Source organism: Sorex fumeus, unplaced genomic scaffold (genome assembly GCF_029834395.1).
Source record: "Sorex fumeus unplaced genomic scaffold, SorFum_2.1 ptg000022l, whole genome shotgun sequence".
In the NCBI taxonomy this organism is placed as follows: Eukaryota; Metazoa; Chordata; class Mammalia; order Eulipotyphla; family Soricidae; genus Sorex; species Sorex fumeus.
Window position 1 is genome coordinate 6,878,424 of NW_026606079.1, and position 72,089 is coordinate 6,950,512.

General features: G+C 45.3%; 2 pseudogenes; one reads left to right on the forward strand and one right to left on the reverse strand.

The window, feature by feature from the left end:
- The first annotated feature begins 33,385 nt into the window (after positions 1 to 33,385).
- On the forward strand, positions 33,386 to 43,533 carry LOC130023185 (ER membrane protein complex subunit 6-like; annotated as a pseudogene).
- A 2,637-nt stretch (positions 43,534 to 46,170) lies between these two features.
- Positions 46,171 to 46,683, reverse strand: LOC130023187 (immunoglobulin heavy variable 3-21-like; annotated as a pseudogene).
- Between the last annotated feature and the right edge of the window lie 25,406 nt (positions 46,684 to 72,089).

Genomic DNA, 72,089 nt, shown 5'->3' on the forward strand with positions numbered 1-72,089 from the left:
CCAGCACAGCTGCCTCCCCCTCAGTTTTCTGACACACTCAGGATGTGGTTGTCACACTGTGTATCTCGCACAGTAATACACGGCCGTGTCCTCAGTGCTCAGCCTGCTCAGTTCCATGTAGGCTGTGTCCTTGGAATTGTCTGCAGTGAGTGTGAGTCTGCCCTGCAACTTTGGTGCATAGTTTGTATTACCAATACCAGGATATATGTTTCCCATCCACTCGAGTCCTTGTCCCGGGGCCTGCCGCACCCATTGCATCCAGTGGCCGGTGAAGGTGTATCCAGATGCCTTGCAGGAGATCTTCACTGATGTCCCAGGTTTTCCCACCTCAGCCCCTGACTGCACCAGCTGCACCTGGGAGTTCACACCTGTGGACAGCAGACAGGAATGGGTGGACTCCACTTGACTGGCCCTGTTCCCTCAGCCTAAGGCATGTGGACGCTTACCTGCAGCCACTGCCACCAGGAAGAGAATTCTCCAGGACCAGTCCATGGTGAGGACCGTGCACTGAGGGGCTTCTGAAGGTGTGGGTGTGCCTGCTAGCAGTGCGAGGTTGTCAGGACACAGACACATCTGTATTTAACTCAGTGTTCCTTGTGTAATTTGCATATTCATGAAGAGGGAAAATTCATAGCTGAAGGCCTTACCCAAGCTGAGTAGGGGCTGGTGGGAGCCATCAAGTGCATCCTCAAGGGGAATCAAGTGGTCCATGTTCTGATCCTTGTTTGAGGAGATGACACCCTGCCCTGTCCCAGAACTCTGTGCCCACAAAACTCCCTCTAAGGGGGCCAAGCCCTTTTCAGGACCTTCCCCTCAGGGACCCATATCTGTATGGCCTGGACACATCGGGACACAAGTTAGCTTTGAGAATATTTCTGGGATCCTGTAACTGCCCAAGGGATACTACAATGAGACTACAAAATCATCCTAATGCTCCAGTGGTTTCCACTGGAGATATTAAGAAGTCCAGAAACACCACCTGCATGCAGGTTGTACTGCCTTATCAATATGTTAAGTGTTCTATCCTCAAGACAAATATGCACAATTCCACCTTCTGTGTCCTATACTGATTTTAATTTCGGTTTTCTTGAGAAAGCAAAATTTAGTTTTATTGAAGAAGGAAATCCCGTTTCTGAGAGATTTCTGCATATCTGCACCCATTTCTTCCAAACCTTCTAGCCTGCAATTCTGTGCTCTAGGGACGTGGCGCCCCCTGCAGCCCAGTCCCTCCATGCAGGGAGAGACTCTGGGTTCACAGGTGCATTACTTGTCATGTCTCTAACACAGGATTGAATCCTGACTGTTCACTTCAGAAGCCTTGTTCTTGAATCATATACTTTTATGGCCCTTTTGGTTTGGTATTGAGCCACACAGGATGTTCTGAGGGCTTACGCCTGGCTTGCACCTCGGAATCACTCAGGTCGATGTATCCTCGAAAATTATTGGCAAATCAAGTATATAAATATATATATATAAATACATATATATATTACTGTGTCACTCATCCCATTGTTCATCGATTTGCTTGAGCAGGTGCCAGTAACACCTCCATTCCTCCCTGTCACGTGCTAGTGTACGGTCCTCATTCCCCTGACCATCAAATAGCCCCAATACTCCACTGAGCTACACTAGCATATATGTGTATATATGTGTGTGTATATATATATAAATTAAAAGGTGACATTGAGTTTTCTTTGCTGAGATTATGTAAAAGTGATACAATACATATTTAATTCATTCAAATAAAAATGGTAAAAAACACAATATAAATGAGGAGTTAAATATTTAAGTAAAGACTTTAAGATAAACAAAATTTATATTAAATTTGCTTAGCTAAGAAGACTTTTCCAAAGAGCAAGCATGAGTCTAACAAAGCTTCCAACAAGTTTATTCTATAGCAGCATTTGTAGAGCAAATTTAAGTAAATAAGAAATGATTAGGATAAAATTAATAAAGTTTTATGGAACATATGACTTGAACTCTGACTTTTTTCAGTGACAAAGAATAGTATTATTTAAAGAATTATTCCTCGGAACATGCGATAAAAGAGGTGTTGAAGGTGTTGGTGTCCTTGTCAACACAAACTTGGCCAAGAGCATTGATTCATTAGAATGCCTAACAACCCGAATCGGACGTCTACATTTGAATAGATGTGGCTCACTGCCTGCAGTTTCTATCTTCGTTGTCTATGCACCAACATCTCATTATGATGAAAGAGAAATCGAGAAGTTCTACATGGAGCTAGAGAAGTTCTATAAAGAAGACCACACCTTCTACAAGATCATTGTGGGTGATTTTAATGCCAAGATAGGACCGAGAAGATCAGCTGAAGAACTTCACATTGGGACCCATGGCCTAGAATGGAACGAACAGGGTGAGAGACTGTCTGAGTTCATCATGTCGACCAAGACCATTCATGGTAACTCACAGTTCCAGAAGGCAGAATCTAAACGATGGACATGGGAGTCTCCCGGTGGACGATTCCACAACGAAATAGACCACATCATATTCAATCGATGGTTTTGCCTGACTGATGCCGCTGTTGTCCCAAAATTTCAAACGGGATCAGACCACCGTCTCCTTCGTGCAAAATTCTACTTCACAGATTGGGGAGAAAGGGCTGCAAAGTTTAGAAAGAGAACTCCCAGAATGACCACCAACTGGGAACTCTTTGGTACTATTGCGACAACATGGGAAGATGCCACTGTTGACAACATTGACGAGGAATACAATCAACTGGTTCAGCACCTCCATGAATGTGCGAGGAACGCCAAGAGAGAGATAGCCACAAAATTCGCCTATCTTTGAAAACTCTTGAGCTAATTCGCCAGCGTGGTTTGGCGTATGCCTCAGGCAACTGCAAGCTAACGTCCGAGCTCGCAAAGCAGTGCAGAGATGCGATCAAGGAAGACCTCAAAGAGAGAAGGCAGAAGTACATGTAGATGCGGCAGAAGCCGGGAAAAGTATTCATAATACCCGCCTGTCCTTCGCCAACTACAAGACCAAGATGACTGCCCTCCGACGTCCTGATGGATCCATGACATCCTCCAGAATGGCAATGGAGAAGATTATCCATGACTTCTACTCAAATCTCTTCGATATCCATATCCACTTGCCGACATACCAAATTCCACAGGATGGATATGTCGTTCCCAATGTTCTCCCTTCCGAAATCCTACACGCCATTTCGTCGGTAAAGAAACAAACAGCACCCGGCCCAGACAAGGTCAGACCTGAACACCTGAAGAACCTGCCGTCAGTACTCATCAATACACTGACTCGGCTCTTCACTCGCTACCTCTCTGAATGCAAGGTTCAGTCCCAGTGGAAAACCAGCAGGACTGTACTACTGTTCAAGAAAGGAGACATCCATGACATTGGCAACTATCGCCCGATCTGCCTATTGTCTGTCATCTACAAGTTGTTCACTCGAGTCATCCTGAATAGGATTGGCAGAACACTAGATGAAGGACAACCATGCGAGCAAGCCGGGTTCTGCAAAGGATTCAGCACCATCGAACATATCCACACGATAACCAAGCTCATTGAGGTTTCTCGGGAGTTCAAGTTGACGCTCTGTTTAACGTTCATTGAATTAAAGAAGGCCTTTGATTCTGTTGAGATGGAAGCGGTCATTGAAACCCTAGCCAATCAGGGCATTCAAGTCCAATACATCAGGATCCTCCGTGAGCTGTATTGCAGATTCACTACCAGGATCTCACCATTCTACAAAGAAGTGATTGTTGATGTCAAGATAGGGGTGCGGCAGGGTGATACCATTTCACCAAAACTCTTCAGTGCCACCCTCCAGAACATCATGCGACGACTGGAATGGGAAGAAATGGGAATGAAGATAGATGGCCGGCAACTACACCACTTCCGCTTTGCTGATGACATTGTTTTAATAACACCCCACATCAGCCAAGCGGCACAAATGCTGACCAACTTTGACCGTGAGTGTGGAAAGGTAGGACTACAGCTGAATCTTACGAAGACAATGTTTATGAAAAATAGCCTCGTTCCTGACGCCCCATTTGCTCTCAACGGAACGACCATCTCCGAATGCAACTGCTATGTGTACCTAGGTTGAGAGGTCAACATGACAAATGACCTGGCACCCGAGCTAGCAGGAGGAAGAGAGCAGCTTGGAACGCCTTCAAGAACGTCAACGAAATAGCTAAGAGGACGAAGAACCTCCGGCTCCGGGCACATCTCTTTGATTCCACTGTTCTTCCTGCATTAACATATGCCCCAGAGACCTGGGTCCTATGCAAACAAGATGAGAACACTATTCAGGTCTCCCAAAGAAGAATAGAAATAGCTATGTTTGAAATATCACGTTTCACTCAAATGAGAGAAAGAATCCGGAGTTTTGACATCCGTCGATGATCAAGAATCAGGGATGCTGTCTCATTTGCCAAGGTGTCGAAAATCAGATGGGCTGGTCAAGAAATGAGATTTAAAGACGACTGCTGAACTAGAGCTGTTACCGACTGGATTCCACGGGATGTCAAAAGACCGCGTGGCTGCCCACCTTCCGGATGGTCAGACTTCTTCGTCAAGATCATGAACGATCGGTTTGAGGCCCTTCATGTTCCCGGAGCGAACAGATGCCATTGGGCTACACTAGCACGTGACAGGGACAAACGGAGTCGTTACTGGCACCCGCTAGAGCAAATTGAAGACTAACGGGAAGTTAAGTGATCAAGTGATTAAGTGAAAGAAATTTACTTAGAGGTATGCAAGGGGAGAGACAAAGAGAGCCGTGATCATGAGAGAACATAGGCTTTTCCAAATGGGAAAAATCCTTGAGTCCTGATGGTCAGACATGTTGGAAGTCTTGAAAACTTCTTTCCGCCCAGCACACATGAAAACATGAACAAGTGAAAACTTGAACAAGTGAGATTAACTTTCTGTCTCTCTGTGATACTAGGAAAAGGAAGATAGAGAGATAAGTAAATGTATTATCTAAATAAATTTACTTACAAAATGAACTGTAGCGATAGCACAGCAGGTAGGGCGTTTGCCTTGCATGTGGCCTGGGTTCGATTCCTTTGCCCCTCTCAGAGAGCCCAGCAAGCTATCGAGAGTATCCTTCCCACGCAGCAGAGTCTGGCAAGCTCCTCGTGGCATGATCAGTATGCCAAAAACAGTAACAACAAGTCTCACAATGGAGATGTTACTGGTGTCTGTTCCAGCAAATTTATGAACAATGGGAGAACAGTGCTACAGTGTTAAAAAAGGCAAGAAGGGTGAGAGAGAGTGGGGATGGGGGGAGAGAGTAAGGGAGAGAAAGACAGAGAGACAGAGATGGCACAGGATTGTGACAGGAAGGACAGTCTAAACAGAGACTCTGAAAGCCATCATGTGAGCCATCATTCTCCTTTATTGATCTCTAGGATCCTGTATGGTTTTTCTCTCTCTTTCTTTCTCCCTCTCTCTCTGTCTCTCTCTTTCTTGCTCGCTCACTCTCTCTGGTATGGATTGCAATACACACACTGAAAGGTTATCATGTAAATCTCTTTTCCTACTTTCAATGCTCAGTTCTTTTCCAGAGTGACCATATCTACATATTCCTGTCATACTGGTCCTTCTCTGCCCTTCACCCCCCACACACTTAAAGCAAGCTTCCAACCCTTGATTGTCATTAAGGCCCCTGTGTTTCCTGGCACTGAATATTAATCTCTTAGAAAAGTATAAATCCCACGGAAGAGTGCAATTACTCTATATCTATCCCTTTCCTTCGGACTCATTTCACTCAGCCTGAAATCTCCAGGTCCACCCATTTAAAAGTGAATTTCATGATTTTATTTTCCCTGGTGGCCGTATAGTATTCCATTTTGTAGATTTACAGTATTTCATCCAGGTGTCTCTTCTAAAACACTGTGTTTGTTTCATATTTGGCTATTGTGATGCAGTAAACATAGACATGCAAATATATTTCCAAATTAGTGTTTTGGGTCCTTTGGGTTGATATAAACACTGTAATTTCTAGGTCATATGGAAGGTCAATTCTACATGTATTGGAAAATATCCAAGATTTTTCCAAAGAGGTCTATCCCTTTGATAAATTCCAACCAGCAGAGAATAAGGATTGCATTTCCCCCTCATCTATGTCAACACAGAATGTTTTAGTTCTTTGTATGCCCTTCTCCCTGGTATGAAGTTATATCTCATTATTATTTTAATTTGCATTTCTCTGATAAGAGCTGTGGAGAATTTGTTCATTCAATTATCTGCCTCAAAGTCTACTCTAAGGATGTTATCTGTTTAAAACTTCCATTTTTGATGGGGTTGATTTTTTTCTTGATAATTCCTATAAGTGCTTTATATATATTTTATTAATCTTACATCAGATGAGGCATGGGCAGATATTTTCCCCCAGGTTTTTGGTTATCTTTTGATTCTTATAATCATTTCATTTACATTGATTGTGTTATTTAAAAATTAGAGACTCAGAACCCAAAAAGTATGAAATGGGTGAAAACTTTGGCTCCACGTTGATTCCAAAATTATTAGGTTACATGAAGTAAAATGAAACAAGAATTCAGAGACCATATGTTTGAACTCAGCAGAGAGTAACTGCTTGTTGGCAACACAGAACGTTTTTGTCACCGGCTGACCATAATCACAAACACAAAGTCACCTTCAATGTTGGGTGCACAAACGGCCTAGAGTGTTGGTGAATCCTCAGGTGGAATTGTGATCAGTGTGGGTGAATCATTGCAGATCCAGAGTCGGGACACACCTCACATGTCTTCACAGAGAAGGGCCTCACTCAGCCTCTGTGCACACAGAGAAGTGCTAGGATGTGGTTCCTCCTTCCACAAGCACAAACGAAACAAGATCAGCTCTGGACTCACTCCCCACTGCCTTCTCAGAGAGTCGCCAGGGCTCAGCACTTCCCCATCAGACAAGATAAGCATTGGGTACTTTATGTGCCTCCTGGAAACCCAAAAGCATTAGCTAGTGGAGATGATCACAGTCTTGTTCACTGCAGTACAGTAGCCAAGATGTACACACAATACACAACTGCAGCGCTCAGTTCTGTCTGAGTTTCCTCACTCAGCTGTGGAGTACGTTCTTTCTCTCCTTCAGTTCCGATTGAGGGACAGTGGTTATTGTTTCCTTCCTTCTCTCCCTGAGAGTCCTGAGTCTCCCTGTTAGTGTTTTCTTCAAGTCAGAGAGCACTGAGAGGATTATTGCCGTCCGCACACCCACAGATCATCGGATGTTTTGATGTTCTTACCTGGATTCAGTCCATATTCATTAAACAATCAAATTGTTTTCATTGTTTCTGGTGCTATGTGGGAGATAAGGATGTAAGTGCCCGGTGGTCTGGGCATGGAGTGGGTGAAGTTCCTCACTCTACTCAGCTAAGGCTGTGACTCTAGGAACTTCTGGAAGTCACAAAGCCTGTGGTGTTTTCTCAGTGGACCTGAGAGGGCCAGAGGTCGGGTGGCAGAAATAACTGTGGGTTCTGGTGCTGACAGGGCCTCAGTGAGGCCTGTGACATTCTCCAGGGAACAATATCATGAAATTATAGAAATTAAACCCATGAGTTTCAGAATTATAAACTCTAAGTCCATGTGTATAGAATTGAGAGCCCAAATAAATCTTTAGATCTTTTATGGTGAAACTTTGGGAAAGGATTCCCTCCCAAGGAGTGAAGCCAGGAAAATCTCTTCAACAAATGGTGCTGGGAAAACAAAACCACATAAAAAAAACCATAGAAGACAGAATTGAATCCATCCCTAACACCAGATACAGAATTTAATTGAAAGTGGACTTATGGTCCAGCTTTGACAGCAGAATTTTTAACATACACAGAGGAAAAACCTCAGAAGTTCTCTCCATGAAACCAATCTTAGAAGGCTCATTTCACTCTATTGCAGAGATAAGAGCAATTAATATAAATAAATGGGACTTAATCAATTAAAAGATTTTAAGGACAATATAAATGACATTAAAATTCAGATACCCTACTGCTTCCGAAAAAATGTGTACCCAACAAACATCAGATCCAAACTAGTATCTAATATATTTATAGAAGTCACCAAGGTCAATTTTAGAACAAATCACCTAACATAAAATGGTGGTGGGAATAAACAGATACTTTCCTAAAGGAACACTCCTATGGCCTGTTTAGACATATGAAAAACTGTCTATCAATACTCATTCTGAGGGATATGTTAATATAAAGGACAATGAAATCACCTCTCCGCAGTGAGAATGGCTTATATCAAAATTACTGGAAACAACCAGTGTCAGAAAGTTGTCAATGGAAACACCATTTCTATGTTTGTGGGAGCCAATCTATGGAAAGCACTATGAGATTTCTCTAAAAAGTAAAAATAGAATTTCCAAGTTACAATTTATTCTATATTTGGCCCATTGAGCACACTGCAAACAAAAACAAACACAGTCCTCCCGTTGTTTATCAATTTTTGCTCGAGCGGGCCCAGTAACGTCTCCATTTTGAGACTTGTTGTTACTGTGTTTGGCATATTGAATACATCACGGGTAGCTTGCCAGGCTTTGCTGTGCGGGCAAGATACTCTCGATAGCTTGCCAGGCTCTCCAAGAGGGTGGAGGAATCGAACCCGGCTTGGCTGGGCTGGCTGTGCATAAGGCAAACACCCTACCACTGTGCTATCAATAAAAATATGAATTTGATAAAATATATGTAAACTTATGTCCATTATGGCATTTAGTATCATGGTCAGGGCATGGGAAAAATCCTAATGCCTAATGAAAGTTTCATGGATAAGAAGTTTTGGTGTATATGCACAATGGGATACTGTGCAGTTACAAGAAAAGTCAAAATATCAGCGTTTTCTGCACCATGAATTGAACTAGGGAATATCAGATTAAGCGAAGTTTGTCAGAGGGTAAGGACCAATTCAGACAATCTCATTAATTGTGGTACAGAAAGAACAAAGCGTCATGATGGACAGGATCCAATGATAACGGCCCCTGCACCCTAACCACATTCTGGGATTCCCTGAGGAGTCGGGTGGGGGCTTAGATCACTGGGAAGAAGAGACTGAGCACAGGGGCCATACTGGGAAGAAGAGACTGAGCACAGGGGCCACAGCATAGTGTGGGGGTCTGTGGGAATTTGGTGCTGGTGCTGGGAGAAGCGCATGGAGTTTGGAACCCACAAGAATCAATACTCAGACTATTGTCATCGTGTTCTCTCAGTGACAATAAAGAGCGTAACGGGAGAAATTTCTCCTTTATGTGAAAAGGAATGATCTTTATTGGAAGAAAAATCAACCTCACCTGACCTAGCAGGACATAACAGTCTCTAGTGGACTCTGAGACAGGAAGAGAATGAGCAAATCTGTAATAGGAAAGTAATGACTGAAACATTTATACATGAAATGTTAAATTTTTTCATATATTTCAACAAGGGCTGGAGCAATAGCACAGCGAGTAGGGCATTCGACCTGGGTTCGACTCCTTCATCCCTCTTGGAGAGCCCAGAAATCTACCGAGATATCCTGCCTCACAGAGGACCCTGGTAAGCTGTCAGTGAGGTATTCGATATGCCAAAAAGAGTATCAATGAATCTTATAATGAAGACGTTACTGGTGTCCACTCGAGCAATCAATGAACAACGGGAGGACAGTGCTACAGTGCTTTATTTCAACAAAACAGTAAAGTTGGTGCCCACTTGCTTCTGCTTCTGCCCCTGCCCACCTGCTCCTGGTGCGCAGCCCTGGAGTCGCAGAAGCAGAGCGCCCCCTGGTGGTCACACGCACCCCTAAAGCTCCCCTGTCTCTCTCAGCAGGTTTGTGTCTGGGTTCACAGGGACTTGACCTCACTGTGTATTTCTTGCACAATAATACACGGCTGTGTCCTCAGTTACTGAGTTGCTCAGTTTTAGGTAAACTTGATTCTTGGAGGTGTCCCTGGAGATGCTGAGTAGGGACTGAAGACTTGGGTTATAGTCTGTGCTTCCACCATACCATATAGCACCAATCCAATCCAGCCCCTTTCCAGGGGACTGGAGGACCCAGTGCATATCATAGTCTGTTAGAGCAAATCCAGAGACCGAGCAGGTGAGGGACAGCGTCTGTAAGGGCGTCACCAGGCTTGGCCCCGACTCCTGCGGCTGTACCTGGGACAGGACACCTGGAAACAGAGACCCACAGTGAGTCACAGGCTCAAAGGCTCCATGCCCACCTTGGAGCCTCTATCCAGGGGATACTTCACATTAGGGAGCGCCACCAGAAAGAAGAGGACCAGTGATGATGCATGTTCCTGCCCACGAGGTCCATAATCTCAGACGACGTGTCAGGCGGAGAGGGAACCCGAGTTGGTGTGAGTGTGAACGTGGTTTTAACCCCGAGTCCTGAGTGCATATTTGCATGCTGGAGCCTCAGTAGAGAAAAGGGGATCAGGGGGAGGCTGGTTTGCAGGCTCCTTGCGGGGGGAGGTGCTGACTGTGGATCAGGGCACTCAGGGTGTCCTTGGGGCCCTGTCAGAGCAGGGCCTCTTCTTCCAGCACAGAAAACATGCTGAGGAGCTCTCAGGAAACAGCAATTGCTGAGAGGGAAACGGCAGCTGGGGAGGAGAGTCCCAGTGTCTCAGGTCACTGACGACCAAACCCAGTCCCCCCAGGGCCTCTACCTGGTAGACAGGCCCCTCTCGCTCCATTTCCCTGTGGTCTCTCCTGTTCTCCCACTGTGAATGCAAATACTGGGACCTAACTGACTGTGTCGTTGTCCCTGTGAATTCTGACTTTGCCTGGTCCAATCCATGTCAATCAAATTTCACAGTTCTTTTTTCCCTATAACTCAGCCCTCAGCTGCTCTATGGAATTATGGGCTGAGTTTTTTCACACATTTATTTATTTATGCAAATTGCAGAAAAATCCATTTTCCTTAAGCAGCTTCACTCTGAAATATTCAAGGCAGTTATTAGGATGGATTAGTTCTTTCTCACTGGTGCTGAGTCTATTTAGGGACAGGGAAGATGCTTCACCTAGTGACCATCCTGGTGTCGTTGGCCTGGCGATCCTCAGCACCCTGTTATTGGGATCATCACTGCATAAGCTCAGCCCTATTATGTGCCTGCAAAAAGATCATGGAGAGTCCTCTCAAACCAAAAACTATTGGGCCAGGAACCTGGTCTTAGTGCTGAGACTCACACACTTTATTACAAGGGTACAAGTGTGCTGGCCCTGAGGAGAGGACTGCATTTTACCCACCTCCCAGATACATGGAACCTGAACTCTGTGTCCCATACGTGTACCTTGTAATTTCATGGAGCAACAGAGGGCTAAGTTCAATGTAAGGGGCCAGAAAATAAGCTCTAAAATTTGATGTTTAAAAAAGTCAGCATTAAGGATCAAAAGTAATGTACACACCCAGCAGGTTCTACAAAAATTCTGCTAAGATAGACACAAAGACACACAAACACCAACACATGCAACATGAGGATTGAGATGGATGATGTCACACCTCAGGGACCAGATGGCTACAGGATTCATAAACATTCTTGTGTATAAGCACGCGACTCACTGTGTCTGTCTCCATGTCTCCTGTCCCAGAGCTCCTGCAGGGCCAAGATAGCGAATCCTTACAGACCTGACCCACTTGTGCTGTGTCTGTATCTCCACAGTCAGAAGTTTCCAGGGGAGAGGGGCTCCTAGACCTCAGGAAGGACGCTGGAGTGCCTGGGGAATGTTGGGAATATTTCCTAAAGCTGATGCATCAAGATCAACAGGACACTTAATTAAATTTATGAAAGTTCATAGTCTCTGAGTCAGAGACTATAAAATCCAGCTCCCGGAATCGCGCGGCCGCATTTGCGGCCGCACGACGTCTTATCAGGACATCTTTTTATGACATCTTATTATCTCATTCCTGCTTTGGACAAACTTGCAGGCTATCGAATGTAGCCTGCCCACAGGGCAGAGTCTGGCAAACTCCCCGTGGCGTACCAAATATGCCAAATACCAGTAACAATGATGGGTCTCATTCTCCTAAAGAGCCTTGAATATAATCTCAGTGCTAGGATGAAAGATACATTACTGGGGCCTGCTCAAGGCAATCGACGAATAACAGGATGATGAAATGAAATGAAAGTATATTTTCACACCAATATTAACTGTAGCACTGTAGCTCTGTAGCACTGTCCTCCCGTTGTTCATCGATTTGCTGGAGCGGGCCCAGTAACGTCTCCATCATGAAACTTGGCATATTGAATATGTCACGGATAGCTTGCCAGGCTTTTCCTGCGGGCAAGATACTCTTGGTAGCTTGCCGGGCTCTCCGAAAGGGGCGGAGGAATTGAACCCAGCTCAGCTGGCCAGTTGCGTGCAAGGCAAATGCTCTTCCGCTGTGCTATAGCTACAGCCCAAATGTACAATATTTATTTCATATTTTATCATTGTTATACACTCCTGGCATGACAGAGACTAAAATTTTGTTTTTCACAGCAACTTGGGCAGGATCAATGGAATTGGAGTATCTTTGCACACGTTCATTTTCCTGTACCACTAACTTGATCCCTCAGCACTACAGGGGAGGCCAGGATACAGACAGAGTACTCTTATGGGTGGCTCCACAACTAAAAAAACACAGAATATCCAAATTTGAATAGTAAAATTTTTCATAATGTTTGTTTATCCACTAGTTTAACTCCAAATTGCCACTTGCAATCATCACTGAGAGTGTAATTTCTTTTCTTTTTCTTTTGAGACTCTAATTTCTAGTGGGAAATTTACCTTCAACATTGGTCTATATTATTGATACTGAACTTGCAAAATTCTTTGAGTTCCCTCAGTGAAGAACTAATGGTGCACTTGTGATTTTAAAGAGGTGACTTTGGAAGGTCCCCATAACAGGAGAGCTGCCCAGTGATGTCACCATGTGAGGGGAGGGAGGAACATAGATTTTATCTCCAGGTTTCTCTTTCTTGGGAGGGCAGACAGGAAATTAAGGTTGATCTACAACGAGTAATTCAATAAGAGTCATATCTGCAATGGTCTCTCTATGGAGCCTCAGTGTAAGGAAGGCCCTTAGGGTGACTCTGGGGTGTGGTGTATCTGGATGTTCTGGGAGAGTGGGAGCTCAGGGAGAGCATCGATGTTCTGGGTCTTTCCTCTGTCTCACTGTGAAGGGATCAGTGCTGCAGGTGTCACTGGACAGGGTTTCTGCTCTACAATGTCTGAGGGGTGGAGAGGGAATGGGGAAACCTGAATGTTCATTTGTGAGTGGATGAGGGATGGGAGGTAAGCCCAACTCAGAGAGCAAGACTCCCAGGTATAGGGTGACCAGGTAGAGGCTACCTGGGTGCAGATCAGAGGGTAGAGGTCAGTGGGCACAGACTGTGTGTCTGAGAGCAGAAGGAAGGAGCCAGCACAGAGCTGAGTGGACACCAGGATTTCTCTTTTTGATGAAGTGACTCCTGAGCATTGCCAGGTGTGACCCAAAAGGCCAAAAAAAAAAATGACCTAGGGGTGGAGCGAAGGAAAGTTTCCATCGCTCCAGCCCCAGATCATTCATTCTTTAATTTTTTTTTTTTTTTTACTTTTTTGGGTCACACCTGGCGATGCTTCTGGGTTACCACTGGCGGTGCTCGGGGGACCCTATGAGATGCTGGGAATAGAATCTGGGTTGGCCACTTGCAAGGCAAATACCCTCCCCTCTGTGCTATCGCTCCAGCCCCGGTCATTCATTATTGAGCCCCTCTTTGTGCCTCAGACAGGTCGAGGCGGCCCTCCCCGTTTTGTCTTTGGTCTGTCTCAGCAAAGAACGTGGCCAGAGGGCAAGTTTTGCTTCTCTGTTGGGTTGAGCGTTTCAGTAAAGCCAGATGCAGTGCAGAGAGGAGGCGGGAGGACCGCGCTCTCTGCCGGGGGGATGGTGCCTCCCTTGCCGGCCGTCTGGTTCTTCTCATCTCTGCTGTTTGCCCCCGCCTCCCATGCGCCCAAATTTTCAGCGGGGCCATGGGTCACGGCCCCCAGGCCTGCTCATCTGAAGCTTGGTGGCCCCTCAGATTTTGGGGAGCCTGCTGATAAGGCCTCTTCCCCTTTCCCGGCCCGGGATTGGGGAAGCTCCTTTTTTGTTTCCTGGGCAGCCAGACCTTGCTTGACTGGCGGCTACTCCAGGCCGTGGGTCAGGGTCGGACCCGGGCCTCCTGGCCTGCCCGCCTGTGCTCCAGCTGTCGAGCTCTGTGGCCCCTTGGTTTGGGGAAGCTGCTCTCGAGCAATCGCTGACCCAGCCTTGCTAGGAGGAGCAGTCCGCGCAGGAAACGGTTGGAGGCAAACGGCAGGTGCGTGCAAGCTGCATCTGGCCCTTCCCACGGGGTCCTGAGTAATGACTGCTGTCTGATTCCCAGAGCCCCTGGCAGCCTCTGAGACACCCCCCCTCCCCCGCGCAGGACTCTGGGGTCTGTGTGTGTGTTCTGGCTCTCCCAAAACTCCTTCCCACCCACAGAGTGGATGGAGAACTCAGAGCCAAAATTCACAGAACAAGGTGCCCTTGGAGTCATCTGAGAGCTGAGTGTCAGGTTAGGCCTGATCTCCTCAGAAACATGATTCATCTGGTAATGAGCAACGTTTCCTCAAGGGAGAGTCCTCAGACCCTCCTGGGGGACTGCAGCCCTGAAGCTCACCCTGCTTCCTCCTGCAGGTGGTTTGTGTCTCGGCCCCCATGGCCTTCCCCTCACTGTGTTTCTCGCACATTAGTACAGGGCCGTGTCCTCCTCCCTCAGGTGGTTCATTTGCAGAGAGAGCGTGTTCTTGCTGTTCTCTCTGGAGATGGTGAATCAGCCCTTCACAGAGTCCGCATACTATGTACTACCACCAGTATTTATGTATGAGACCCACTCTAGGCCCTTCCCTGGAGCCTGGCGAACCCAGTGCATCACATAGCTGCCAACATTGAATCCAGAGGCTGCACAGGAGAGTGTCAGAGACCCGCCGGGCTGCACCAGGTCTCCCCCAGACTCCACCAGCTGCATCTCACACTGGATCCCTGCAAACACAAAGACATCCTGGTCAGGAAACTCTCCTCACACAGAGGATCTGCTGCTCCCATCTCTCCCATCCTCTGTGTCTCTGTCACTCGTGATTTACCTCCTAACACACAGCCACCAGGAGAAGCCAACTCAGCCCACACGCCATGTTGGTTCTTTGTGAATCAGGATGGAACCCCTGGGAACCCCTGAACTGACTCCTCTCCTGGAGCTGAGGCTGGGCTGGCCTGTTTTCATCATAGCACGAAGAGGATCATTTGCATATTCTCCTCCTACATAAGTTCTGTTTGAACCTAAAGAGTAAGAGAAGGACTCCAGAGTATGTGTCATGTTCTGGGGGTGACTTGTGACCTGGAAAGATTCTGTCATGCAATTATATGACAACAAATTTAATTTGAGATATTTTGTCCTTATTTTTAATGACTATCATGTAATATCTACAGTCATACTTCAGTATAACCAGAGTGGCACAATAACAAATCCAAATCAACAGAGACTGAAGGATTGCACAGTGGTGGGGCACTTGCCTTGCACACGGCTGACCGAGGTTTGAACTCTAGTTTCCCATATGCTTCTCCCTGCAATTTCAAGAGTAATTGCTGAGTGTAGAGTCCTAAGTAATCCCTGAGAAACGCCAGGTATAGTCCCAAAACCAGAGAATAACTCACAAATAAAGCCAAGCAAAATATGGGCTAGCTGCTGTCAAGAACTTCTTCCCTGTAATGAGAACTAGTTGTAGTTATTCTGAATTTTGTCTTTACCTGGAGGATGTTGGAGACTAGTGTGCATGGAGGTGCATAGGGTGTGACTCTTCACATCAGCTTGACCCCACGTCTCCTTCTACCATGTCAATATTTGATTAGCAATAAAAACCACGGGAGCCCATGTCCTACACATAATATTGACTTAGAGATCATTAATGTTTCATGAGAAATGGCATATATGGACACCTGTGCAGTGATCATAAGACCCAAAACAGTGGATGAACCCCTCACCCAGTGTTTCCCCTTGGCCTATGGTATTCCTCCCCCCATATCTCACCCCTCCCTCATCTCTCTGCAGTGCTTCCTGTTTGTGTAAGTGTATGTAGGGTGTGATGACGGAAACTCACTCTCAATAGTCTTCCACTCTAGGGACATATTATGGGTTTTTAATCATGACTAAAGGCGTCTTGGATTACTCTCAGTCCTGGACCTTTACATATAGGTCACATGAGCTTTCAAGAAGGAGAAAGAAAAATGAGGAAAAGCTGTTCTACATCTGACATGATTATCAAAAAGAAAGCTATACAAATAATAACAAACAGGAAAGTACCGATTAATACTCACCCTGTTAGGCGTTGGAGTCCTGGGGGCTTTGTGGGGTGAGTGTGAGTTGGGAGAGTGAGGGATTCTGGGAGTGGAGCTACTCTGGGAACGATGGGGAGGGGTCCCAGGCTGGAACTGGGCATGGATAGGAGTGGTGGAAGTTATGGGGGCTGAGTGTCTCTGTATTTTGACAGAATATTGGCCCATGTGGGTTTCTAGCACATGGTGACCCTCTGCCCCTGGTGGGGCAGAGGCCTTTCCCAGGTGGCTCCCGAGTGCCCTGCAGCTGCTCCCTTGTCCCCTGCAGAAGTTGGTGTGTGGGATCCCCTGACATACCCACAGTTCCCTGCAGAGTCACACCTCCAGGTTCACCTGCTCTCAGGCTGCTCCCCTGCAGGCAGATCACTGGGTTCCTGGGTCTCTGGAGACAGTGAATCAGCCCCCCACAGAGAGTCAAGAGTTGATTGTCCAGCCACAGTCTTGCCCTTTCCCAGGGTCTGGTGATCAGGTCATCCAGGAGCTGCTGACTAGAGTCTGCACTGGAAAGACTTCGTCTCTGTCTCTGACTATGTCTCTCTCTCGCTCTCTCTCTCTCTCTCTCTCTCTCTCTCTCTCTCCAGGTTAGGCCTTCAGTGATTATACCTTCTTAATTGAGATCGGATGGGCTGGTCACATAATGAGATTTAAAGACGACCGCTGGACTAGAGCTGTTACCGACTGGATTCCACGGGATGTCAAAAGACCGCGTGGCAGCCCACCTACCAGATGGTCAGACTTCTTCATCAAGATCATGAACGATTGGTTTGAGGCTCTTCATGTTTTTAGAGTGAACAGACACCATTGGGCTACACTAGCACGCTACAGGGACAAATGGAGACGTTACTGGCGCCCGCTCGAGCAAATCGACGATTAACGGGAAGTTAAGTGATTAAGTGATTAAGTGAATTGAGATCGGACCCTTCCACATTACTTCCCACCCAATGTCCAATTTTCTGTGCTAATCCTGTTTGATTGAGTTGTAGAGTTTTTGATAGTCACTCCAGGAAATCCACAGTTTTTAACGGGGAAATATAGCTGAAGTTAAATCTTTAACTGGTGGCAGCTTTGGGGCATGTGCGTGAGTGTCTGGGCTTCCAGAAGTACAGAAAGATGGCAGAGATGTAACGTAAATATAAATCAGAGGGACAATGAGAGATATCATGGCGAAAGACCTATATCAGGAAAAAACTCAAAAGAACAAGAGTTGGGATGTTGTCAAAAGCAAATCTGTTTCCTCATTAGCTTGGAATGTTGTCTGATTTGATGTCTATGAAAAACTGATTCAAGTTACATACCTTCACCTAAAGGTGAAAATATCAAATTAAGAAGTTATAAGAAAACATACAATGAAGCATTTAATATACTGGCTAGGACACGGAAATGATCCTAATGCTTAATGTCAGGTTCATGGGTAAGAATTTGTGGGGTATATACAAAAAGGGATACTGAGCAGTAGATTAAAAAAAAAAAGACAAAAGAGCAGCATTTTCTGCACTATGAATGGAACTAGAGAACATTACATTAAATAAATTTTGTCAGAGGGAGAAGGACAAATTCAAAAATATCATTCAACTGTGATACACAGAGAACAGAGCGTCAGCATGGACAGTATGCAATGTTAATGGCCCCTGAACCCTAACCACAGTCTGGGGTTCCTGAGAGGACTATAGTGGGGTCTTAGATCACTGGGAAGAAGAGGCTGAGCACAGGGGCCACAGCAGAATGTGGGGGTCTGTGGGAATTTGGTGCTATGAATAGTGCAGGAAGCTTGTGACCCACAAGCATCAACACCCGGACTATTTGTCATCGTGTATCCTCAGTGACAATAAAGAATAGAGTGGGAGAAGTGTCTTCTTTCTGTATACAGAATGATCTTTATTGGAAGAAAAATCAACCACACCTGACCTAGCAGAACAGACAGTCTCTAGTGGACTCTGAGACAGGAAGAGGAAAACACTAATCTGTATTAGAAGAGGAAGAGCTAAAATGTATATACTTTTTTTAAGTTTGTAAAAATATAATAAAGAGGAAAATGATTCCTCCAAAAGAAGAATTATATGTAAAAACAAATGAAAAAGAAAAAAAAAAGTGACTTCTTACTGGCCCTTCTCCCCCTGCCCCTGGCACAGCCCTGGATCACCTGGAGCAGAGCACCCCCTGGTGGCCACTTTCACCCCTGCAGCTGCCCCGTCTCCCTCAACAGGTTTGTGTCTGGGCTCACAGAGCTTGCCCTCACTGTGTGTTTTCTGGCACAATAATACACGGCTGTGTCCTCAGTTACTGACTTGCTCAGTATTAGATAAACCTGGTTCTTGGAGGTGTTCCTAGAGCTGCTGAGTCAGGACTGATGACTTGGCTTATAGTATGTTCTTCCATCATACCCTAGCACCAACCCAATCCAGAACCTTTCCAGGGGTCTGGCGACTCAGTCCACATCATAGTCGGTTAGAGAGAATCCAGAGACCGACCTAGCAGGTGAGGAACAGCGTCTGTGAGGGCGTCACCAGGGTTGGTCCCGACTCCTGCAGCTGTACCTGGAACAGAACAGCAGCTGTACCTGGAAGAGGACTCCTGGGGACAGAGACCCACAGTGAGTCACTGGCTCAGAGGACCCATGCCCACCTTGGAGCCTCTGTCCAGGGGATACTCACATCCGGGAGTTGCTACCAGAAAGAGGAGGAAACAGCACTGAAGCATGTTCCTGCCCATGAGGTCCATGATCTCAGACACTGTGTCAGGGGCAAGGGAGTCCAAGTTGGGATGAGTGTGAACGTGGCTTTAATCCTGGGTCCCGAGTGCAGATTTGCATGGGGCAGCCTCTGTACAGAAAGGAGAGGGCCTGGGGGAGGCTGGTGTGTGAGCTCCCTGGAGAAGGTGCTGACTGTGGCTCAGAGCACTCAGGCCTGTCTCTGGGGCCCTGTCAGAGCTGGGCCTCTTCCTCCAGCACAGGAAACATGCTGAGGAGCTCTCAGGAAACAGGAATTTCTCAGGGGGATATGGCATCTTGATAGGAGAGTCCCCGTTTCTCAGGTCCCTGATGACTAAACTCAGACCCCCAGGGCCTCTACTCTGTAGACAGTGTCCCTTGGTGGTGCCTCATGTTCTCCTACTGCAAATGGAAAATCTGGACCAAACAGGCAGTGTAACTGGCACAGGAAATTCTGACTTAGCTTCGGTCAATCTATGGTAGTCAATTTTAACTATTTACTCTCTTATCTTTCATGAACATTCCTTCCCCTGAAGCAGCATCATTTCCTAATTTCAAGTTTGTTATTAGGGTGGATTTTTTTTTAAATTTTCACTGTTAATGGTTTTGAACTGGGACAAGGATGATGCTTCTGCCTAGGTGACCTTCCTGGTGTGGTTGGACTGGACAACAGCACCTAAACCTGACCAGTCCTGTGTACAACTCAGTGTCCAAAAGATGATCATGAACTTCAGGTCCCTATTCTCGGGGTTCATCACTGAAGAATATCAACCAATGTTTGATGCTTAGAAAGACCCAGTAAAGGGTCCTCAGCACACAATCTATTGGGCCAGAGGTTTGGTCTTTGTGTAAAGACTCACACATGCTACAAATGTACAGTGTACTAGCCCTGAGCAGTTACACGTGAGGCCGTACCTAAATGGATGGAACCTAGACACACTCTTTGTCACATAAGTGTACCCCTAATTCCATGAATAGCCAGAGCATTGAATTGAATCTAAGGAACCAGAAACTGTGCTTTATAATTTGATGTTTTAAAAAGTCAGCGTTTGGGGCTGGAGCAATAGCACAGCAGGTAAGGCATTTGCCTAGCACTCAGTTGACCTGGGTTCAATTCCCAGCAGGCCGTATGGTTTTCCAAGCAGCACCAGGATTAATTCCTGAGTGCATGAGCCAGGAGTAACCTCGGTGTATTGCCAGGTGTGACCATAAAACCAAAAAAAAATTAGCATTAAATATCAAAAGTTATCAAAACGCCCATCAAGATAAGTAAAATTCTACCAAAAATAAACACAGAGATAGACAAATAGCAACTCAAAGAATATGATTATTGAGAAGTATGAGTATTAAACCTCATGTACATGATGGCTCTAACAGAATTATTAACATTCTCTTATATAAAGCACATGACTAGCCGTGACTCTGTCCCAGAGCACCTACAAGCCCAGGACGGTGAACCCTCACAGATCCGACACCACCTGCACTGTTTCTCTGAGTTCCACCACTGGTAGAAGATTCCAGGGGAGCTGGACCCCAGACCTCATATATAGTCTGGAGAGGATTAGGAGATGCACAAAAATGGAACTGTTTCCTAAAGATGCAACATAGACTACAGGGAACATTCTTTTTTTAAAGAATCATTTATTTTTTAAATTTTATTGAATCACCATGAGCTACTTACAAGTTTTCATGTTTGGGTTACAATCACACAATGATCAAACACCCTTTCCTTCACCAATACACATTCCTCATCACCTATCTCGCCAGTATACTCCCCCTTCCCTGCCCTCCCCTTGCCTCCATGGCAGACGATATTCCCCATACTTTCTCTCTCTAGTTTTGGACATTATGGTTTGCAATACAGGTACTGAGAGGTTATCATGTTTGGTCCATTATCTACTTTCAGCACAAATCTCCCATCCGGACTGATTCCGCAAGCCACCATTTTCTTAGTGATCTCTTCTCTATTCCATCTGCCTTCTCCGCTCTAATCATGAGGTGGGTTTCCAGCTATGGAGCAATCCTCCTGGTCCTTGTATCTACTGTCCTTGGGTATCAGCCTCATGTTATGTTATTCTATACTCCAAAATGAGTGAAATCTGTCCCTCTCTTTCTGACTCATTTCACTTAGCATGATAATCATCCAAATCCAAGTAGGCTTGGAGATCTCAGCCCCGGAACCCGCGTGACTTTGTCCCTCTGCCAGTACCTTCATGTGTGCGGAGAGTGGTCTCAGCATGGTGGTGGCTGGTCCTGGAGATCTTTGGCTGCCGGAGCCCTGGTCGGGGCGGGGAGGAAAGCTCAACCCGCTCCCCTCCAAGGGGCCCCGGCAGCGAGGACAGTCAGGAGCGGGGGCAGGAGACTGCACTGTTCTTCTTCCGGGAGCTGGTTTTTATAGCCTCTGAGTCTTGGCCGCTGATGGAATTACATGGCGCCAGGGGGCCAGTTGGTGGGTGTGCCCCCCCCCGCGTACTGGAATTTGGAGGATCTGGGTGGAGGATGCTCGGCCCAGATCCTCCAAATTCCAGTAGGCCTGGGTCACACCCACCAACTGGCCCCCTGGCGCCATGTAATCCCATCAGCGGTCAAGACTCAGAGACTATAAAAACCAGCTCCTAGAACCACGCGGCCGCGAATATGATATCTTATTATCTCATTCCTACTTTGGACAAACTGGCAGGCTACCGATTGTGGGCAGGCAGAGTCTGGCAAACTCCCTGTGGCGTACCCAATATGTCAAATACCAGTAACAATGATGGGTCTCATTCTCCTAAAGGGCCTTGAATATAATCTCAGGGCTAGGATGAAGGAGACATTACTGGGGCCTGCTCGAGGCAATCGACAATTAACAGGATGATTTGATTTGTGATTTGTGATGATAATCTCCATGTTTTCCATTCATAAGCAAATTTCATGATTTCATCTCTCCTAACAATTGCATAGTATTTCATTGTGTAGATGCACCAAAGTTTCTTTAACCAGTCATCTTTTCTAAGGTACCTGGGTTGTTTCCAGATTTTGGCTACTGTGAACAGCTTTTCAATGAACATATAGGTACAGATGTAATTTCTACTGTGCTTTTTTTCATCTTTGGGATATATTCCTAGAAGTGGTATTGCGGGGTCATATTGAAGCTCAATTTCTAGATTTTGAAGGACTATCCATATTGTTTTTCAGAAAGGTTGATCCAGTCAGCATTCAACAGGGAACATTCTTTTTTTTAATTAATTAATTAGTTTATTTTTTAAAATTTTTATTAGTGAAACATCATGAGGTACAGTTGTAGACTTACAAAGTTTTGTTCTTTAGTTTCAGTTATACAATGATCAGTTATAAAGTTATACAGTTATACCCATCCCTACACCAGTGCCCATTCTCCACCACCAATGATCCCAGTAGCCCTCCCATCCCCCCATGCCCCCATCTCTCCCCGCCTCTGTGGCAGGGATTCCCTTTTGTTCTCTCTCCCCGTTTGGGTGCTGTGGTTTTCAAAAGAGGCATTGAGTGGCAATCATGTTCGGTCTATAATCTACTTTCAGCATGCATCTCCTATTAACAGGGAACATTCTTGAATCTATAAAAACTTGTTTCCAACAACCAACTTTGACTGTATATGTAATAAAATATTTAGAAATTTATTTTCAACATATTAAATAAGATGCATTTCCATTTTCAATGCTTCTTGACACATTTTGTAGTTGTCTCACCCTTACAGATGTATACTAAAAATATCCTTGTTTATCACTTGGAATTTATTAGAAAGATGATAAGAAGTCAATTATAAATGAATGAAAGCCTATATTATCATTTTGTATTTTCTCATTGTTAGTCCTAGATGAAAGAGTTAGCTTTTAATTTTGTTCATAATAGCAATTGGACAGATTCAATGAAATGCTCTCCATGTAAATGTCCCAAGATCATATTTCAGGACCACGAATTGACACCTGAGCACTACAGGTGGAACCAGGACACAGATAGGAAGTAAACACATAGTGTTTCAGGTGTGCTCCCCAAGTCAAAGAAAAATATAGATTTTCCGTCACTTGATCACTTGACTTCCCATTAATCATCGATTTGCTCGAGTGGGTGCCAGTAATGTCTCCATTTGTCCCTGTCGCATACTAGTGTAGCCCTATGGCGTCTGTTCGCTCTAGGAACACGAAGAGCCTCAAAACTGATCGTTTGTGATCTTGATGAAGAAGTCTGACCATCTGGTAGGTGAGCGGCCACACGTTCTTTGACATCCCGTGGAATACAGTCGTTAACAGCTCTAGTTCAGTGGTCGTCTCTAAATCTCATTACGTGACCAGCCCAACTGATTTTTGGCACCTTGGCAAAGGAGACAGCGTCCCTGATTCTTGATAGTCAACGGAGGTTGGAATTCCGGATTATTTCTCTTACTTGAGTGAAACGTGATATTCCAAGCATAGCTCTTTCAATATAGATTTTTCCATATTTGGATAATATTATTTTTACATAATGACTAGATATCCATCATTTTATGAAAATTAAACTTATTTATTGTGAATTGAACCACAGTGAGATGCACAATTACAAAGTTGTTCATGACTAAGTTTAAAACATATAATGTTCCAACACCCATCCCTTCACCAGCTTACACTTACCACCACCAATGTGCCAAGTTTTTCTCTTGCCCTTCCTCACCCCAGATGCCTCTATGGAAGGCAAGCACTATTCTTCTCTCTCTCTCTCTCTCTCTCTCTCTCCATTCCCCTCTCTCTCTGTCTCTCTCTCTGTGTCTGGTATGTCTCATTGTGGAATTATGGTTTGCAAGACAGATACTGAAAGGTTATAGGTATATCCCTTTACCTACTTTAAATACTCAGTTCGTGCCCAAAGTGATCAATTCCAACTATTGTCATGCTGGTCCCTTCTCTATCCTAACCACCCTTTGCCCAACACACACTTTTGGCTGGCTTCAAACCGTGTGCCAGTCTTTCTGGCTCCTGTTTTTCCTGGACTTAGATATTAGCTCATACTATTTTTGTTTAAAAAAAAATAAACTCAAGCTCATTGAGGTTTCTCGGGAGTTCAAGATGCTGCTCTGCCTAGCGTTCATTGATCTAAAGAAGGCCTTTGATACTGTTGAGGCTTTGATTCTATTGTCAATCCACACAGAGCACAGTGGGGAGACAGAAAACAGTCTGACACTCCAGAACTGTAGATAGAAGTTCAAGGAGCTCCTACCAAGAAGCCCCATCCAGGCGCCTGCTCTGTACAGAGGCAGGAAGCGTGCATTGAGAACAATCCTCCAGGTCTGCTTTCTGGACTGCCCTGTCCCAGGAATCTGTCTGTGCCTTTCTGCTCTACCACATTGACAATCCAGACTGGCCTTCAGGTCGGGCCCCTGTTTCTGTGCTCTGCACTGACCTCGGTCGAACTTTCGCCCATATTGTGCTCATCGTGCCTTCAGGAATTGAAGGGTTGTCCTGATTCATGCATGTTCAATGTTCTCCTAGGGGAGGGAATTAAAATACACTCACATCAGATATGAGCATTTTCTCTGTCATTGGGAAGGAAGGGTTTTGCTATTTGTAAATTGACCATTTTGATAAATTTGGGAACATTTTTCAAAGTGCAGGTATAAATCTTAATTTCAACCTAAGAAGCAAACCTCATAGTCCAACTACAGAAGCACAAATATTCCCAGTAATACTCTGGATTGCATGACGGATAGCCCGTCTGGTAGTCATGCTGTCTGAGACTTCTCTAGAGTGTGCATTTGTGCATGAATTTATGTCCTCGATATCAATTAAGAGAAAGTGATAAATTGTGATTATTTATTCCCATATTTCAAGGCATGCACAAAATTAATGTCTCAATCAATATCATATATTTCCCAGGAATATTGGTCAATTGGTGAGGTCCGACCCAGGTAAGCTCAGCTGGGATGCGTGACCCAGGGGTGGAGGGAGCAGCTCCTGAGGCCTCGCTCTATATTCTGTCTGCTGCTCCATACTACTGCCAGTCTTCCTGGGCACACCCCAGACCGTGTATCTGTGCTTGGGTCACAACCTTCCCCTGAGGTGGGCTTAGGTGTCCCAAGATCAGGACTTCACAGACCCTGACCATTTCCTTACCACCACGTAAAGTAGAAATGTGACTATGGTTTCTTTAATATAGGGTCATCTCCTCCACTGTTCCTTATCCATGGCTGGATTCGGCTCAGAAAAAATGGAGATACAAACATGCATAGAGGGGCAGGGCTTCACAGAAACTCCGTATGAGGGTCATACCAATGCTCAAATTTCATTTTAGGGAAAAACAATTTTTTTGCTTAGATACAGATATTTTTTTTCTTTTTAAGTCACACCCGGCGTTGCACGGGGCTTACTCCTGGCTGTAGAATCACTCCTGGCAGTGCTTTGGGGACCTTATGGGATGCTGGAAATCAAACCAGGTTTGACCGCATGCAAGGCAAATGCCCTACCCACTGTGCTATTGCTCCAGCCCCTTAGACACAGAATTTAAAATAAAATGTGTGACGATACTAGTCTGCCATTGGTAGATCTACAGTTCATGAATGCGCAGTGACACCAGTTTAAACTTTTATATGGTTCTTCCTGTGCCATCGGGGGCTATCCACTGGAAAATTCTAGAAGAAAATACGAGTGACACCAAGTGTTCTAGAGAGAAGCCGTCTTCCTCTGGGCTGTTGCTGAAGGACAGAGAGAGATCCTGAGCCTTTCTCTCAGATGAAGCCTGGCCCTGTGAGCCCCATTCTGTGTCTCAGACCCTGAGTCTCTGAGGAGGAAGTAAGGAAGATCTCCTCACCCTGCACAGCTGCCTCCCCCTCAGGTTTCTGATACACTCAGGATGTGGTTGTCACACTGTGTATCTTGCACAGTAATACACGGCCGTGTCCTCAGTGCTCAGCCTACTCAGTTCCATGTAGGCTGTGTCCTTGGACTTGTCTGCAGTGAGTGTGAGTCTGCCCTGCAACTTTGGTGCGTAGTTTGTATTACCAATACCAGGATATATGCTTCCCATCCACTCGAGTCCTTGTCCCGGGGCCTGCTGCACCCAGTACATATAGTAGCTGGTGAAGGTGTATCCGGATGCCTTGCAGGAGATCTTCACTGATGTCCCAGGTTTTCCCACCTCAGCCCCTGACTGCACCAGCTGCACCTGGGAGTTCACACCTGTGGACAGCAGACAGGAGTGGGTGGACTCCACTTGACTGGCCCCGTTCCCTCAGCCCAAGGCATGGGGACACTTACCTGCAGCCACTGCCACCATGTAGAGAATTCTCCAGGTCCAGTCCATGGTGAGGACCGTGCACTCAAGGGCTTCTGAAGGTGTGGGTGTGTCTGCTGTGTGAGTTTGTCAGGACACAGACTCATCTGTATTTAACTCAGTATCACTTGTATAATTTGCATATTCATGAGGAAGTAGAACTCATAGATGAAGGCCTGGTTCAACCTGAGAAGGGGCTGGTGGAAGCCACCGGGTCCATCCTCAAGGGGAGTGAAGAGGTCCATGGTCTGATCCTTGTTTGGGGAGATGAGATCCTGCCCTGTCCCAGGACTCTGTGCACACAGAGCTCCGCCTCCGGAGGGCCAAGCCCCTTTTAGGACCTTCCTCTCAGGGCCCCCCAAGTCTGTATGGCCTGAACACATCTGGACACACCTGGGCTTTGAGGTTATTTCTGGAATCTTTTCTCTATATGTCCTTCTCTCCCCAAGGGATACTTACCAAGAAAAAAATTCCCAAGGTATATTACAATGAGACTACAGAAACATCTTTATGCCCCAGTGGTTTCCATTGGTGATATTAAGAGTGCAGAAACACCACCTGCATAAAAATTTTACTGTCTTATGATATGAGAAATGTTCCTCCCAAAACATAAGTATGCACAATTTCATTGGGTGTCCTATACTTAATTTAATTTTGGTTATCTCAAGAAAGTAAAATTTAATTTTGGAGTTTTAAAATTTTATTATTATTTTTTAAATTAAACCACCATGAGATACATCATTCAAAAACTGTTCATGATTAGACTTTAGTCATACAGTATTTGTTTTTCTGAGGAGAAGCCCCTCTCATCTCTGCACCCCATCAAGCCTGCAGTTATGTGCTCTTGGGACTTGGCATTCCCTGCAGCTCGTCCCCCCCTGCACAGAGAGCCTCTGGGCTCTCAGTGGCATTAACCTCTTGGCATCGCTATCAGAGGATTGACTCCTGGGCCTTCACTTCAGAAGCTTGTTCACAAATGATATTCTTTTATGCATCTCGTTTGGGTTTTGAGCCATACCCAGAAGTCCTGAGGGCTTACTCCTTCCTCTTTGCTCAGGAATCCCTCACGTAGATGCATCCTAGTAAAATATTGGTAACTGAAATAGTTATGTTGTCATAGTTATGTTGCCAAGGAGTCAAAAATCAGATGGGCTGGTCACGTAATGAGATTTAGAGACGACCACTGGACTAGAGCCATTACCAACTGGATTCCACAAGACATCAAAAGACCGCGTGGCTGCCCACCTACCAGATGGTCAGACTTCTTTAACAAGATCATGAACGATGGGTTTGCGGCTATTCATGTTTCTAGAGCGAACAGACACCATTGGGCTGCACTAGAACGTGACAGGGACAAATGGAGACGTTACTGGCGCCCGCTAGAGCAACTCGACGATTAACGGGAAGTCAAGTGATCAAGTGATCAAATAATTATATACATATAAAAATTGAAGGAGACACTGAGTGTTTTTTGCTGAGATTATGTAAAAGTGATACACTGAATAATTCAGTAAAATAAAAATAATATAAACCATCAAACTAAGAGTATTTAAGTATTACATAAAGATCTTAAACACAAATTTTATATTAAATCCGCTGTTAATGAAGACCTCAAAAACGAGGCAAGAGTGTAACACAGCTGCCAACAAGTTTATTTTATAGCTGTATTAGTGGAACAAATATAAATAAAAAAGAAATGACTGGGATAAGATGAATAAAGCTTTATAGATTATATGTTTTGAACTCTGATTTTTTCAGTGACATAGAATAGTATTATTTAAAGAAAATTGCTTAGAGAAATGCAAGGGTAGAGAAAAAGAGAGAGTACATGGGCTTCTCCAACTGGGGAAAGTCATTGAGTTCTGATTTCTGGTCAGACATGCTGGAAATCTAGAAAACGTCTTTCTACCCAGCACAAGTGAAAATCTGAACAAGTGAAACTCGGAGATTCACTTTCTGTTTTTTAGTGAATACCAGGAAAAGAGAGATGGAGAGAGAAGTAAAATAATATTATCTAAAGAAATTTGCTTAGATAAATTCAAGGTTTATGTTCGTGTGTCAGAGAGAGAGAGAGAGAGACAGAGACAGAGACAGAGACAGAGACAGAGACAGTGAGACAGACATACAGAGAGAGAGAGAGAGATGGCACAGGATTAACAGAAAAGTTAAAGACAGCCTGGGCACACACAAAATCTGTTCATCTTCATGTGAGCCATCAGTCTCCTTTATAGATCCATAGTATTCATATACGGGTACGGGTTCTCTCTCTCTCTCTCTCTCTCTCTCTCTCTCTCTCTGATCTATGAATTGTAATACAGACACTGAAAGGTTATCATGTATATACCTTTCACTACTTTCAACACTCAGTTCTTGTCCAGAGTGATCACATCTAACTGTTCCTATCATACTGGTCCTTCTCTGTCCTTTGCCCCACACACAACACTTGTAGCAAGCTTCCATCCATTGACTAGTCCTTCTGGCCCCAGTGTTTTCTAGCCTCTTATTAATTTTATAAAAAAAAGTTTAAATCCCACATAAGAGTGCATTTATTCTATATCTGTTCCTATCCATCTGACCCATTTCACTTCGCCTGATACTTCCCATCTCCTTCCATTTATAAACAAATTTCATAACTTCATTTTTCTGGTGGCTACATAGTATTCAATTGTGTAGATGAACTCTATTTCATCCAGTTTTCTGTTCTAAGACACTCAGTTTGTTTTAGATTTGGTTATTGTGAATAAAATATTGTGATGTAGTAATTATAGGCATGCAAATATATTTTATTTAGTTTTGGGTACTTTGGAGTTAAAGACTATAGTGGAATTTCTGGGTCATACAGAAACATAATTCTTAGTATATTGGGCAATATCCTAGTTTTTTCCAAAGAGGTCAATCCCGTTGCTGTTCCTACCAGCAGAGAATGGGGATTGCCTTTCCCCCACACCTATGCTAATACAGAATGTTTTGGTTCTTTGTGATGTATGCCCTTCTCCCTGGTATGAGCTAACATCTCATTATTGTTTTGATTTGCATGTTTTTGATAAGTGATGGGGAAAATTTGTTCATACATTTTTCTGCCCCCAAGTCTACTTTAAGATGTATCTGTTTAAAATCCCAACTTTAGATGGGGTTTATTTTTTTGTTATTAGGTTTTACAAGAGCTTTATGTATGTTTTATTACTCTTACATCAGATGAGATGTGGACAGATATTTTTCCCCAGTTTTTTGGTTGTTTTTTGATTCTGGTCAGCATTTCATTGACATTTATTGGGCCATTTAAAACAAATAGACTAACAACAAGCATGAAATGGGTGAAAACTTTGGCTCCAGGTTGATCCCAAAATAATTAGTTTATAGGAGGGAGATTTAAAAAAGAAGGAAGAGAATCATGTGTTTGAACTCAACTGAGATTAACCACTTGCTGGCAACACAACACGTTTGTCACAGGCTGACCACAATCACTAACACAGTCACCTTCAATGTTGAGTGTACAAACAGCCAAGAGAGTTGGTGAGTCCTCAGGTGGAATTGTGATCAATGTGAGTGGATCATTGCAGGTCCAGAGTCAGGATACACCTCACGTGTCTTCACAGCGCAGGGCCTCACTCAGTCTCTGTGCACACTGCAAGGTCTTAGGATGTGGTTCCTCCTTCCACGAGCACAAGGTGAAACAAAATCAACTCTGAACTCACTCCCCACTGCCTTCTCCAAGACTCACCAGGGCTCAGCACTTCCCCTTCAGATTAAGATGAGCCTCGGGCACTTTATGTGTCTCCTGGAAACCCAAAAGCATTAACTAGTGGAGATGATCATAGTCGTGATCATGGCAGCACCAAGTACAGTAGCCAAGATGCACACACAACACACAACCGCAGCATTCAGTTCTGTCTGTGTCTCCTCATTCACCCTTGGAGTCCGTTCTTTCACTTTGCCAGTTCTGTTTGAAGGAGAGTGGTCATTGTTTCCTTCCTTCTCTCCCTGAGATTCCTGAGTCTCCCTGTCAGTGTTTTCTTCAAGTCAGAGAGCACTGAGAGGATTATTGCTCTCTGAACACCCACAGAGCACCGGATGTTCTGATGTTCTTACCTGGATTCAGTCCACATTCATTAACAATCAAATTATGTTTTCATTGTTCCTGGTGCTCTGTGGGAGCTGAGAATGTAAGTGCCTAGTGGTCTGGGCATGGATTGGGTGAAGTTCCTCACTCTATCTAGCTAGGTCTGTGACTCTAGTGACTTCTGGCAGCCAAACAGCCTGTGGTGTTTTCTCAGTGGGCCTGAGAGGGCCAGAGGTAGGTTGGCAGGAATAACTGTGGGTTATGGTGCTGATGGGGCCTCACTGAGACCTGTGCCATCCCCTGGGGAACAGGCTTTAAATAATATCATGAAGCTATGGGCTGGAGCGATAGCACAGCGGGTAGGGCGCTCGCCTTACAAGCGGCCAACATGGCTGACCCGAGTTCGATTCCTCCGCCCCTATCGGAGAGCCCGGCAAGCTACCGAGAGTATTCGATATGCCAGACACAGTAACAACAAAGTCTCCAATGGAGACGTTATTGGGCCCGCTCGAGCAAAATCGACGATCAACGGGAGGGCCAGATTATCGGGCCAGGCCAGATTATAGAAATTAACCTGGCGAGTTTCAGTACTATAAACTCTCAGTCCAATAGTGTCGAATTGAGAGCCCAGAATAAATCCTTAGATCTTTTACGGTGAAATCTTTGGGGAAAAAAATTCATCCTATGGAGTAAAGAAAGGAAAATCTTTTCAACAAATAATTTTGCAAAAACAACACCACATATAAAAATAACAATAGAAGATAGAATTGAATTCATATCTCACACCAGATGCAGAATTTAATGAAAGTGGAGTTATGGTCCATAGCAGAATCCTTAAAACGCACAGAGAAAATCTTGGCTGGTATCTTAATTACACTGATCTTAGAGGGCTCATCTATAATTTCATTCCATTGGCAGAGACAAGAGAAACTAAAATAAATAAATGTGACTAAATCAATTAAAAGATTAACAGCCATGTAAATGACATTAAAATTAATATACTCTACTGACTGGGAGTATCATGTACCCACCGAACATCAGAGCCCACCTAATGCCTAAATATTCATAGCACTCACCAAGCTCAACATCAGAAAAAAATCACCATTACAGTGGTGTGGAAAATAAACAGATACTTTCCTAGAGTAATATTTCTATGGGCTGTAGGCATATGAAAGGGTGTTGATCAACATTTACTATGAGTGAAATATTACTATAAAGGGTGAAATATTAATATAAAGGATAATGAAGATAATCTTTCCTCCTCACTGTGAGTGGCTTATAGCAAATATACTGGAAACAACCAGTTTGGAACATTGTCAAAGGGAATACTGTTTCTATGTTTGTGAGAACTTATCTATGGAAAACACTGTGAGATTTGTCTAAAAAGTGAAAATAGTGATTCTATTTTTGGTACCTTCAAACAGGCATGAAAACATTAATTTCAGAAAATCTATGTAAACATATGTCCATTGCAACATTTAGTATAGTGGCCAGGTATGGAAATAATCCTAATGTTTAATGACAGTTTCGTGGATAAGAAGTTGCGGTGTATATACAGAGTGGGATACTGTGCAGTTATAATAAACGACTAAATATCAGTGTTTTCTGCACCGTGGATGGAACCAGAGAATATCAGATTAAATCAAGTAAATCTCAGGAAGAAGGACAAATTCAGACAATCTTATTCACCTGTGGTACACAGAGAACAGAGCATCAGGATGGACAGGATCCAATGATTACGGTCCCTGCATCCTAACCACACTCTGGGGTTCCCGAGAGGAGTCAGGTGGGGACTCAGACCATTGGAAAGAAGAGGCCGAGCACAGGGCCACAGCAGATTGTGGGAATCTGTGGGGATTTGGTGCTGGGAGATGTGCAGGGAGTTTGTGACCCACCAGAATCAATACTCAGACTATTGTCATCGTGTTTCCTAACTGACAATATAAAAGATAATGGGAGAAATCTCTCATCTTTGAAAAGAAATTACCTTTATTGGAAGAAAAATCTACCTCACCTTACCTAGCAGGACATAAAAGACTCTAGTGGATTCTGAGACAAGAAGAGGAATAAACAATTTTATACTAGAACAGGAAATAATAACTAAAATGGACATACTTAGATTATTAAATTTGTTTTATATATTAGTGGATTCTGGGGCTGGAGTGATAGTACAGCGGTAGGGTGTTTGCCTTACAAGGGGCCAACATGGCCGAACCGAGTTCCATTCCTCCGCCCCTCTCGGAGAGCCCGGCAAGCTACCAAGAGTATCTCGCCCACACGGCAGAGCCTGGCAAGCTACCCGTGATGAATTCGATATACCAAACACAGTAACAACAAAGTCTCCAATGGAGACGTTACTGGGCCTGCTAGAGCAAATCGATGAACATCGGGAGGACAGTGCTACATTAGTGGATTCTGAGACAAGAAAAGGAATAAACAATTTTGTAAAAGAACAAGAAATAATAACTAAAATGGACATACTTGGATTATTAAATTTGTTTTATATATTTCAAGAAAAGAGAAAGCACCCCCCTTACAGGATCCTCTCACCCTGCCCTTGGCCAAAGCCCTGGAGTCCCAGGAGAAGAGCGCCCCCTGGTGGTCACACACCCATGCAGCTTCCCTGTCTTCCTCAGTTGTTTTCTGTCTTGGCTCATAGGGACTTGCCCTCACTGTGCCTCTTGCACAATAATACACTGCTGTGTCCTCAGTTACTGAGTTGCTCATTTTCAGGTAAACTTGGTTCTTTGAGGTGTCCCTGGAGATGCTGAGTCAGGACTGATGACTTGGGTTATAGTCTGTGCTTCCACTACCCCATATAATACCAATCCAATCCAGTCCCTTTCCAGGGACCTGGCAGACCCAGTAGACAGCATAGCTGGTTAGGGAGAATCCAGAGACCGAGCAGGTAAGGGACAGAATCTGAGAGGGTGTCACCAGGTTTGGTCCCGACTCCTGCAGCTGTACCTGGGACAGGACACCTGGGGACAGAGAACCACAGTGAGTCACGAACTCAGAGGCTCCATGCCCATCTTTGAGGGTCTGTCCAAGGGATACTCACATCCAGGAATTGCCACCAGAAAGAGGAGAAAGCAGCGCTGCTGCACGTTCCTGCCCTCAAGGTCCATGATCTCAGACAATGTGTCAGGGGGAGAGTGTCCGAGTCGGGGTGAGTGTGAACATGGTTTTAACCCTGGGTCCCCCATGCAAATCCCATGCAGATTTTCATGGGGGAGCCTAAATAGAGAAAGAAGGAGACCCGGGGAGGCTGGTGTGTGGTCTCTCTGGGAGGAGATTCTGCTTGTGGCCCAGAGTACTCAGGCCTGTCCCTGGGCCCTGTCAGAGCGGGGCCTTTTCCTCCAGCACAGGAAATGAGTTGAGGAGCTCTCAGGAAACAGGAATTGCTGAGGGAGAAATGGCAGCTGGGGAGGAGAGTCCCCATGTCTCACGTCCCTGATGACCAAACTCAGCTCCCCACTCTCAGGGCCTCTACCCTGAAGACAGTCCCATGACCCTCCTTGCCCCTGCGAATTTGCATTTATTCTCTCTCTGTTACCTCAAAATTTGGGGCAAACAATCATTGTCATTTCTTCAGACAGTTCAGACAGACCTAGGTCCAATCCTTGGTCTAAAAACACACAGAAGTTTATTCACTTACTCACCTTTGATGAAAATTCTTTCACTTATAGCTGCTTCCCTTTGAAACATACAAGGTGCTTATTGGGAGGATTTGTGCATTCTCTCTGGTGATGAGTCTGTGCTGGGACTAGGAAGAGCTTCTTCCTAGATGACCTTCTTCGGGTGTGCTTGGCCAGTCCAGGAGCACCTGAACCTGTTCTGACCTGTGTATAAATACCCACCCAAAAACTCAGAACCCTGTTCTTGGAGGCAATCACTGAGGGATTGTATCAGTTCTTGAAAGGGTTCTTGGTGTGTGTGTATCGGAGGGGGGTGTGGGGGGAGGCTCAGGACACAAACTGTTGAAACAAAATACTGTTTCTGTTTCTGAGATACACACATTTGACAAAGGTTCAAGTGTCATGAGCAGACAGGATGTGGCCCTACCCACTCCACACCAATGAATGGAGTCCATTAAGTGTGCTGTGTCCAATAGGTTTACCCCTAATTCCACAGAGTGTCAGAGGACTGAGATAATTATTCATTACCAGAAAATACACTCTAAAATTTTGGGGGGTTGGTCTTATTGTTAGTTTTGTGGGTGGATTACCATGACTTGCAACATTGTTCATGATTAAATTACATGCCTATATGTTCCAAGAATAATCTCTTCACTAGTATCCACGTCCACACACCAATTTCTTCAGACACTCAAACCCTGCCTCAATGCCAGGAAGTTATTTTCCTTTTAGGCATTTTTGGGTTAATTCTTGCCATCATACATAATCCCACACTTCTTTTTATTAAACACAGAGAGAAACCCAGTTACAAAGTTGTTCATGATTGGGTTTCAGTCATATCATGGTCCACAGCTGTTCCCACCACCAGTGTGCCCAGTTTCCCTCCTCACCCAGCCCCTGCCTGCTTCTCTAGTAGGTTTCCTCTTCTCTCTCTCTCTCTCTCTCTCTCTCTCTCTCTCTCTCTCTCTCTGTCTCTCTCTCTCCTCTCTCACTCTCGCTCTATCTCTGTCTTTTATTTTGGGCATTATGGTTTGCAATACAGATCTTATCAAATGCTTTCTCTGCATTCATTGATATGATCATATGCTTTTACTTTATAGTTTATTCATGTGGTGCATTATTTTTTTTGAGTTGTGAATGTTGAACCATTGTTGCATTCCATGATGGATTGTACTTGGTCATGGTGTATGACCTCTTTGGTGCGTGTTTGTATTCTCTTTGCTAAAATTTTGTTGAGAATCATTAAATCTGTGTTCATCAGGGATTTCAGTGTGTAATTTGTGTGTGTGTGTGTGTGTTTGTTTTCTATCTGCTTTTGATATCAGGATATTTGCCACATAGGATCTGTAAGGGAGTTTTTCTGTTTATTCAATTACTTGGAAAACTTTGAAAAAAATTTGAAAGAATTCACCAGTGAATGCATCTGGGCCTGGCTTTTTGTTGTGTGGAAGATTTATAATTACCATTTCAATTTCCTCAATAATGACAAATCTGTTCATGCATTCCAAATTTTCTTGTTTCAGCCTTGGTAGGTTATCCAAGAAAGTATCCATTTCTTTTAGGCTCACTTGTTCTGTGGCATAAAGATTCTCAAAGTAATGTCTGATGTTCCTTTGAATTTCTGTGGTTTCTTTTGTGATGTCCCCTCTTTCGTTTCTGATTCAGTTTATTAGGCTTCTCTCTGTGAATCTTGCTAGTGATTTATTGATCTTATTTACTTTTTCAAAGAACCAGTTCTTTCGTTCGTTGATGTTTTGGACTGTTTTGGGGATTCCAACTCATTAATTTTTCTTTAAGCTTTATTGTTTCCATCCTCCTGCCTTGTTTGGGGTTTTAGGCTTATTTTGTTGGCCATTTCCCAAGATCTAAAGTTGTGGTATTAAATTATTCATGTGGGCCCTTTCCTCCTTCCTGATGTGTGCTTGCAGAGCTATAAACTTTTGTCTTAACACTTTTACTGTGTCCCACAAGTGTTGATAGCTTGTATTCTCATTTTCATTTGTTTCCAGGAATCTTTAGACTTCCACTTTGATTTACTCTCTATTCCACTGATTGTTTACTAGTGAGCTGTTCAGTTTCCAGGTTAACTTTATTCTCCTTTTCTCTGTGTGATTTACTTTTATTTTCAGTGCAGTATGGTCTAAAAAAAAATGTTGATACAATTTCTATCCCCTTAATTTTGTGGAGATATGTTTTCTGTTCCAGCATGTGGTTTACCTGAAAAATATCCCATATGCTCGACGTAAAGGTAAAGGCCCTCCCGTTGATCTTCGATTTGCTCAAGCGGGCCCAGTAACGTCTCCATTGGAGACTTTGTTGTTACTGTGTCTGGCATATCAAATAAGTCACAGGGAGCTTGCTAGGCTCTGCCATGCAGGCGATATACTCTTGGTAGCTTGCCGGGCTCTCCAAGAGGGGCGGAGGAACTGAACTCGGGTCGACCATGTTGGCTGCGTGCAAGGCAAATGCCCTAGCACAGCGGGTAGGGCGTCTGCCTTGCACGCAGCCAACATGGCCGACCCGAGTTCGATTCCTCCGCCCCTCTCGGAGAGCCCGGCAAGCTACCGAGAGTATTCGATATGCCAGACACAGTAACAACAAAGTCTCCAATGGAGACGTTACTGGGCCCGCTCGAGCAAATTTTAATATTCCATATGCACTGGAAAAAAATTATATTTGACTTTTGAGGGATGAAAATCCCTGTGTATATATACTAGCCCCTTCTCTTCCATTTGTTCCTTTAAAGCCAGTGTTTCTTTGATAGTTTAGTCTAGTTGATCTATCAAGGAGTGACAAAGTATCATTGAAGTCTCCAACTACTATTGTGTTGTTACCAGTGTCCTCCTTTAAGGGCATCAACGATTGTTTTATATATTTTGTTAGTTGCCATTGGGTGCATATATGTTTAGGAGGATAATTTCTTCCTGATGTACATATCACTTAATTATTAAGAAATTACCTTCACTGTCACTTATAAACCTTCTAAGCCTGAAATCTATGCCATCAGATAACATGGCCACATCAGCCTGTTTGGATATGTTCTTTGCTTAAAGAATTATTTTCCAGCCTTTGACTCTGAGTCTGTTTTTTTCTCTGACTATTCAAATGTATTTCTTTCAGGCAGTTGAATGTTAGATTCTTTCGGATTCTATCTTTGGTTTCCATGTCATTGATTTCTGCTCTAAGTTTTATGATCTCTTTCCTTCTGCCTGACTTAGGCTCTTTCTGTTGATCCTTTCCTACGGTCTTGAGCTGTGAGGTCAAGTTGCTTATGTACATCCTTTCTTCTGTCCTGAGATATGCTTACAGAGCTATAAATTTCCCCCTTACTACGGTTTTCGCTGCATTCCATAAGTTCTGGTAGCTCATGTCTTCATTCTCATTGGTTTCCAGGTATTTTTAGATTTCGTCCTTGACTTCCTTCCTGACCCAGTCATTGTTCAGCATTCACTTAATCACTTAATCACTTAACTTCCCGTTAGTCGTCGATTTGCTCGAGCGGGCGCCAGTAACATCTCCATTTGTCCCTGTCGCGTGCTAGTGTAGCCCAATGGCATCTGTTCACTCAGGGAACATGAAGGGCCTCAAACCGATCGTTCATGATCTCGACGAAGAAGTCTGACCATCTGGTAGGTGGGCGGCCACGCGGTCTTTTGATATCCCGTGGAATCCAGTCAGTAACAGCTTTATTGCAACGGTCATCTTTAAATCTCATTACGTGACCAGCCCATCTGATTTTCGACACCTTGGCAAATGAGACAGTGACCCTGATCCTTGATCGTCGACGGATGTCAAAATTCCGGATTCTTTCTCTCATTTGAGTGAAACGTGATATTCCAAGCATAGCTCTTTCTATTCTTCTTTGGGAGACCTGAATAGCGTTCTCATCTTATTTGCGTAGGGCCCAGGTATCTGAGGCATATGTTAATGCAGGAAGAACAGTGGAGTCAAAGAGATGTGCCCGGAGCTGGAGGTTCTTCGTCCTCTTAGCTATTTCTTCAACGTTCTTGAATGCGTTCCAAGCTGCTCTCTTCCTCCTTTGCAGCTCGTGTGCCAGGTCATTTGTCATGTTGACCTCTCGACCTAAGTACACATAGCTGTTGCATTCGGAGATGGCCGTTTCATTGAGAGCAAATGGGGCATCAGGAACAAGGCTGTTTCTCATAAACATTGTCTTCGTAAGATTCAGCTGTAGACCTACCTTTCCACACTTACGGTCAAAGTCGGCCAGCATTTGTGCCGCTTGGCTGATGTTTGGTGTTATTAAAACAATGTCATAAGCAAAGCGGAGGTGGTGTAGTTGCCGACCATCTATCTTCACTCCCATTCCTTCCATTCCAGTCGTTGCATGATGTTCTCGAGGGTGGCAGTGAAGAGTTTCGGTGAAATGTTATCACCCTGCCGCACCCCTCTCTTGACATCAACGATCACTTCTTTGTTGAATGGTGAGATCATGGTAGTGAATCTGCAATACAGCTCACGGAGGATCCTGATGTATTGGGCTTGAATGCCCTGATTGGCTAGGGCTTCAATGACCGCTTCCGTCTCAACAGAATCAAAGGCCTTCTTTAAATCAATGAACGTTAAACAGAGCGGCATCTTGAACTCCCGAGAAACCTCAATGAGCTTGGTTATTGTGTGGATATGGTCGATGGTGCTGAATCCTTTGCGGAACCCTGCTTGCTCGCATGGTTGTCCTTCATCTAGTGTTCTGCCAATCCTATTCAGGATGACTCGAGTGAACAACTTGTAAATGACAGACAATAGGCAGATTGGGCGATAGTTGTCAATGTCATGGATGTCTCCCTTCTTGAACAGTAGTACGGTCCTGCTGGTTTTCCACTGGGACGGAACCTTGCATTCAGACAGGTAGCGAGTGAAGAGCCGAGCCAGTGTATTGATGAGTGCTGACGGGAGGTTCTTCAGGTGTTCAGGTCTGACCTTGTCTGGGCCGGGTGCTGTTTGTTTCTTTACCGACGAAATGGCGTGTCGGATTTAGGAAGGTAGAACATTGGGAACGACATATCCATCCTGTGGAATTTGGTATGTCAGCAAGTGGACATGGCTATCAAAGAGATTTGAGTAGAACTCATGGATAATCTTCTCCATTGCCGTTCTGGAGGATGTGATGGATCCATCAGGACTTCGGAGGGCAGTCATCTTGGTCTTATAGTTGGCGAAGGACAGGCGGGCGTTACGAATACTTTTCCTGGCTTCTGCCACATCTACCAGTACTTCTACTCTTCTCTCTTTGAGGTCTTCCTTGATCGCATCTCTGCACTCCTTTGCGAGCTCGGACATTAGCTTGCGGTTGCCTGAGGCATGCGCCAAACCACGCTGGCGAATTTGCTCAAGAGTTTTCGAAGATAGACGATTTTTTGTGGCTATCTCTCTCTTGGCGTGCCTCGCACATTCATGGAGGTGCTGAACCAGTCGATCGTATTCCTCGTCAATGTTGTCAACAATGGCATCTTCCCATGTTGCCGCAATAGTACCAAAGAGTTCCCAGTTGGTGGTCATTCTGGGAGTTCTCTTTTTGAACTTTGCAGCTCTTTCTCCCTGCTCTGTGAAATAGAATTTTACACAAAGGAGACGGTGGTCTGATCCCGTTCGAAATTTTGGGACAACAGCGACATCAGTCAGGCAAAACCGTCGATTGAATATGATGTGGTCTATTTCATTGTGGAATCGTCCACCGGGATACTCCCATGTCCATCGTTTATATTCTGATTTCTGGAACTGTGAGTTACTATGAATGGTCTTGGTCGACATGATGAACGCAGACAGTCTTTCACCCTGTTCGTTCCATTCTAGGCCATGGGTCCCGATGTGAATTTCTTCAGCTGATCTTCTTGGTCCTATATTGGGATTAAAATCAGCCACAATGATCTTGTAGAAGGTGTTGTCATCTTTATAGAACTTCTCTAGCTCCATGTAGAACTTCTCGATTTCTCTTTCATCATAATGAAATGTTGGTGCGTAGACAACGAAGATAGAAACTGCAGGCAGTGAGCCACATCTATTCAAATGTAAACATCAGATTTGGGTTGTTAGGCATTTGAATGAATCAATGCTCTTGGCCAAGTTTGTGTTGACAAGGACACCGAAGCCTCCAAGACCTCTTTTATCGCATGTTCCGAGGAACAATTCTTCTCCAGTGTTGAAAAAGGCATGGTGTGATTCGTGCCTTCTTGTCTCGGTCAGACCAATGATGTCGTACTTGATCATTCTTGCTTGTACCATCAGGTCCTCGATGGATGCATCTGATGCTAGCGTACATGCATTGAAAGTACAGACGATCATTTTTGTCTTCCTTCGTTGTGGCAGCCTAGGTCGGCCTTGAGATTTTGTCGGCCTCTCCTTTCTCATCCTTCTCAGTGCTGCCATGTCGGTGAAGCCTTCAGGGTCAGGTGAATGAGACCAGTTGTAGTTACTGGTTTTGGCATATCGAATACACAGCTGATAGCTTGTCAGGCTCTTCCGTGCGGGCGGAATACTCTCTGTAGCTTTCCAGTCTTTCCGAGAGGGATAGAGGCATTTGGGGCAACCTCTAATCACCCTTGTAGGTGTTACCATATTTGAACCCTATCAAATATGGTACGACAATTCCAGAAGTTGGGTATTTAGTGTCTTATGATCGTCGCACGGCCGCTTGCAGCCGCGCGGGTCCGGAAAGCGTCCTGGAGTGTGGCGACGGCTAGGTAGTGGAAGTAGTTTCGAGAGTGGAAGTCTGCCAGTGGGGTATTTATCTGGGTAGGGTGGGTCTCCTGTGCACAATTCGATCCCTGGGTGGTTGATGGAAGCAGACAGGGCAGGGTAGGGTGGGGCTCCTGATTAGAATCCCTTTGTCACCTGTGGTGGTGGGAGCAAGCAGAGAAGCTCTGTCCCTGGGTCCGCCGAGCCTGTAGTCCAAGGTCTAATTTCCAGATGTTTGATTTGGTTCTCCATGTCTGTGTGTGATTCACTTCTATCCTCAGTGCATCGTGGACTGAAAAGATGGTTTATTCTATTTCTATCTTCTTGGTTCTGTTGAGGTATGTTTTGTGGCCTAGCACATGTTCTATTTTGGAAAATGTTCTGTGTGCACTGGAGAAGAATGTGTATTCTTTCTTTTTGGGGTGTAAAGCCCTGTATAGGTCTATAAGCCCTTTCTCTTCTATTTCTTCTTTCAAAGCCAGTGATTCCTTGCTGAGTTTTGTTCTTGTTGATCTATCCAGAGGTGATAAGGCAATGCTAAAGTCTCCAACTACTATTGTGTTGCCAGCAATGTCCTCCTTAAAATCTGTTAGCAGTTGTTTTAAATATTTAGCTGTTCCCTCATTAGGTGCATAAACATTTAAGAGTGTGATTTCTTCCTGTTGTACGTATCCCTTGATGAAGAGAAAATAGCTTTTGCTGTCCCTTCTAATCTTTTTCAACGTGAAATTAATGTTGTCGAATACTAGTATGGCCACCCCAGCTTTTTTGAAGGAGCTGTTTTCTTGCAGGATTGTTTTCCTTCACTTCACTTTGAGTTGTGTTTGCTCTAACTGTTGATATGAGTTTCTTGTAGGCAGCAGAATGTTGAGTTCTATCTCTGTATCCATTTTGCCACTCTGTGTCTCTTAAATGGTGAATTTAGACCGTTGACATTGAGAGAGATTACTGTTATGGGGTTTTCTGTCATCTTTTTGTAAGGGTCTGTTGTGGTTGTAGGGCTTGTCTTCTCTTATAGTAGCCCCTTTAGCCCTTGTTTTAGGTTTGGTTTTGAGTCTATGAAGTTCCTGAACTGCTGATTATTTAGAAAATATTGTACCATTCCTTCGGTTTTGAGTGATAGTTTAGCCGGATAGACTATTCTTGGTGAAGCATTCATTTCAGTGAGTTTTTTCACTATATCTCGCCACTGCCTTCTGGCTTGGAGGGTTTCTTCTGATAGGTCTGCTGTGAATCTAAGGGGTGCTACTTTGTATGTGATTTCCTTCTTTGACCTTGCTGCTTGCAGTATTGTTTCTCTACCAGCAGCATTGATCATTCTAACTACGATATGTCTTGGAGTGTTTTTGTTAGGGTCTCTTTTAGCTGGCACCCTTTGTGCTCCTTGAATCTGAATGACTGCATTGTCCAGCTCTGGGAATTTTTCAGCGATGATTTGTTTAACCATGGCTTTTTCACTGGGATTGTTTCCCTGAGCTTCTGGTAGTCCAATGATTCTAATGTTATTTCTCTTGGAATCGTCTCCTAGGACTCTGATTCTCTGTAGAGCTATTTTGAGGTCCCTTGCCACTGTTTGTTGTTGCCTGTTGTTTTGGTGCAGGTGATCTTCCAGCTCACTGATTCTTTCCTCAGCTGTGGTCATTCTATTTTTGAGGGCACAGACTGAGTTTTTTATTTCATCTATGAAATCTTTGATTCGTGACATTTCTGTGCTTAACTTTCCAATTTCTGCTCTCATTTCTTCCTGCATTTTTTCTATTGTGCGATCCATTGTTTCTTTCACGTCCTCTTTCAATTTACTGGATATCTGTCTGAGTGCTTCATTGAGTTGATTGAACATCTTCATGACTTCATATTTGAATTTTTTCTCAGAGAGGTCCCATAGGTGGATATTACCTACTGAGGCATTTGGACTCTTGTCATCATCTTCTTCCTGTGGTGGGGATTTGCATTGTTTCTTCATGTTTGTGTATAGGTGTGGGGACTAGATTTCTTGGTATGACTAAACTACCTGCGGCAGCGTGAACCACGCCCACTTCTACAGATGCCACACCCACTTCTAAAGCGGCCCCACCCCCACAGGAACCGGTTGTGTGTGGGGGGAGTAAAGAATGGGTGGGGGAGAAGACCAGCTCAGCTTGGGGGACGAAAAGGAAGAGCAAAACCCAATTCTTTGGTGAAAACTTGTTTTCAACCACCAACTTTAACTTCAGGTATTGCTCACATTTTTGGCTCTTTTCTGCATAATTAAATAAAATGTATTTTTTTCGATCTTTCTTCACTCATTTATGTGCGTTTCATTTCTTATGTTATACACCATAAAAAAAATCCTGGCTCATAATTAGTAAGTTAGTAAAAACAATGGAAGAAATGAATCAGAGTGAGAGGTGGCTCCACGGGGGTCTCCGTGCTGGGCTGTGTGAGGGGATGCGAGTGACCGGCCACCAACGAGTTCCAGCTTCGCGTGGTTCGCGCCGGTGCCGGGCGTGAGCCCAGGCAGGGGCCACGGCCGCGGAGGTGGCCAAGCGGGAAGGGCCGCCGTTCATCAGTGAACCGGCCGTGCGCGGCAACGCAGCCGTCCTGGATTACTGCCGAGCCTTGGAGTCGGCACTGTTGGGGGTCACGGCCGGCACCCTGGGCCTCTCGGACCTGTACTGCTTCCTCTTCTACCTGCTTGCCTCCATCCTGGTCTCCCTGCTCCTCACCCTCAAGGTGGGGAGGAGGTGGAACAAGTATTTTAAGCCTTGGCGACCACTCTTTACCGAGGGACTCGTCGGCGGCCTCTTCACCTAAGTCCTCTTCTGGACCTTCTTCTACGGCTTGGTGCGCGTCTACTGACCCGGCTCCTGGCTGCGCCCAGGGAACAACCGTGCCCACAGAGTTTTCAAGTCCTCACCCTCACTGCTTCATCGGTCTCGTTATCATTTATATCAGAAGACAACGATCCTGTAATCGTTTTCAGATTAAATGAAGCGTCAGGCACTGTGTGAAGGGTTCTTCCTACTTGATGCATTAACCGCTCCATGCATCCCACCCCAACGTTGGCAAGAGGGCAGAATCACCAAGTTTTTGACCCCTGGAGTGCTGGGATTGGGCCTCTGAGTAACTTCCTGGGGTTTACGTAGAGATCAGCCAGGAAGAGCTTCCTAAGCCGACATGACCTGGTGTGGCAGTTCTGGCTTCTGTCTGGTAGGCAGTGCATCTTATCTTTCACACCCTTTTGTCCTTTCATTCCAGGAGTTGGGATTCTTGGTTGAGAGTGTCCTTTTATAGCCCTGCCTTTCCTCCCACTAACCATGACTTTCAGGTATGAAAGGTGCGACTTCAAGTCTTTTTTCACTATTTACGGCTGTCTTCATTAAAAAAAAGAAAAATCCTATTGAAGATGAACCCCACAGGATGTTAAGTATGGGGGTATGTATACTAAAACATCCTTCAAAAAGCTATGTATCCACCGTAATTCATGACAGCGCTTACTGCAATAACCTGGATACGTGGCCAGTGACAAATGGACGGTTCAAGAAGTTGTGGTATGTTTACAGGTATCACACATGCACTGTGAAACGTCATACAACTGTAAGAAAAAAATAGATCTTCTAGTTACCGGCAATTTGGAGGGAGCTGGAAGGTATCGTATTGAATAAAATAAGAGGGAGAGGAGCAAGTGCCAAATGATATCACTCCTCTGTGGTATATAAAGAAAATGAGAGTAGAGAGTATCAAATGATAACACACCCTTGACCCTGGATTACAGAACTGAGATCGCCAAGCAAGGCCCCTTTTGGAATGGGTAGGAATGGAATGAAGAAGTGGACTTGAAGTAGCATAGGGACATTGATGGAGGGTCATTTGTACTTTGGTGGGCATGAGGTGTGATAACTATATAAAAATCATAATTATTAATGCTGTTATAAACATGTAATCTAAACTATACATTTTTAAAAATTTCAATATTTGAAAATATCACACCAGGAAAAAATTGGGCTTGTATAGAGAGTAAATGCCTCTGTTGATTGGCTAATCTTGATCCTTTCTCATGAGGGATTACTTTAATAAAAATGCTTTAGAATTGCAAAAAAAAAAGAAATGAATTAAAAATGAACAAAACCCTAAATCATTCATTTTGTATTTCTCAGTATTAGATACTCCTAGCTCGACAGAAACCCTTTGACAATTTTATTCTTAATAGCACTTTGGGTAGGCGCCACGGAATGGCCTCATGCTTTGCCTGTGAGTGCCCCAAGTTCATTTTCCAGTGCGAATATCCTGATACCCTGAGTACTACAGAAAAGACCAGCACGCAGAAAGGAAGTAAACACGGAGTACTCTCAGGCATGGCCCCCAAAGCAAAGAAAACATCTATTGTCTGTATTTGGATAATAGCAGGTTTTTCTGATGATTAGATACTCATCATTTTTATCCCAATTTAGTCATGTGGTATTTTGGATGAGTGTGTGATTTCTAGTAAAACATACTTTCAATCTTTGTCTTTATTATTGACAATGAACATATAAAACTTTTCCAGTTCTCTAAGTAAAGAGGGCTGAATAATGCATCTGTGATGTTAAACAGGTGTCTTTGGAAAGTCACCAATATAGGAATGCGGCTCAGTGGGGTCACCACGTGACAGGAGGGTTGAATGTAGATTCTAATCTCTAAGCCTTCTCTGTCTTGGGAGGGAAGACATGAAATTGAGGTTGATCCAAAATGAGAAGTTCATTACAAGTCATATCTGCTATGGTCTCCATATGGAGACTCAGTGTAAGGAGGTTACCTGGGCTCTGGACTGTGGCATATCTAGGAGTGCCAGGAGAGTGGGGCCTCAGGGAGAGCATCGATGCTCTGGGTCCTGCCTCTTGTTCACTGTGAAGGTGTCAGCGCTGCCCATGTCACAGTACCTGTTCTCTCCTCTACAAGGGCTGAGGAGTGGAGAGGGAATGAGGAAAACTGAATGTCCATTGTGAGTGGATGAGGCACGGGAGGTCAGCCCTTCCCAGAGAGCAGGACTCCAAGGTTTAGGGTGACCAGGTAGAGGCTACCTGGTGCAGGTCAGAAGGTAGAGGTCAGTGGCCACAGAGTGTGTGTGTGAGAGCAGAAGGAAGGAACCAGAACAAAACTGAGTGGACACCAGGATTTCTCTTTCCGACAAGCAACCCTTCCCTTGAGACCATAATACCTACAGGGTGATTTTAATTTCTACAAGAGAATAATGTGCTCCTCAGGCCACAGGAAAGTCATGGTCCTATTAGTAAAAATACCATCATGAGTCAGAGAGTGAGAAAAACTTCTTCCTGCCATCAGTGGGGATGGAGGACTCAGGGCCACAACGCACAGGACAAGGAACCCATACAGTCATCTGAGAGCAGAGGGACAGGTCAGTCTTTATCTCCTCAGAAACATGATTCATCTGGTCATGAACTACGTTTCCTCAGGGGAGAGTCCTCAGATCCTCCTGGGGGCCTGCGCCACTGAAGCTCAGTCTGCTTCCTTCTGCAGGTGGTTTGTCTGGGCCCACAAGGCCTTTCCATCACTGTGTCTCGCACAGTAGTACAGGGCCGTGTCCTCCTCCTTCAAGTTGTTCATTTGCAGAGAAAGCGTGTTCTTGCTGTTGTCTCTGGAGATGGTGAATCGGCTCTTCACAGAGTCAGCATAGCCTATATAACTACTTTTACTACTTATGTTTGAGACCCACTCTAGTCCCTTCCCTGGAGCCTGGCGGACCCAGCTCATCCCATAGATGCCAAAGATGAATCCAGAGGCTGCACAAGAGAGTGTCAGGGATCCTCCCCAGGCTGCACCAATCTCCCCCAGACTCCAGTAGCTGCACTTCGCACTGGACCCCTGCAAACACAAAGACATCCTGTTCAGGAAAGTCTCCTCTCACAGAGGATCTGCCTCTTCCATCTCTCCCATACTCTGTGTCTCTGTCGCCCATGAATTACCTCCTAACACAGCCACCAGGAGAAGCCAGCTAAGCCCACACGCCATGTTGGTTCTGAGTCAGGGTGGAGCCCCTGTGAACCCCTGAACTGATGCCTCTCCCATAGCTGAGGCTGGGCTGGGCTGTTTCTATCACTTGGAGAGTCTTATTTGCATGTCCCCCTTCTCTATAAAAAGTTCTCTTTGAACTTGTAGAGAGAAGGAAGGGCTTCAGAGCAGGTGAGGGGTTCTGGGTGTGCCTGTGACCAGGAAAAGATTCAGAAACTCTATTATTCCAGTAGACAATTAATACACGACAACCAATTTAATTGATATTCTTTAATGTTTATTTTTAATACAAATCTTATGATGTGTACAGTATTACTTTTATTTAATGATATAATATGACACATAAAAGTTTAGATGGCTTTTACAATGTACTTAAAATACTCGACTCCCTGGCAGGCGTTTTACTGGGGCTGAAACGATAGCACAGTGTGTAGGGCATTTGCCTTACACGAAGCCCACCTGGGTTTGATTCCTCCATCCCTCTCAGAGAGCCTGCCCGCACTGCAGAGCCTGGCAAGCTCCTCTTGGCGTATTCAATATGTCAAAAACAGCAACAAGAAGTCTCAGAATTAAGACGTTACTGGTACCTGCTTGAGCAAAATCGATGAACAACGCGAGGACAATGCTGCTACTACTCAAAATACATTTTAAGAGTTGGTGCCACTATTTAGGCAAAAGGAATCCACTGAGACACTCACAGTTGTCAATGTTTTGGGAACCAAGTGTTAAGATAGAATCTTAAGGAGTAAGGCAGAATGGCCATGTAACAGGGTCCTGATGCCTTGAATTCCACTGTAGCAAGCCCATGTGTTGGTTGTTTTTGTACTTTATCTCAGAGGAAACTGTTCTGGGCTTAAATGTATTTGCCCCGATTACCTAAGACCCTCAGATGTATAAGAGCTAAGCCCAGAAAGATTAAGCTAGAAAATTGACCTAAGAATGTCGTCTCCTGATGATTCCTGGTTCTAAGCAGTAACTCTCAATGTGATGGGCATTTGTAGCTCTCAGTCCACTAGGGAGTTAGTCCCCTGAGAGACACCCTTTCTCTCTTCAGTCTGTCTGTTCATACTCACAGCATCCCACTGTTGGTCTCTGTTCATCAGGATCGTCTCTGTAACTAGAGATGCAGAGGCAATAGAGGAGGAAGTTTCTCCCCTGCATGTGGTTAATCAGGTTCATTCCCTGCACTTCATGTGGTTTCCCACGCACCTAACAGGACCACTGAGTGTAGAGCCAGCAGTATACCCAAAGTGGCACAAATGACAAAACTAAACCAACATGGACTTAGACATAGTATGGTGGTAGGGCACTTGCGTTGCACACGGTGGACCCAGGTTTGATCCCCTATGTTCCATGTGGTCCGCCAAGCACATTCAAGATCAGTTCCTGAGTATAGATCCAGGAAGAACCCTGAGCATCACTGGATCTAGACCTAAAACCAAAACCAAAGGAAGAGGAAAAACAAACCAACAACATAAACAAAATATAGACTATTTAACTCTCAAGAACTTGTTCCGTTTATTGAGAAAAAGTTGTCTTTATTCTAATTTTGTGTTCACCTGGAGTATGTTGGAACCAGGGTGCACGAAGGTACATGGAGTGTGATTCTTCACATAAATTTTGGCTTCATCTCTCTTTACTTTCTAAGCATTATTTTGAGTCTGCGCCCTACACAGAATAATGACTTATAGGACATTTATGTTTCAGAGCACTGATGTATATAGGCAAACCTGTGCAGTGATAATCACACTCAAAAAGTGGATGAACCCCTCACCCCAGTGTTTCCTCTTGACCCATGCTATTCCTCCTTCCATACCCGCCCCTTCCTCATACTCTAAACAGTGCCTCCTGTTTGTGTAAGTGTATGTAGGGTGTGATGATGGAGACTCACTCTCAATAGCCTTCCACTCTAGGGTTATATTATGTGTTTTTATTCATAACTAAAGGCGTCTTGGATTACTCTCAGTCCTAAACCTTTAAAATAGGTCACATGAGCTCCCGGAAGAGAACAGTGCAGTCTCCTGCCCCCGCGGCTGGCTGTCCTCACCGGGGCCCCTTGGAGGGGAGCGGGTTGAGCTTTTCTCCCCGCCCCGACCAGGACTCCGGCAGCCGAAGACCTCCAGGACCAGCCACCACCATGCTGAGACCACTCTCCGCACACATGAAGGTACTGGCAGAGGGACAAAGCCACGCGGGTTTTGGGGCCGAGATCTCCAAGCCTACTCGGATTGGGGCCGAGCATCCTCCACCCAGATCCTCCAAATTCCAGTAGGCGGGGGTCACACCCACCAACTGGCCCCCTGGCGCCATGTAATCCCATCAACGGCCAAGACTCAGAGACTATAAAAACCACCTCCCGGAAGAGAACAGTGCAGTCTCCTGACCCTGCGCCTGACTGTCCTCGCCACCGGGGCCCCTTGGAGAGTAGCGGGTTGAGCTTTTTTTGAAAACTTATTATGACATCTTATTATCTCATTCCTACTTTGGACAAACTGGCAGGTTACCGAATGTAGCCTGCCCACACGGCAGAGTCTGGCAAACTCCCCGTGGTATACCCAATATGCCAAATACCAGTAACAATGATGGGTCTCATTCTCCTAAAGAGCCTTGAATATAATCTCAGGGTTAAGATGAAGGAGACGTTACTGGGGCCTGCTCGAGGCAATAGACGAATAACAGTGTGATTTGTGATTTGATTTGTGATGAGCTTTCTAGAAGGAGGGAGAAAAATGAGGAAAATCTGTTCTACATCTTACATGAGTATCAAAGGGAAAGCTATAAAAATAATAAACAGGAAAGTACCGATTAATACTCACCGTGCTAGGCGTTGGAGTCCTGGGGGCTTGGTGGGGTGAATTTGGGGGTCAGGGAGGACAGATCACAGGGAGGCGGTTGGGAGTGTGAGGATGTCACTGAGAGTGGAGGTGCTCTGAGAGCGACGGGGAGGGCTCCCAGGAAAGACGCTGGAACTGAGCATGGATAGGAGTGGTGGAAGTGATGGGGGGTGAGTGTCTCTGCGTTGTGACAAAATATTGGTCCGTGTGGGCTTCTAGCCCGTGGTGATCCTTTTTGCCCCTGGTGGGGCTAAGGCCTCTTCTGAGGTGACTCCCGAGTGCCCTCTGGTGGTTGGCAGCACCCCTGCAGCCGCTCCTGCGTCCCCTCAGGAGTTGGTGGTGTCTGGGATCCCCTGACTGACCCAGAGTCCCCTGCACACTCACACCCCTGTGGTCACCTGCTCTCAGGCTGCTCCCCTGCAGGCAGGTCACAGGGTTCCTGGGTCTCTGGAGATGGTGAATCAGCCGGTCCCAGAGAGTCAGAGGTTGATTGTCCTGCTACAGTCCTGCCCTTTCCCGGGGTCTGGTGACCAGGTCATCCAGGCGTTGCTGACCAGAGTCTGCACAGGAGAGACTCTCTCTCTCTCCGCTGCCTCTCTCTCTCCTCTTTTCTCTCTCCATTTCTCCTTCTCTCTCTTCCTCCTTCTGCCATTTCTCCCTCCATCTCTGTCTGTCTCTGTCTGTCTCTGTCTGTCTCTGTCTGTCTCTGTCTCTGTCTCTGTCTCTCTCTCTCTCTCTCCAGATTAAGCCTTCAGTGATTATATCTTGTTAATTGAGATCGGACGCCTTCCACATGACATCCGATCCAATCTACAACCTCTGAGCTACTCCTGGTTTATCAGAATTGAACTATTTGAGATGTCACACCAGGAAATCCAGAATTTCTAAAGGGGCAATAAAGCAGAAGTTAAATTTTTAACTGGTGGCAGCTTTGGGGCCTGTGCATGACTGAATGGCTTCCAGAACTACAGGAAGTCAACAGGAATGTAAGGGAAATATAAATCAGAAGGAGAATGAGAGATATCAATGAAACAGACCTATATCAAAAAAAAAGACTCAAAACAAAAAGACTTGAATGTTGTCAGAAGGAAACCTTTTTCATCATTAATATGTTATATTGTCTGATTGGATGTCTGAAATCTCTAGGAGATTTCTCTAAAGGGAGAAAATAGAGTTATAATATAACCCATGGATTCAATCTAGATACCTTCACCCAAAAGTAAAAATATCAAATTAAGTAGTTATTAAAAAACATAGAGTGAAGCACTAGATATACTGGCCAGCACACAAAAAATTCTAATGCTTGATGACAGTTCGATGAATAAGAAGTCGTGGGGCATATACACAATGGGATATTAGGCAGTTAAAAGAAAAGACAAAATATCAGCGTTATCTGCACCATGGATTGAACTAGGAAATAACAGATTAAGAGAAGTTTGTAGAGGAAGAAGGACAAATTCAGACAATCTCATTCATCCGTGGTACAAAGAGAACAGAGCATCAGGATGGACGGATCTAGTGATAACGGCCTCTGCATCCTAACCACACTCTGGGGTTCCCTATAGGAGTCGGGTGGGAGCTCAGACCACTGGGAAGAAGAGGCACAGGGGCCACAGCAGAGTGTGGGGGTCTGTGGTGATTTTATTCTGGAAAAAGTGCAGGGCGTTTGGGACCCACCAGCATCAACACTCAGATTATTGTCACCATGTTCCCTCAGTGACAATAAAGAAGGTAACGGGAGAAATCTCTCCTTTATGTGAAAAGGAATAATCTTGATTGAAGAAAAATCGACCTCACTGACCTACCAGGATATCACAGTCTTTAGTGGACTCTGAGACAGGAAGAGGAATGAGCAAATATGTAATAGGAGAGAAAGTAACAACTAAAATGTATAAACATGAAATATAAAATGTTGTTTTCATAAATTTCAACAAAACAGTTAAGGTGGCGACCCCCTTCAAAGCTCATGCCCTTGCCCACCTGCTCCAGGTCACAGCCCTGGAGTCCTGGGAGAAGAGCGCCCTCCTGGTGGTCGAATGAAAACCCTGAAGCTCCCCTGTCTCCCTCAGCTGGTTTGTGTCAGGGCTCATAGGGACTTGCCCTCACTGTGTCTCTTGCACAATATTTACAATCATGATCATCCTGTTGTTCGTCGATTGCCTCGAGCAAGCCTCAGTAACGTCTCCTTTGTCCTAGCCCTGAGATTTTTTTTTTTAAAGTGCCATATTAAAAGCTCTTCTAGGGTTAAGAGAATGAGACCCATGATTGTTACTGGTATTTGGCACATTGGGTACACCACGAGGAGTTTTCCAGACTCTGCCATGTGAGCAGGTTACATTCGGTAGCTTGCCATTTTGTCCAAAGTAAGAATGAGATAATAAGGTGTCGCGTGGCCTCAAATAATCTTGATTGAAAAAAAATCAATGCGGCCGCGCCCTTCCGCGAGCTGGGTTTTAGAGTCTCTGGGTCTTCGCCATTGTTGATGGCATTACACAGTGCCAGGGGAACAGTTGGCGGGTGTGACCCCTCCCTACTGGAATTTGGAGGATCTGGGTGGAGGATGCTCAGTCCCAATTTGAGCAGGCTTGGAGATCTAAGCCCCAGGACCCGCATGCCTTTGTTCCTCTGCCGGTGCTTTCATGCGTGTGGAGAGTGGTCTCAGCATGGTGGTGGCTGGTTCTGGAGGTCTTCGGCTGGTGGAGCTCTGGTCGGAACGGGAGGGAAATTTAACCCGCTCCCCTCCAAGGGGCCCCAGCGAGGACAGTCAGGCGCGGGGGCAGGAGACTCTTGCACAATATTACACTGCTGTATCCTCAGTTACTGACTTTCTCAGTTTTAGGTAAACTTGGTTCTTGGCGGTATCCCTGGTAATGCTGACTTGAGACTGAAGACTTGGGTTATAGTAGGGGCTTCCAATATTATTTAAAACAACAATCCAATCCAGTCCCTTTCCAGAGGCTTGGTGGACCCAGTTTACACCATAGCTGTTTAGAGACAATCCAGAGACCGAGCAGGTGAGGGATAGAGTCTGCGAGGGCTTCACCAGGCTTGGTCCCGACTCCTGCAGCTGTACCTGGGACAGGACACCTGGGAACAGAGATCCACAGTGAGTCACGCTCTCAGAGGCCCATGCCCACCTTGGAGCCTCTGTCCAGGGGATACTCACATGCCGGAGCTGCCACCAGAAAGAGGAGGAACCAGCGCTGATGCATGTTCCTGCCCACGAGGTCCATGACCTCAGACACCATGTCAGGGGAGAGGAAGCCCGAGCTGGGGTGCGTGTGAACATGGTTTTAATCCTAGGTCCCGAGTGCAGATTTGCATGGGGAAGCCTCTCTAGAAGAAGGAGGGGACACAGGGGAGGCTTGTGTGTGGGCTCCCTGGGAGGAGGTGCTGACTGTGGCTCAGAGAATTCAGGCCTGTCCCTGCGGCCCTGTCAGAGCAGGGCCTCTTCCTCCATCACAGGAAAGGTGCTGAGGAGCCCTGAGGAAACAAAAATTGCTCAGTGGGAAGTGGCAGCTGGGGAGGAGAGGCCCCGTGTCTCAGGTTCCTGATGGCCAAACACAGCCCCAACAGGACCTCTACCCTGTAGACAGGCCCCTGCCCCTCCGTGTACCTGTGTAGTCGCTCCTGTTCTCTCACTGTGAGTGCAAATCATCGGGCCTAACAGACCGTGTCATTGTCCCTGTGAATTCTGACTTGGCCTGGTCCAATTCATGTCAATCAAATTTCGCAGTGTTTTTTCATTCATTTATCTTGAATAAAACCCCTTTTCCTTGAGCAGCTTCACTATGAAATATTCATGGCATTATTAGGATGGATTTATTCTTTCTTACTGGTCTATTTAGGGACATGGAAAATGCCTTGCCCAGTGACCTTTCTGGTGTGGTTGGCCTTGTCAGGAACACCTCAACCTGTTCTGTCCTGTATATAACTCGGTACCCAGAAGATGACCGTGATCCTCAGGACCCTGTTATTGGGGATCATCACTGAGGAATTTCAGCCCCATCAGTTGTCTGAAAACTGCTTGTTTAGAGTCCTCAGCACACAAACTATTGGGCCTGGAACCTGGTCTTAGTCCTCAGATTCACATATTTTATAAGGGTACTAGTGTGCTAGCCCTGAACAATGCCAGGCATGGCCCTTCACCCCCTCCCAAATGCTTGGAACCCAGACACAGGCTATGGCACATACATGTACCCCTTAATTCCATGGAGCACCAGAGGATTGAGTTCAATCTAAGGGGCCAGAAAATATGCTCTGAAATTTGATATTTAAAATGTCAGCATTAAGGATCAAAAATAATCTACATACGCAGCAGGTTCTACAAAATTCTGCTAAGATAGACACAGAGACACACAAGCACCAACTCAGGCAAAGTGAGGATTGAGATGGATGATGTCACACCTCAGGGACCAGGTGATTATAGGATTCACAAACACTCTCGTATATAAGCACGTGACTCACTGTGTCTGTCCCCAGGTGTTCTGTCCCAGAGCTTCCACAGGGGCAGGACAGTGAATAGTCACAGATATGACCCACCTGCTCTGTCTCTGTGTCTCCACGGTGAGCAGTTTCCAGGGGAGCTGGGCCCCCAGACCTCGGGAAGGTCACTGGAGTGCCTCGGGAATATTGGGAATATTTCCTAAACCTGCCGCACCAAGACCAACAGGACACTTTCTAAAGTTATGAAAGTTTATTTGCACACACCAATATTAACTGTAAATTAGAAATTTTTATTTTTATTTTCACTTAATCACTTAATCACTTAACTTCCCGTTAGTCATCGATTTGCTCGAGCGGGTGCCAGTAACGTCTCCATCCGTCCCTGTCGCGTGCTAGTGTAGCCCAATGGCATCTGTTCGCTCTGGGAACATGAAGAGCCTCAAACCAATCGTTCATGATCTTGACGAAGAAGTCTGACCATCTGGTAGGTGGGCGGCCACGCGGTCTTTTGACATCCCGTGGAATCCAGTCAGTAACAGCTCTAGTCCAGCGGTCGTCTTTAAATCTCATTATTTTTATTATTTTTATTTTCATCTTAATAAATTAGACTCATTTCTTTTCCCTTTCTTGCCTCATGTTGTAGCTGTTTCACTCTTTCAGATGGACAATAAATAAAATATTCTGGTGTATAATTAGTACTGTACTAGAAATAGTGTAAGAACCAAATTAGAAAGGAAAGAGACCTAGAATATTCATTTCCTATTTCATCATTGTTAGACACTGCTGGCATGAAAGAAACACGAAACTTTTGTTTTTCACAGCAACTCTGGCAGGATCAATGGAATTGAAACATCTTTGCACATGCTCATTTTCCTGAACCACTACCCTGATCCCTGAGCACTGCAGGGGAGACCAGGACACAGACAGAGTATTCCCAGAGGTGGCCCAAAACTAAAAAACACAGAATATCCATATTTGAATAGTACAGTTTTTCATAATGATTATGTACCCATTAGTTTAATTCCAAATTGGCCATTTGCAATCATCATAGAGTGTAATTTCTAATAGGAAATTTACCTCCAACATTAGTCTTTATTATTGATATTGAACCTTTAAAATTCTTTGAGTTCCCTAAATGAAGAACTAATGGTGCACTTGTGATTTTATCCCCAGAAAAGGAGAGCTTCCCTTTTTGATGTCACCCTGTGAGGGGAGGGAGGAACATAGATTCTGATCTCCAGCTTTCTCTGTTTTGGGAGGGCAGACAGGAAACTAACGTTTATCTACAATAAGAAATTCATTAAGAGTCACATCTGCAATGGTCTCAGTATGGAGTCTTAGTGTAAGGAAGACCCTTAAGCTCTGGGGTGTGGTGTATCTGCGGGTTCCGGGAGAGTGGGGGCTCAGGGAGAGCATCAATGTTCTGGGTCCTTCCTCTGTCGCACTGTGAAGGGTCAGCGCTGCAGGTGTCACTGGACAGGGTTTCTGCTCTACAATGGCTGAGGGGTGGAGAGAGAATGGGTAAACCCGAATGTCCATTTAGTGAGTGGAAGAGTGACTAGAGGTCAGCCCATACGAGAGAGCAGGACTCCCAGGTATGGGGTGACCAGGTAGAGGCTATCTATGCAGGTCAGAGGGCAGGGGTCAGTGGGCACAGATTGCGTGTCTGAGAGCTGAAGGAAGGAGCCAGCACACAGCTGAGTGGACGCCAGGATTTTTTTCTTTGATAAAGTGACTCCTGAGCATTGCCAGGTGTGACCTCCCTCCCCCCCCCCCCAAAAAAAAGACCTGGGTGTGGAGCGAAGGAAAGTGTATAGAGCCTTGCAGCCTTGGTCAGCTGCATGCAAGGCAAATGCTCTATCCACGTTCCTTCCATGCAGCCCCAGATCATTCATTCTTTATTTATTTATTTTTTTTTTACTTTTTTGAGTCACACCTGGTGATGTCTGGGGTTTCTCCGCAGTGCTGAGGAGGTCATGGCATATGCTGAAAACCGGCGCTGGGCTTCCTGTGCGATGGTCCTTTGAGCGGTCTCCCAGGCAGTGCGACCCTTTTTCTTCTGGCTACAGCCAGCTGTGTGCAGGACTGATTCCTGGCTCTGCTCTCTTTGTTGTTGGTTTTGTTCTTTTGGGACACACCGAGGAGTGCTCAGGAGTTATTCCTGGCTCTGTACTCAGAAATTACTCCTGGTGGTGCTCAGGGGAAGCCAAAAGTCAAACCGCAGGTCAGCCACATGCAAGTCAAATGCTCTACCCACTGTACTAACTCTCTGGCACCTTGGGTAACTTTTGGAGGTGCTGGGGAACTGGAGGTGGTGCTGGGTATCCAACCTGGGTCAGCTGCATGCAAGGCAAGTGACTTTCCCGCTGTACTCTCTCCCTGGTCCTATAATTAATAATAATAACAATAATAATAATAATAAAATAGACTATTATTATTATTATTATTATTATTATTATTATTATGTACTACTCAATTCCTTTGCTCCTATAAGAGAGCCTGGCAAGTTACCGAGAGTATCTCGTCCGCACAGCAAAACCTGGCAAGCTCCCCATGACGTATTTGATATACCAAAAACAGTAAGAGCAAGTCTCACAATGGAGACGTTACTGGTGCCCGTACGAGCAAATCAAAGAAAAACGGAGGACAGTGCTACAGTGCTACAGAAGAAATTACTCCTACTAGGAAACCATGATAATCTCTACAAGGTAAATTTAATTTCTACCAGAGAATAATGTGCCCCTCAGGATGCAGGGAAGTCATGGTCACATTATTAAAAACAACTATCATGAGGTAGAGAGTGAAACAAACTCCTTCCTGCCCACAGTGGGGATAGAGGACTCAGAGCCACAACCCACAGGACAAGGTGCCCTTGGGGTCATCTGAGAGCTCAGGGGCAGGTCAGGCCTGAACTCCACAGAAACATGATTCATCTGCTCATGAGTAATGTCTCCTCAGGGAGAGTTCTCAGAGCCTCCTGGGGCCTGCACTCCTGAAGCTCACCCTGCTTCCTCCTGCAGGTGGTTTGTGTCTGGGCCCACACGGCCTTCCTCTCACTGTGTCTCTCATACAGTAGTACAGGGCCGTGTCCTCCTCCCTCAGTTGGTTCATTTGCAGAGAGACCGTGTTCTTGCTGTTTTCTCAGGAGATGGTGAATCGGCCCTTCACAGAGTCCGCATAGTATGTATGACCATCATTAGTAATCTGTGAGACCCACTCTAGGCCCTTCTCTGGAGCCTGGCAGACCCAGTTTATTCAATAGTTGCCAAAATTCAATCCAGAGGCTGCACAAGAGAGTGTCAGGGTCCCCCCAGGCTTCACCAAGTCTCCCCCAGACTCCACAAGCTGCACCTCACATTGGACCCCTGCAAACACAAAGACATCCTGGTCAGGAAACTCTCCTCACACAGAGGATCTGCCTCTCCCATCTCTCCCATGCTCCGTGTCTCTGTTGCCCACTAGTTACCTCCTAACACAGCCACCAGGAGAAGCCAGCTCAGCCCACACACCATGTTGGTTGTGTGTGAGTCAGTATGGAGCCCCTGGGAACCCCTGAAGGGATGCCTCTCCTGGAGCTGAGGCTGGGCTGGGCCTTTTACATCATAGCAGGGAGAGGCTAATTTGCATATCCTCCTCCTACATAAAACGTTCTGTTTGAACCTAAAGTGTAAGTGAAGGACTCCAGAGCAAATGTCTGCTTCTGGGGGTGACTTGTGACCCGGAAAAAATTCTGTCATGAAATTGTTATATGACAATAAATTTAATTTGTGATATTTTGTCCTTATTTTTGATGACCATCATGTAATATCTATAGTCATACTTCTGTTTCATACTTCTGTTTCATGCATCAGTTGTCACAGAAAAGCTTACTTTATATAATATTCTCATAACACATTGTAAGAGTTGGTTCCATTATTGAGACAAAAGTAATACACTGAATGACATCGAGTTATGATTGAGTTGGAAACCAAGAATGAAAAGAGAATCAGGAGTAATGCAGAATGACCAGATAGCATAGCCCTGATATCTGGGAAACCTGAGGCAGGATCCTGTGTCTGCTCTGTCTCTGCTGTTTCTCCCAGAGGAAACATCCCCGAGGTTAAAAATGTTTGTCCTTATATTAAAGGCCCTCGGATGTGTAAAACCTTAGCTCATATAGACTAAGTCAGGTAGCTGACTTACGAATGGCATTCTTCTGATGATTCCTGGTTCTAAGTGAAAACTCTCACTGTGTTGGACATTAGGATCTCTCGGTCCATGAGCCGGTTTGTCCCCTGAGTCCCCACCCTTTCTCTCTTAAGTCTATCTTTAAAATACTCACTGCATTCCCTGGTTTTGCCCTGTGCACCAGGTTTGTTCCCCAGTAACAAGAGATGTAGAGATAGCAGAGGGATAAGCTTCCCTTGCATGAGGCAGATCAAAGTTCATTTCCTACACTTCATATGGCTTCCCATGCCCCCACCAGGAGTGATCCCTGAGTACAGAGCCAGCAGTATACCAAGAGTGGCACAATAACAAATCTCAAACAACTGGAGCTGAAGGATAGCACAGTGGCAGGACACTTGCCTTGCACATGGCTGACCCAGTTTTGAATACTAGTATCCCATATACTTCCCCCAGCAATTTCAAGAGTAACTTCTGAGTGCAGAGTCAGTAGTAATCCCTAAGCATAGCCAGGTATAGTCCCCAAACCAGACAAAAACTCACAAATAATACCAAACAAAATATGGGCTAGCGGCTGTCAATAACTTCTTCCCTGTAATGGCTGGAGCAATAGCACAGCAGTAGGGCGTTTGCCTTGCACGCAGTCAACATGGCCGACCCGAGTTCGATTCCTCCGCCCCTCTCGGAGAGCCTGGCAAGCTACCGAGAGTATCTCGTCCGCATGGCAGAGCCTGGCAAGCTCCCCGTGACGTATTCAATATGCCAGACACAGTAACAACAAAGTCTCCAATGGAGACATTACTGGGCCCGCTTGAGCAAATTGATAATCAATGGGAGGGCCTTTACTTTTACTTTACTTAATGAGAACAAATTGTATTTATTCTGAATTTTGCCTTTACCTGGAGGATGTTGGAGACTAGTGTGCATGGAGGTGCATGGGGTGTGACTCTTCACATCAGACCAACCCCACATCTCATTCTTACCATGTCAATATTTGATTAGCAGTTAAAACCACAGGAGGCCATGCTCTAAACAGAATACTGACTTATAGATCATTAATGTTTCATGAGCGCTGGCATGAATGAACACCTGTCCAGAGATCATCACACCCAAAACAGTAGATGAACCCCTCACCCCAGTGTTTCCCCTTGGTTCATGATATTCCTTCCCCCATGCTTCACCCCTCCCTCCTGCTCTCTGCATGCCTCCTGTTTATGTAAGTGTGTGTAGGGTGGGATAACGGAGATTGACTCTCAATATCCTCTCACTCTAGGGATATATTATGGGTTTTACTCATATCTAAAGGCGACATGTATAACTCTCAGTCCTGGGCCTTTAAAATGGGTCACACAAGCTTTCTAGAAGGAGGGAGAAAAATGAGGAAAAGCTGTTCTACATCTTACGTGATTGTCAAAGAGAAAGCTATGAAAATAATAACAAACAAGTACCGATTAATACTCACCCTGCCAGGCGTTGGAGTCCTGGGAACCTGGTGGGGGTGAATGTGAGGGACAGAGAGGACAGATCACAGGGAGGGGGTCAGGAGTGTGAGGGTGTCACTGAGAGTGGAGCTTCTCTGGGAGCGACGGGGAAGGGTCCTAGGAAAGACGCTGGAACTGGGCATTTATGGGAGTGGGTGGGGGTGATGAGGGCTGAGTGTCTCTGTGCTATGACAGAGTATTGGCCCCTGTGGTCTTCTAGCACATGGTGACCCTCTTTGTGCCCTGATTGGTCTGAAGCCTTTTCTGGAGTGGCTCCCTAGTGCCAGCAGAGCCCCTGCAGCCCCTCCTATGGTCTGGGGGGGGGTCCTTCAGAGTCCCACAATTCCCAGAGTGAATAGAGGAAGTGAATCCTCAGCACCCATCGGAGATAGGAAGTGTGAGCACTGGGAAATGAGTCCGGAATGATTCACACCAGTTTCCCCAGGGAGGTGTGTTCAGAGATAGCCCCATGGAGAAGGGAATCCTTCCTGCCTCCACGTGGAGGTACCTCATGCCTGAGTCACATCACAGCTCACAAAGACCTTAGAGGTGCTGGCCCAGGCCCTGCTCTGGTGCCTTCTGGAAAGCCAGAACAAAGCAGAACTCCCCGTGCAGGCAAAGGGGAGCAGAGAGAACATAGGGCGGCCGGGGTCTCCTGCGGGGTGGAGGAAAGGAGGAGAGCACAGGGGGAAACGGCGCCTCGGCTGAGCCCCAGGGCCCAGCACCTACACCTCGGTCCCTGAGCTCCAGGGGCCAAAGGAGAGGAGGGAGGAAGTTCACAAGGACTAAGGAGGAGAGGGTGGGAGAGAGAGGGAAAGAGAGAGAGAGAGAGAGAGAGAGAGAGAGAGAGAGAGAGATGTAGAGGGAAGGGTAGAGGGAGGAGCAGCCAGTATCTGTCGCAGGAGCCCTGAAAGGTTCTGGAACCGCTGCTCCTCTGCCGGCTCTCAGGAGCTGTTTCCGGGTCAGAGGGCAAAGGTCGGGCAGCCCCGCCCTGCCCCTCCTGCCCCTTCCGACAGACCCTCTCTAGGCCTAGCACCCCCAGACAGTCCATGTCGGGCGCGGCCGCTGAACGGGTCAGCAGGAGCCAGTGTCCATTCGGGCCTGTCCCGGGGCTCCATGTGTCCAAGCGGGGCTGCCAGTGGCCCCCCCCCCCCCAACCGCCTGGCCGAGCAGGACCAGGACCCGCGTCTGGATCAGGCTCATCCCGAGGTGCTCCTCAGAGCCCTGACGCTCCAGGTCCTTCTCCCAAAGGTCACCCCGAGCCTGCATCCATCGGACCTGACGGGAATGTCCTTGCGGGCGTCTTGTGGTCCCTGTCCCGCCTTCCCCTGGGGGTTCAGCGCAAGGGGGTCCCGCTAGCTTGTCCCGAGACCCCAGACGCTCAGCGCCGTGTGGGCTGCGCTGAGACGTGTCCAGTCAGGGGGACGCTACCTGGCCACTGCTGTGCTGAGCGCGTCCCCGTCATGCTGGGGTCTGTCCCATCCCCAAACCGAGTTTGGGTTGAGTCCACACACGCACAGAGACGCTGTCAGAGAGACAGGATGCCTCAGAGACCAACTCAGACACCCAGAGCCCCCCTCAGTCCACAGGGCACCTGCTGCGGCTGGGGGTGCTCCCCTGTGAGGGCACACGGGGCGTGGGTGTCCCCTGATGGCCCTGGCCCCCTCAGGCCAGGACAGGAGACCATCACCAAGAGCAGTTCTCATGGGAGACAATCATATAGGCCAGTCCAAGGTACGAGTTTGTGCAGGAGGTTTGTGGGGAGGGTCTCTTGGGGTAGGTTGAGGGTTATACTTTTGTAACCTGTTCTCAGGGAACACATTTGTATGTCTTAACTCAGTACATCTTCGTTGACGCCGATATTCATGAGGAGCAATAAGAGCTGAAGACCTGTCCATATCTGAGGGAGATCAGGTAGGTGATGCGGGGTCCATTGCCCACCGAGTGAGGAGTGTCCAAGTCCATAACGGTGCTTATTTGTGAGCGTGACCCCTGCCCTATCCCTGAACTCTGAGCAGACAGAGCTCCTCACCTGAGGGACAGTCCCACCAGTCCACTCCCCTCAGGTGACTGACCCTGAGGAGCACAGAAACCATGAGTCCTAACCTAGGGTTTACATCAGACTTTGGATACCTCCATGCCCCATGTTTGAGAGTTAGAATTCCCCCAATAAGAATTATTTCTATAAATAAATTAATCACATCACCAAGCTCTGTAAGCTTGTAGAGCCCCAAGCAGTACTTGAAATTGTCTTTGAATTATTGTCATTATATATTTTTGTTGTTGTTGCTTTTGTTTTGTTCTCCCAATATCAGGTATTTATGAACAGTTCAGCCTGCCATGCACATAGTCCCTGGGATAATTTCATTGTTTTAATTGAATCAGGGAAATGTAGGAACTGAGATAACATCCACTCACCTCGCTGTGCCTGTTGCTGGGCTGTAGCTTTTGTGGGGACCTGAGCGACCCTGCTGCTCAGTCTCCTTCCATTATTCCAGTGACCAATTGCCTTGGAATATCTGGATCTGAGGCTCCTTGAAGGGCTGCCACCAGATCACTGTCTCCACCTCATTCCTCTGTGTGCCCACAGCTCACCTCTGCTCTGAGCACCTGGAAACATATCCCTCCCTGCTCCTCGGGCTGAACCTGAGTGTAGTCCTGAGTTGGGATGGCCCTTCCTGGGGACTTTCTGGGACCTGTAGAGCTGCACGCACTGACTCCATTGCACCCTAACGGGGAATAGGCTCCCACTGTCCATCAACTGTCCGTCAGGGAGCTAAGCTGGTCCAAGCTCTGAAACGCAGTCACCATGACCAGGGAGAATAATCCAGATGTGAATATGATGAACTGTCAGGACCGAGTCCAGTCTGTCTAAAGCTTGAGCAAGTCAGGCCTCCGCGGGAAACTGTTTCTGCCCAGTCCTCACTCACGGTCCAGACAAGGGTTGTCCCAGAGGAAACTGTGACTCTAACACAGAATTTTCACACCCACAAGAAGGATATCAGGAATACATGAACAGTTAGTGTGTTGCAAATGGTTTAATATAAAAGTAAAAACCAAATAATTCATCTATGAAAGAATTTCATGTGTTTTTAATGTTTCTACTGTCATGGTAAATTTTTCCCAGTCATATCCCATATGATTTTGAACCTATAAAAATCCTGAATGTAGATATCTGGTGATACATTAACTAATTATATGCAAAACTATCATAACTATCATAATCTCTGACAAGGAAGTTTCTTTGATATATTATGCAGAGGAGAATTAACTTGGATCCATGACTTTATCATTATCAAATTTGTCATTGGAGTATTTAAGGTGGAATTGTCCATTGTTAGCAATGTGAAACCTGTATACCAGGACAATAATAATTCTGCAATATTTTACCAATTTTTCAGAGACTTCTTCCAGCTGTTGTCCCTGGAGTAAGTGTGAGAGACATTTCCTTCACTGTAGTCACTGCTTGGTACTCCTCTCTGCCAATGGCAGGAGGTACTGACTCTCTCCTGCCCTTACTGAGGTGGGTTTCCACTATGTGTCATTATGAAAATTTCCACCCTGTTGTTCAATTGCTCCAAACCAGCTTTGTGTTATTGACAAAATGTCTCCTAGGGAAATGTGTTTAGTATTCAGGAATAAGTAAGAACTTTAGGATAACGAGGTCAGTGGTTATTTCCTTGAGAACTTGGAAATTCCCAGGTGACATCTGAGATCAGCACCATGTACAGATAATAAGGGTAGACTGAGGCACTGCACCACAGTAAGCAGCAGCTTAATACCCAGTGACCCACATAGGAGTCTGTTCTTGGGCACAGACAAGAAAAGTGCATCAGGGACTGTTGGTGTCTCAGCAATTAGCCTGAGACTTGGACCAAATCCCCTGTCCCTGAAAGCAAGAGAAGGCTCTGTTTACATGGGCCCAGGATCTTGCTTCAGCACTTCACACACATAGGTACTCTTGTTGAGGATGAGGGTCATAACAGTTACGATTTGCCTGAGCTGATACACCCGGCCCTGAGAGTGGGAGATGTAAATCATTAACTAACATCTGTACTGAGCCTGATGAGGTAAATGTGATACACGTAGATGGCCCCTGAAATGTATGTATAAAAACCCCTGTGTGAGAGATAATAAACGGATTGCTGATTGACCACCAGCTCTTCCCCCTCCGCGTAGTTCTCTGAAGCTGCTGGAGTTTGCTGTGCGTGGAGGCCCAAGGCAGAGTCTTCTCTCCTGCCCACTCCCTCTCCTATAAGAGTAAGTCCGGTCACTGGGGGATTGTACTCCAGTGTGCCAGGGTCAACTGGCCAGGACCCTGACAAGGGAACATTACAGAAACTTCATTTCTGAACTTGACACACTGTGAATGTGCCTCTGCCCATCATAGATTTGTATTGGCACACATGTTCTTGAAACTCGCCCTCAGTTAGGGCCTTTGCCTTCTCGATCTTCCTTAGCCTTTGTTGGAGCAGATTTGTGCCCATATAAAGAACAAAATTCCAACGGATTATCTAAGCGTTAGTGGGGCTTTGGGCAGGCAATCTCCCCTTTGGGAAGGGAACCAAGTCTATCATTGTGTGGGCTCTGAGTTCACTCCCTGATTCATAAATTCTTGATCACCCTTATTAGTGTAATTTGGGGTTATTTTAAAGGAAACATTCAGCTGTTGGGGCAGCATAATAAGAAAAACTTCTACTACTTCTTCCTGCCCTAAAATGTCCAGGAAGACTGTGGGCAAACACACATGTGGCAGCCTACCTCGTGGCCTCTATCATGTCTGCATGGACACTCCATGGACACTAATAAGAGATGTAATTATTTCTCCAAGTACCAATTCTCTAGTTTTTAATATATGGGTTTTGTCAAATACTTTTCTCTAGGTTCTTTAAACTAGACATTGTTAATGGTAAATATTTCTGCATTTCTCCCTGGTTGTCTGTCCTTTCTGACGACAGATACCTAGTGGAAATGTTTGGCTATTCATCTCGCATCTCAAAGTACTTCAAAATCTGTCTCAATAAATGGCATTTATATCCTAGGAATTTTACCGCAGGTGAATTTAGAGGTGCCACCTCCCCTCAGCTGGAAGGGCTGAGTTTTGGCATTGCCAACAGGGTGCCCTGAACCTTGCTCAGGAACCGCTGCTGCTGTCGCTCCAGGAGCAGCCCCTCTGGACACATACCCTGGTGTCTCTGTATTCTCCAAGTGTAGCATCTCCTCATCACGAGCACAATGCCTCCAAGGTCAGGGTTCACAGGGACAAAGGGAGAGGCACGCGGGGTTCACGATACTGCATCATGGTCACAGAGGAAAGTCACAGGGAGGTTGGGACAGGACACAGACACGTTCTCACTACCCAACATCATTTGATCCTGGACTTCTGACCTTGGCCACTATTCTAGTGTCACCTTGTCCACTCCCCGTGTCTAGTGGTGAGATTCCAGCTCAGGGATACAGAGATGCAAATTTGAACACGGGGTAAGGCCCACAGCCTCTCAGAAGGGGTCTCCCAAACCCTGGATTCTATCTCAGAGAAAATGATTTCCTGTTGCCGCACAGCAGGTGAATATGTGCATATTTAGATGCTGGGGTGTTTTCTAGTATTATACATTAGTCCCAGGAATGTCCTTGTCTTCAGACACAAACCACAGAAAGGAGGTTAGGATATGAGGGGTAGACAGTCGCAGACGCTGATGCACCTGGGCCACTCCTCCACCACAGCTGTTGTCTGTGTCCCCGGGTCCTATCGAGTGCCATGACTGTGATGTTGAGAAGTGAAATTCCCAAAACATGTTGAATAATCAAGGATTTTCCTGGGGCTGGAGCTGTTGTCGTAAACCTGCAATGGTCCCAGCACACACTGACATGTGTTAGCTCCTGTGGCAACTGAAACACAAGGAGCTCAGCCATACAGGAAACAGAAAACTGTTCTAGAGGAAACAGTCCTCGGATCTGCAAAGTCCCCAGCACATTCTTTCAAGTGGTTCTTCCACTAGTGTCTTCAGGGCACAAGTGTACAATCCAAGAAGAATATATCAGTGACTTCAAATGTTCTAGGGAGAAGCCATCTTCCTCTTGGCTGTTGCTGAAGGACAGGGAGTGATCCTGAGGCTTTTCCTCAGATGAAGCCTGGCCCTGTGAGCCCGATTTGTGTCTCAGACCCTGACTCTCTGAGGAGGAAGTCAGGAGGATACGCGTCCCTGTCATCTCCTCAACTGATACAGCTGCCAGCTGCCTCCCCCTCGGTTTTCTGACACACTCAGGATGTGGTTGTCACACTGTATATCTCACACAGTAATACACGGCTGTGTCCTCAGTGCTCAGCTTGCTCAGCTCCATGTAGGCTGTGTCCTTGGATTTGTCTGCAGTGAGTGTGAGTCTGCCCTGGAGCTTTGTTGCATAGTCTGTACTACCATAGTAAGTGTTGATACCTTCCATCCACTCGAGGCCTTATTTTGGGACCTGCCGCACCCAGTGCATATTGTAGCTGGTGAAGGTGTATCCGGACGCCTTGCAGGAGATCTTCACTGATGTCCCAGGTTTTCCCACCTCAGGCCCCGACTGCACCAGCTGCACCTGGGAGTTCACACCTGTGGACAGCAGACAGGAGTGGGTGGACTCCACTTGACTGGCCCCATTCCCTCAGTCCAAGGCATGGGGACGCTTACCTGCAGCCACTGCCACCAGGAAGAGAATTCTCCAGGTCCAGTCCATGGTGGGGACCGTGCACTCAAGGGCTTCTGAAGGTGTGGGTGTGCCTGCTGTGTGATGTTTTCAGGACACAGAAACATCTGTATTTAACTCAGTGTCCCTCGCATAATTTGCATATTCATAAGGATGGAGAATTCATAGCTGAAGGCCTGGTGCAACCTTAAAAGGGGCTGTTGGAAGTCACCGGGTCCATTCTCAAGGGAAGTGGAGAGGTCCACGTTCTGATCCTTGTTAGAGGAGATGAGACCCTGACCTGTCTCAGGACACTGTACACACAGAGCTCCCCCTCCGGAGGGCCAAGCCCTATCAGGACCTTACCTCAGAGCCCCCACATCTGTATTACCTGGAGACATCTGGATACCTGGACTTTGAGGTTATTTTTGGCATCCTGTACCTCCTCCAAGGGATACTACAATGAGACTACAAAACCATCCCAATGCTCCACTGGTTTCCAGTGGAGATATTAAGAAGTCCAGAGACACCACCTGCATACAGGTTTTACTGCCTTATCAATATGTTAAGTGTTCCTCCCAAAGCAATAAGTATGCACAAATGAACCTTCGGTGTCCTATACGTATTTCTATTTTTGTTTTCTCAAGAAAGCAACATTTAGTTTTCTGTTTTTAAATTTTTTAAATTATTATTATATGTTTTTTATTAAATCGCTACTGGTTAGACCCTTATAAAGCTGTTCATGATTAGATTTCTCTCAGATAGTATTCCTGATTTTGAAGAGAATCCCCTCTTATGCCCCTTCTAGCCTGGACTAAGTGCTGCTGAGATTTGGCGCACCCTGCAGCTTGGTCTCCACACTGCAGGGAGAGCCGCTGGGCTCTCAGAGTTTAACCTTTTGGTGTCTCTACTACAGAACAGAAGCCTTGTTCACTAGTCATCTTCTTTTAGGGGCCTTTTGGTTTTGAGTCACATCTGGCACTACTGAGGGCTTAATTCTGGCTCTGTGTTTAAGGATCGCTCTGGTAGATGCATCCTAGAAAAATATTGACAAATCAAATTAATTTATATATAAAAATTAAAAGGTGATACTGAGTGTTCTTTTGTGAGATTCTGTAAAATAGATACAATAAATTATCCATTCAAATAAAAGTAACGTAAATGATCAAACTAAAATAGAATTTAAGTAATATTTTAAACAAAAATTTTATATTTAGGGGCTGGAGCAATAGCACAGCGGGTAGGGCGTTTGCCTTGCATGCGGCCGACCCGGGTTCAATTCCCAGCATCCCATATGGTCCTCTGAGCACCGCCAGGGGTAATTCCTGAGCGCAGAGTCAGGAGTAACCCCTGTGCCATTGCCGGGTGTGACCCAAAAATCAAAAAAAAAAGTTATATTTAATTTGCTAAGTTAATGACGACTTCAAAAACCAGGCATGCGTCAAACACAGCTGCCAACAAGTTTATTATATAGCAGTATTAGTGGAAAAAATATAAGTAAACACGAAATAAATAAAATAAAATAAAGTGTTGTGTGAATATTCTTTCCGTCGGGAGTGCAGAGATAGAACCTCGAGAAGAATTCTAAAAATGGCTGGAGGGCTGCTAGCTCACTCTGGCAGGGCAGCTGCGAAGAAGCGTCCCACAGTATCTTTTATTTACTATCCAACGTACATACTTCTAATGCACTCAGTACAAAGAAAGCATTAATGAGGAAAAGGGGTCACAGGAGGGACATCAGGACATCAAGGACATCAAGGCCACTTTGTTCTGTCACACCTGCAAGCCCAAGGGTCTCAGCCTCCAGAGAGGAATGCAAGGCCGAGCAGCCTGGCACCATGAGCTACATCCCCTTGAACCTGGAGTGATAGGGGATGTGAGAGAATGTCTGTATTCCAAAGCTAAGCCTGGTTAGGGATCTGTGAGAAAGGGAGAATTGCTTCTATGTGATCCTAAAAGCTAAAGAACTACAGCGGAAGAAATGTTAACCCTGTTCTGACCAGTCTGAACACACGAGTCATGGCTCGCCCATTTTCACGGGGTCTGTGCCCCTGCACGCTTGCGGGAGAGTCTCTATTGACTCATTCTAACAGTTCTAGTTAGGCACCAACATCTGCAGAGACAGAACACACAGTTTAACAGCATCTTAGCTAATCTTGTTTAGTCCCATGTTGAAAACTTCAATTTCCAATGTCTAAGAGCGCTCTAATAGAAGTCAGGATATTAGAACAATTCTGCAGATATAATTTAAAGGTAAAGGTAAAGGTAAAGGTAAGGTAAAGGCCCTCCCGTTGATCGTCGATTTGCTCGAGCGGGCCCAGTAGCGTCTCCATTGGAGACTTTGTTGTTACTGTGTCTGGCATATCGAATACTCTCGGTAGCTTGCCTGGCTCTCCGAGAGATAATTTAAAGGGTAAAGGGTTTTTATAACAAGATAGTTTTTGATCACAATTTCTTTCTTAAAACAGTACCTCAAACTTATGTATTTTTTATAGTCATTCTGTCCTGTTCTTCAAAACCAGTTTTACTCTAACAGGATTCTTTCCCTTTTTCCATCAATGATATCTTCATCCATCATTTTTCTTACTTAAAATTCACACTTATTTTCTTTCCTTAGAGTCATATCCCACAGGTTTTAACTTCCTTGTTTTACTGAACTTAATATAGCTTGATCTATCAAGAAATTTGGAAAGAAGTTTGCTAATAATTTTCTCAATTACTATACCTTAAGCTGTACTCTGCAATACTCTTTCAAAAGCATTACATATATTTTAAAAGGTTTACAATGCTCATAATTAAAAATATTATGATATAGAATTCCAAACTGTAGGAAAACATGGATTAAAAAGGATGAAAATACTCAAAGATTCATATATTTTATTTAACTATATATTCCCTCGGTCTTATCTTGGCATTAAAATCACCGACAATGATCTTGTAGAAGGTATGGTCTTCTTTATAGAACTTCTCCAGCTCCATGTAGAACTTCTCAATTCTGGAAGTTCTGACTCCTGTCCCAGAGTTGGGGGCTGAGCTGGGCTGGGTTTCCTCTGCAGAGGAAGGGTTGTATTTATTCTTTAGATTTAGCAAGTTCTGGGCTGGGAAATTTCTGGAATGTGTGAACTGGGCGAGTAAGGTATTCATGAAAACTTTCAACTATTATGATTTCTGAGTATTTGGTTATTTTATAATAAACCCTTCATTTAACCCAATAGTTTACTTTTCCCTATTTTCATAAACGTTATGTATTAATTTTGCTTCTTTTATATATGTAAACTATACTCAGAAGCACAAATGACTTTGTAATGCATTAAATATAGAGATTAGTGCAAATTAGCTTAAGAATTTAGACATAAATGGTCTCCAGAACTATCCTACATCAGAATTGTACTTGTGTGGGTGTGTGTATTTATAGTTTGTAAAATCTCCTCTATTTTTTAAATAGAATGTTACATGATTTTTCTGAATCTGTTAACCTGAAATTTGTTAGAGAAAAAAATCAGGGTCCACTCAGTTGCACTCAAATGATACACAACATTTACCTATCATCCAGCTTTTCCTACTTACCCATACAGGCAGTTGTTTGTAAGAAATGTATATATGTATGAGGAGATTTCTATATTAAACTGAGAAAAACATAGGCAAAATTCTCTAGAATCTGTATATCAAAGTATCTTCAATCATCTGTTTCCAATAGCCAAAAATAAGAGAAAAAAAATAAGCAGGTATAGGAAAACGAAAATTTCTTTTATGGCATAAGAAACTCTGGCAAAATGGAAAGTAACACAGCTGATTTGAAGTATATTTTCACTCCTAGTGCTTCAGATAAAAGATTAGCATCTAAGATCTATAATGCAGAGACTCAGCAATAGCTTCATCCAAAAATGGGAAGAAGAGACAGACATATCGTTCTGCAAAGGCATGTGGTGCTGAGGTAAAAGGCAGTTCAGATAGAGAAGGGACCACCAAGTAAAGGGTGTTTGGAGGGGGCCCGCTTGGGATGGGAGATGCATGCCAAAAGTAGACTATAGACCGAACATGACGGTCACTCAATACTTGCATTGCAGATAAAAACACCATAAAGGAAAGAGTAAAAGGAAATATGCCTGCCACAGAGGTTGGGGGTGAATGTGGGGGATGGGACAGATACTGGGAAGATTGGTGGTGAATGGGCACTGGTGGAGGGATGGGTACTCGATTATTGTATGAGTGAATCGTAAGCACTAAAGTTTGCAAGTCTGTAACTGTACCTCATGGTGATTCACTAAATAATAAAAATTTTCAAAATAAAGAAAATGCAGAAAGAAAGAAAGAAAGAAAGAAAGAAAGAAAGAAAGAAAGAGAAAGAAGGCATGTGGGTTGTTTATCAGCCAGTGGAAAAGTGATAGTTATAAACTATCACTTAATATCAGGGAAACACAAAGCAATGAGTATCGCCTCACATTTGTGGGAATCACATGTATCTCCCCAACCTGAAATCAACTGTTACTGTGAGCGTGGCACATAGTTATACTCAATGGAATTCTATGCAACCAAATGGAAAATAAATCATGCTATTTATAACATCTTTGAGGGAGATGGAGGAAATGATGATGAGCTAAATAATCCTGTGGAGAAAAGGTCAAATAGAGGGTAATTTCACTTCTTTATGCAAAGAAATCAGCGCAGCAGACAGAGGGTCAGGCACTTGCCTTGCTTGTGGCTGATGCAGGTTGGGTTTCAAGGACCACAAATGGTTGAATGAGTCTACCCAGAGTTATCTCTGAGCCTAGAGAACAGGAAGAAACCCTGAACACTATTGTGTGTGACCCTAAAACCAAAACACATAAATATAAAAAATAAATAATGAAAGAAACAAATCAAGAGAATGAACACTATCAATCTTTAATGCACCTTCATAAGGAAATACAGGCCTGAGAGTGCAGATTTGTGGTGAAGGGAGCAAAGAGGCTGACTGGAAGTGACCCAGGGAAGAGGACAGAGAATCTCAGGTACAAGGGTGGTGCTAAGGGTAGTGACAGTGTGCACGGAAACTGTAGTTGCCAATCAGGGAAGGATGAGGGGATGGAGAGAGGGAAGAAAGTGCAGGTCACAGATGAAATAGGGTCGGACTTGTGGGATACAGGAACTTGGTATCCGTGGTGTTTAGTAACTGTACACTGATAACAGAAAATGACACTATTTTTTTTTTTTACTTTAGTGAATCACCATGAGATAGTTACAAGCTTTCATGTTTGGGTTACAATCACACAATGATCAAAAACCCATCCCTATACCAGTGCACATTCCACAACACCAATGTCTCCAGTATACCCATCATTTCCCATTCTCTCCCTGCCTCCATGGCAGACGATTTTCCCCATAACTCTCTCTCTACTTTTGAGCGTTATGGATTCAATAAAGAAACTGAGAGGTTATCATCACTTGATCAGTTGACTTTCTGTTAATCGTTGATTTGCTTGCGTGGGTGCCAGTAACGTCACCATTTGTTCCTGTCAAGTGCTAGTGTAGCCCAATGGCATATGTTCGCTCTAAGAACAGGAAGAGCCTCAAACTGATTGTTCAATATCTTGATGAAGAAGTCTGACCATCTGGTAGGTGGGTGGCCATGCGGTCTTTTGATATCCCCTGGAATCCAGTCGGTAACAGCTCTAGTCCAGTGGTCGTCTTTAAATCACATTACGTGACCAGCCCAGCTGATTTTGGAAACCTTGGCAAAAGAGACATCATCCCTGATTCTTGATCGTCGATGGATGTTGGAACTCCAGATTCTTTCTCTCATTTGAGTGAAACGTGATATTCCAAGCATAGCTCT